Here is a 72,089-nt window from a genome sequence, read left to right on the forward strand (position 1 = left end):
GATAAGAAGGTTATTAGGGGCAGTCAGCATGGCTTTACCAAGGGTAAGTCATGCTTGACCAACCTCATAGCCTTTTATGAGAATGTAACAAGGTGGATGGATGATGGCAGAGTGGTGGATGTGGTCTACCTTGACTTCAGTAAAGCCTTTGACACAGTCTCCCACAGCATCCTAGTTGCTAAGTTGCGGAGGTGTGGTCTAGACAATAGAGTAGTGAGGTGGGTTACAAACTGGCTTAAGGAGAGAAGCCAGAGAGTGGTAGTCAATGGTGCGGAGTCTAGTTGGAGACCAGTATCTAGTGGAGTACCTCAGGGGTCAGTACTGGGGCCAGTATTATTCAATATATTCATTAACGACTTAGACGAGGGAATAGAGTGTACTATCAGGAAGTTTGCTGATGACACTAAGCTGGGAGGAGTGGCTGACACGCCAGAAGGCTGTGCTGCCATCCAGCGAGACCTAGACAGGCTGGAGAGTTGGGCGGGGAATAACCTAATGAAATTTAACAAGGAAAAGTGTAGAGTCCTGCATCTGGGCAGGAACAACCCCAGGTTCCAGTATCGGTTGGGAAATTACATATTAGAGAGCAGTGTAGGGGAAAGGGACCTGGGGGTCCTGGTGAACAACAGGATGACCATGAGCCAGCACTGTGCCCTTGTGGCCAGGAAGGCCAATGGCATCCTGGGATGTATTAGAAGGGGGGTGGTTAGCAGATCAAGAGAGGTCCTCCTTCCCCTCTACTCTGCCCTGGTGAGACCCCATCTGGAATATTGTGTCCAGTTCTGGGCCTCTCAGTTCAAGAAGGACAAGGAACTGCTGGAGAGGGTCCAGCGTAGGGCAACCAAGATGATTAAGGGAGTGGAGCACCTCCCTTATGAGGAAAGGCTGAGGGAGCTGGGTCTCTTTAGTTTGGAGAAGAGGAGACTGAGGGGTGACCTTATTAATGTTTATAAATATATAAAAGGTGAGTGCCATGAGAATGGAGCCAGGCTCTTCTCGTTGGCAAACAATGATAGGACAAGGGGCAATGGGATCAAGCTGGAACACAAAAGGTTCCACTTAAATTTGAGAAGAAACTTCTTCTCAGTAAGGGTGACAGAGCACTGGAACAGGCTGCCCAGGGGGGTTGTGGAGTCTCCTTCTCTGGAGACATTCAAGACCCACCTGGACATGTTCCTGTGCAACCTCACTTAGGCGTTCCTGCTCCAGCAGGGGGATTGGACTAGATGATCTTTTGAGGTCCCTTCCAATCCAGAACATACTGTGATACTGTGATACTGTGACTCTCATGAAAAGCAGGCTCAGATCCAGGCAGCTCCATAATGAGGTCAAACATGAATTTTGCATCCAAAAATCCTTTGTAGCTTGGGTCTGCATTTTTGATCCAGATGTGAATTCCCTGGCTGCTCCCCTCTGGCACCTCATAGCCCCCTTGACATCATAAAATACATGAAAAATAGGTAACCTCTCCTCAAAGAAAAAAAAGGGCAAACCAGAAACTAAAAGCGAAGCCCGAACAGGCATTGACTGCTCTGCTACTTTATGTGTGTGGGGTTTAGTTCAGTGTGGAAGGAATAATAAAAAAATATGATCACCGCAAAACTCACACTTAAATTGAGTTTGGGGCGCCCAGCAGGCAGATGGGCACCCCCAAGCCGCCTCCCTCAGCCCTTTTTACCTCAAGGGGCGGAGGCAGCGCCATTCCCTCACCACCTCAGCCACCTCGCTCCCCAAACCCCAGCGCGGGGGGTGCTCTGTGAGCGGAAAGAGTGCTACAAGCTGCCGGTGAACCTCGGCAAGAGCACCTCGGGGAGAGCGGAGCGCAGCCCGCTCCGACGGGGCCGCCTCCCCTCCGCCCCCCGGTTCCCCGGAGCTGCCACAGTCCTGAGCGGCGCTTCTCGCCCTGGAAGCCCCTCCCCCCGCTGGTATGCGCCGGGCGGGGCGGGGGAGGGGGGGAGTGCAGTGACGCGGGCGCCGCGGGTCACGTGACGCGAATGGAATGCCAACAATGTAGCGAATGTCCCGACTGCGCCCCGCACTCGGTGCCCGGGACGGCCAAGGGGGAGGATGGAGACCGGCCCGCGCCGTCGGGGTCGCCGTCGAGTCGTTCCGTGACGGCCCCCGGTAGGCGAGCGACGGCGCTGGGCGCCCCGAGGAGGTGAGCGAAGGGGGTTTGGGGGGTGCGGCACCGCGGTTTCCCCTCAGCGGCGAGTGTAAGCGCACCCCCCGCCAGCTGCTGCGGCCTGAGGGGAAGGGGGCGCGAAGGCGAGTCGGTCCTTGAGGCGGGAGTGGGCGTCCCGAGTGTATGTCCCCCTCCCGGGGGCAGCCTGGGCGCTCTGCCCGCACCCTCCGACATTTTCCGGACACCCGTGTGACAGCCCAGCCCTGGCGGGGTGTGGGGGGGTCCTGCCTGCTTGAGGCCTCTGCCCCGGGCTGGACATCCCGGCTTCCCCGCCGCCGCGGGGACCGGCTCCGCGGGGTGCCCCAGCAGGCCGGGGCTGCTGGTCAACGGCCCAAGTTTATTTCGGGAGCTTTCTGCCTGCGAAAGGGGTGGGTTCGGGGCTGTGGGAGAAGGGGGTACTCCCGCCTAGCACGGGGGCTGGAGGCGACGAGCCTGGGCCAGACCCCGCCCGGGTGTCTCTGTGGGGCCGGGGAGTCGAGCGGGGGCACTCAGAGCCCGCGAGGTCCCGTCTGGCTGCGGGGGGGCCCTGCTGTTCCCAGTCAGCTGAAGGTCACTGCCAAAATTCAGCACTTCACCACCCTCTCTGCTGCCTTGCGAGTGGTGTGCATGTTGAAATACCCCCTTCTCTGGCGAAAGCACTCGCGCAAATGACGCAAAAAAGAAAAGAAAAAAGAAAAAGATTATTTGGAGTGTCCAGGCTCTGTGGTCAATTACTGCTGGTGTGCTGGGGATGGGGAAGGTGAGCTGTTCCCACAGCGCTGGATTGGGCCAGTGCTTAAGGTTGGCAGTGGGACGTGGGCAGAGTTACTTTTGAACAGTCCTATTAGCAGGAGGAAGGAGAGGAGGAATGACTTTTGGGAAAATACTTCAGTTCTTTTCGATTTCACTGTGTGCCCACTTACAAAGGGGAGCACAGTTTCTATAATAATGAAATTCCTGAAACAGCACCCAGCCCCTTTACAATCTTAGGCTTCAGTACAAAGTGCTTCCATGAATTTGTGATCCAAAAAAGCCAAAGCAATACCTGTAAATTAAGAGAGGGAAGGCAGTTGTAGCAGTTTCTTAAAACTTTGCTCCTTCTTTCTGCAGTGATCGCTAGTTCAGCTCACTACAGTGCCTGCACAGCTACAGCGGAGGAAGTAGCTCGCCGGCTTGGGGTTTAGGACTTAGCTTATGAAACACAATTGAACTTTAATTTCTTGCCTCTGCCCCGTCTCCGCAGAAACAGTAGCACATGCAACCTGTTGATTAATAAAGAGACAGGAGAGTGAATAGCTAGTGCTGCTGGGGTGACAGACATCAGCATATAATTTCAAAGTTGTTGGCTGATTGCTGCCAGAGCAGATATTGGTATTTCTCAAATGAAGAATGATGTTATTCAAAAATTGTTCTAACTTGATGCAATTAAAGTAATGCTATGCTTATTTGAAATAGTGTTTCTTCAGGATAATGGACAAGCTTCTATTTGGTGCAGAATGCATAACATTTTTGAAAAAAAACTTAAGTTTGTTTAGTTAGAATGGCTTGAAGCTCAAAAATAATTCTGAAAAATAATTTCTTGAGATAGCAGGAAGGCTATTGATACATTAATGCTGTAGGCAAGGTGCAGATTAGGAGGATTTGGAGTTATCCAAATCCAGAGGTACATTCAGAAATCCTCAGACAGAATTAGACACACTAGATATCTTTTAAAGCATACAGCCCTTTTATTTTTTGTTAAAAATGCAAATCATAGGAAGATTTTAAAAAGCAGGCAGCTTGTCTTTCTTTGTAAATCACCTGTAATATTTAATTTTTTGATTTATTTGCTTATCTTACATATTTAGTTAAAAAATCCTTCTGCAAAATATTGAACACGTTTGCAGTTAGCTCCAGTATGTACTGCTGTTGTTGTTCTCATTTGTACTGTCTAAACGATCAACGTTTCTTTCTGGTTTAGCCGTATTGTAAATGTAAGCTGAGGAAGTTGCCAGCTGGCTTGACTTAGCATTATTAGACTCAAGCTAAGGCTAAAGGTCACAAAAGTTCTTTATGTGAAGCATGTGTGTAAGTGGGCAAGCAGTCCTTTGCTGCAAAAAGGTGGGGGGGTTGGAAGCTTTTCCAGCATGTCCCAGGCCTCAGGATTGGCACAGGGTCTAAAAAGGAAGAAAAACTCAGATTCCTAAACCCAGCCATATGGTGCCTGCGGCTGTCAGGAAAAGACAGATAGTTATAGACCCAATTAATTGCTCTGTATTTTTTGAGCACTAGCTACTTATGATGTAATCCTAAAAGGGCTGCAATACTATGGTTTTTTGTTTATTTGCTTGTTTTTTTTTTTTTAACAAGGCTGTGTATTATCTTTTGCTATATTCTGTGTAAGTAGACAAAATCATGTTATTGGGATCCTTCTGTCGCTTTTGTCTTTGAGAACAATGAAAACTTTTTCTGTTATCACCTAGTAGCTGATCTGTTTATGGAAATATAAAAATCTAGATGAACAGATTTAGCACTTCCCTGAAAACAAGTGACAAACCCTGTCCAATGTGCATGTGGGCATTTATGTCACTGTTGGTCCTGTGTGAGTTAGGGCGGCAAGACATCCTTAAAAAGTACTGAGTGGAGGAGCTCAAGACCTCAAATACATTATAGGGTTTTTTTCAGTGAACCGGGCACTTAAATCTTAGCAAAAGAGGTTGATATGGGTGCCCTTCATTGTGTGTTCTCAAGCAGTTTGATGCTACAGCTTTCAGTGTAGAGCTAGTCTGCCACCTTTCAGCAAAGATGTGGATCTGGACTGATGTTACACTGTACAGAAATTTCCCATTAGGGCAGTATGTGGCGTGCGTTGTAAGAACATAATATGTAGATCGTATCTTGAGTGATTAATCTGTGCCTCTGCATTTCATAGGATCACACAGAATCACAGAATGTCAGGGATTGGAAGGGACCTCAAAAGATCATCCAGTCCAATCCCCCTGCTGGAGCAGGAACACTTAGATGAGGTTACACAGGAAAGTGTCCAGGCAGGTTTTGAATGTCTCCAGAGAAGGAGACTCCACAACCTCCCTGGGCAGCCTGTTCCAGTGTTCTCTTACCCTTACTGAGAAGAAGTTTCTTTTCGAATTTAAGTGGAACCTCTTGTGTTTCAGTTTGAACCCATTACCCCTTGTCCTACCGATGGTTGTCAGACTGGTGAACCATCATAAAAGAGTCTGTGGTCTGACTTCACTGTTGCATTTCAGGCCTTGGTTGTAGAGGAAATCTTGTACTAATGAGAAGTTGGTGATGGGGTTCAGAGGTGAATGTGCCCAGATTCTCTTGGCCTTCACACCAGTAAGCTGTTCTCTTTGCAGTGAGAAGTGATGGTAAATATATGGAAGTAGTTGTATCGTATATTGTTGGGAAATAATATAGCTGTCACAGGAAGAGCTGTTGCAGTGAGTTAGGATTTAGTATAAGCATATGAAAGTAAATAATACTTTTTGGATGAACTGTTTCCAAAGATATGTGTATTATGATCAGAAGTGAAACTCCTTTAAAAAAAAAAAAAAAAGGTTAAATTCTGAACAACCTAAAGGAACATGCAGTGTGTTACTATCTTCTGTATTTGTGATTTGAAAACAACTGAACAAAATTCTAACTTTGCAAGTGCAGGTATCAGCAGCAGAAGCAAAGTTGTGTAAGCAGCATCAACAGAGAGATGACATTTCTGGTTAAGCTATCTTTCTAATCCTCTTTCGAATGCACCATTATTTAACGTTTCTATGATGGTGATGCCACAAAGACTTAGTTCAAGTAGGATTTTTGTTGTAACTTCGTGCTGCACAGCGATTGCAAGTTGCACTGTAGCTCAGCTGTGCTATGTTGTTTTCTGCTGCATGTCAGAAGGGGTGCATAAAGCTGTCTCAAAGTCTTCTTTCTGCTGTGTTGGGATGCTAACTGAGCTGGTTTTGCCTCTTCTGCTGTTACTGAGTAGCTCCATCTACCCCTCTTTTCCCTTTCTTCCCTATAAGGCACAGTTAATGAAATATCATACATGCATCCCTCCCTTCCCCCTCTGTTTTTGGGTTGTGGTTTTGTGTGTGTTTGTTTGTTTTTTCCCCTCATCCTTCCAGTTCTGGGGATAATTCTTACCTTTAGGCTTTGCTAAGATATTCATGTGGAAAGGCAAAAAATCTTGTCTTGCTGTTATTCACTTTGTTATTGGAATACTAGCAGTTGCTATGGTTAGAGTCATCAATATTTCCATTATAAATCTTCTTCATAAACTTCTGAAACTGAGCTGAGCTAGTGTAAAACAAAATCTTTCATGAGCATACTCTTGCCTAATTATGAAATAGGATAGGCTTGTCCAGGATTTGGTTATGCAATTGAGCAGGAAACTTGCCACAGTAAGGTCCTGTAAAATTCTTAAAAATTGTAGGTTTTAAGAGCTTTATATATTTTGAAAATGAAACTTTAAAGAAAAATTAGTTATTACGTTGAGAAAGCCTTTTGGAATCCTATTTTTGAAAACAGATAAAGTGAAAATCATTAAAGGGAATCCAGCTGTGACAGCTTAATAGGTTAAACTGATTCACTCTCACGATTAATTGTCATGCCATCCCTTCAGAGGCATTTATAATATCAACTTAATTGCATGTACTTTTTATTTTCTTTTGTTTCAGACACTGTCAGTCTGCAAAATGATGATTCCAAGGATTTTCATTTTCTGTAGGAAACATGAAGATCGTGAGCTGAAGTAAAACGCTGGCAGAAATTTATTGAGAGTTTTGCCTTTTCTTTTTCTCTTCAAAGGATTATGTTTACAAGAAATTGATACCGTCAAGCAACACTCTTTTTGAAATAAAGTAATTAAAAAAAACCCCTAAGAATAAAGCTGTATTTATGCTCAGAGAAAACTGGATTAACAATGAGGCCAAAGACTTTTCCTGCTACAACGTATTCTGGAAACAGCAGACAAAGGTTACAAGAGATTCGAGAAGGTTTAAAGCAACCATCCAAATCTTCAGGTCAGGGACTACCAATTGGACCAGGCAGTGAAACTTCTCTGGACCATAAGATTTTAATAGGGAAGGATGCTGCAAGGCAGCAGCAGATGAGACAAACGCCCAAGTTTGGACCGTATCAGAAAGCTCTGCGAGAAATTAGGTATTCTTTGCTGCCTTTTGCTAACGAGTCGAGCACTACAGCAACTGTTGAAGTAAATAGGCAGATGCTCCAGGAGCTGGTGAATGCAGGCTGCGATCAGGTACGTATGAGTTTGGAGGGGGGATTGTCACTACCTTCAAAATTAGTTTATCCTCAGGACTGAGGAAAGGATTTTGATGGAAGTTATCAAGCTTGCCCATTGACAAAATGCACCAAATCTTCTGACAGTTGTGTTGCTGTACGACTAGCAGAATAGGTGGACTTGCTGTGGAGAGATGTGTCTAGTATGGGGTTAATTCATGTTAAAGATTATCATGGTGACCTCTAGGACTCTCTTATGATTTCTCCAGTTGATGTATAAGGCTGTAGCTTGTCTTTCCCCTTGCCCCACCCCCACTTTATTTCCTCTCTGTATTGGAACAAGCCTTAGCTATGAGTTGAATTTTATGTAGCACATCTAAACTTGGTTCACTATCAGAAGCAACTAGAAGAAATTACTGAGACTGTATATGCTCTTTGAAAAAGCTCACTTGCTGTTTGCCAGAAGCAAGTGGAACTGTCTGGATATTCAGCAAGCAGCAGTGGTTGGGTGTGCACCTTTTCTTCCTCACCACCTCTGTTCTTTCAAGAGGTGGTAGCCCTGCCTCAGATAAAGTACTTGGCACAGAGATGCTTTTGTCATTCCAGGATTGATGCTAGAATGTATTCTTAATTCAAAGACCATTCACCTGGTGCAGAACATGGTCTTTGTGTTGAGCTGCATTCATCTTGCATGTGATTCCAGTGCTGGTGTTGACTTTCACCTCTGTCCAGGAATAGTTCAAAATTTTGCTTTTTAGAGATGAAGTCCTCTTTTGGGTTCAGATTCTGATTGTTAAAGAAGCAACTTTTTTCCCATGTGACTGAATAGCAGTTGTTGACAAAGTGAAACATTTCCATTTATAGATCTTGATATAAATTAGAGAGATTTAAAACCAAAATGTTTTCAGAGGCATTTCCTTGATTTCAAAACTTAACCTCCCTTCACTCATGGCAGAGTGTGAGTCTCTTGGCTCTCCTAGGCTGTATTCTGAATCTGTAATGAAACTAACACCAGGCATTACTATAAACAGTGTGCATTTCTCTGGAGCTATATAGACATTAATTAGTGCTGTTTCTATTCCAAAGAGTTTATGCTGTGTGAGATAATCGGAGAGTAGATTGCAGATCCAATGGGGAATGATACAGAACAACTGAACACTTCCTTGTCCAGTGAACCAAGATGCTGTGCTGAATTATTTTACTGGAGAAGCCAGGGATTTTTCCTTGATACTAAGCATCTCATGAAAACAGTTTTTTTAGAACTCCACATTCTAAATTTCCCTAGCAATTTAGGATGAGAATGCTCCCTGTGCATATGAGCCAAGGTTAAATGAGCACAGCTGGATTCTGGATTGGAAGCATGCATTTGGTAGGTTACATGGACAAATCGTTCACACACAGAACAGGCTTGTTGGACTGAAAACTTGGAAAGTACTTTGAGCATGCTACAGCATAGAAATGTTAAGCCAATGTATAAAACAGAAACACCTGAGCACCTGTTAAAATGTCTTGGTATTAAAGGCAGTAAAATGCTTTATATATGTGAAGTTTTTAATATCTTTAGCTGTTTTGACTTCAATGTTCATGCAATGGTATTGCTTCTTGTGGAAAGGTGAGAATGAGCCAAGTTGTGGAGTTTTCTGAGCCCAGATGTGGAGATTTCTGCTACCTCCTTAAATTTGGCTGCACAATTTTGGTTGATGTTTGGATGTTGGGAGGGGTGGGGTGTGTGTGTGTGTGTGTGTGTGTGTGTTGTTTTGGTTTGGTTTTCCCCCTCCTCACTGGCCATGATCCTTCCGTCCTCACATTTAGCTTTTCTCCCTAGCTGTGACTTGTTGCCTTGACATGGCATGAGGCTGTCCCTAAGTACAAGCAGGATCACACTTGGCTAGAATCCAGACTGGGTTCCGAAACTGGAGTCTTATGGCTAAAAATGCTGGGTTTCCTGGCATTTGTGGGTCCAAGCCATAGGAAGGCTGACTGTCCTGGAGGATTGTGAATGAATAAAGCTTCTTGAGATGGTGTGAAAGGTATCTGGCCCCAGGGGTGGCATGGTGTAGTGTGACAGACTTGATTACTACCTCTAGATTTTTCTTTTCCTCATAGTGCCTGAGCTGCTATGAATCAGACCATAATATGTAGTAAATTGACCATCGCAGGCTACCCTGTCCCTGCTTGTCAATCAAAGCCTTTAAATGCCTACTGCAGGCATGCCTTCTGGAGTCAGGTAACAGATCAGTAGGACAAGGGGTAATGGTTTTAAACCAAAGGAGGGTAGATTCAGGCTAGATATAAGGAAGAATTTTTTTAAATTGAAGGTGATAAAACACTGGCCCAGGTTGCCCAGAGAGGTGGTAGATGCCCCATCCCTGGAAACATTCAAGACCAGGATGGATGGGGCTCTGAGCTACCTAATCTGGTTGAAGATATCCCTGCTCATTGCCCGATGGTTGGACTAGATGACTTTTAAAGATCCCTTCCAACCCAAACTGTTCTATGATTTAAAAGAAAAATGAAGTCTGCTTCAGTTTCTTTAGAAATGGTTTTCTTTACCTCTGGACCGACTGCTAGTGTGAAGTTGGTAAACGGACATGGAATCCTCTCGCACCCCCCAAATGCCAGGAGCAAGTATTTAGAGGTTAAGGATTTCAGTCCATGAATACCTAATAGTCTACTTGACCTTTACAGCAATCCTGCAGAGTACAAGATCTTACACCTCCTCATTGTGCTTTGTGGTGCACTAATCAGCTGTTTCATGGCTGCAAGCATCCTGAAGTTGGCAATTTGTCATGAGAAGCTCTAATCATGTGTGTTATAGGAAGTTGTGAAGAATTCATAGATTATTCAGTTTGATTTTATGTGAACTCCACTTTCAAGTTGGATTTGGGCTCATGATTTTTGGCATTCTAGATGGAGCACTGGAAGAATCAGGATTCTTCTTCAGTTGGCTTATTGGGCCACGAAAAGGATTTTTGGAAGGTTGAAGGGGAGCAGTGCCAATTAAGAAGGAAGGAGTATGAATTTTATGGGCTGGGGAAAGGATACTTCTATTTATTACTTTTATTAGCTCTGCTCATCTAACATTTGTAGCAGGTTAGATTTTAACAACCACCATTTTACATACTACAAGGTAGTAATATAAATGTAGGGTTTATAGCTCTCTGTTCTGCCTTGAGTGACTTTAGGTTTTAAGATAAAATTGAAATTGGTTTAATTAAATAAAAAGGAAACATCATGACATTTTATTACTTTTTTTCTAGCTCTGTGAAAGAGCCACACAGGCAGGAAGTTGGTTATAAGCTGGTTGGTAAATTTAGCAAGTATAGAAAATGCAGTGTAATTCATGAAGTAAATACAAAATTCTTGTGTCTTTCAGTTAGTCATCATAGGTGTTACATGTGAAAACAGACTATTATTATCATTATTTTAAAATTGATTGGGAAGTTGTCAGTGCTCTTTTAAATGGCCAGTGTTTTTTCACAGAGATTTCTTTTCAGCCATTGTGTAACTTAAGACTTTGTAGTGAAATCTGGCCCCTAGAACTTAATGGAGACTTTGCAAATGACCTGAAAGAAGCCAGGAATACTTTTTTTTTTTTTTTAAAGAGATACAAAAGAGAATTTCACACATAATTAGTCATACTTCTTCTTAAACAAGTGGAGTAACTTGTCTGTGTTTGCTTAAGTCATCTTTTCAACAGTAATTATTTAGCAAATTTCAATCAAAAATAATTAGTGCAGCATAAATTGTTTTGAAACTTGTGGAACATGACTGCGAAAGCCTGGACCTTTTTTGTTCTAAAAGCTTGAATCCAAAAGCAGCGCTAATACTACTGTTATTTAGTAAATAAAACTCCTTGGGCTTGGAAGTGTAACTTGCAGTCACTGCAGAGGGACAAGACTGCAGAGTGTCTGTCCTGTAGGCTGGTAGACTGCTAGAATCACCTGGGGCAACTGGATGGGGTTTGGGGTGTGGTGGTAACTGCAGCTGCTGCTGTGGATTGAATTTTTCTAATGAATAGATGCAATTGAGCATATGATCAGGGACATTCCAGCAACCTGAATGGGCTGTACTGTACTTACTGTACTTCCTTAGAGCATAAACAGCCACTGACATTGTAATTTAGAGTGGGCTGCAGCCGTTCTAGATGAACTGTGGAACATTACACTCTTGTAACTTTTTTTTTTTTCCCCCTCAAGCCAAACTTCTTTTCTTTGAGTAATGGTGCATTTTCTGGGTGAAGATTTCTAGACATGGTTTGTTTGGACAACTATTTTTAAGAAAAAAAATGTTTTAAGATTTTTTTACAGGATATCTACTTCCAGTAACATGCATCATGTACTATACACTGTACAACTATGTGAATATATGAAGCGGAAAAGTTCTTATGCTTTGTTTTTTCCAGAGGCTTTTATAAATACCTCCAATAAAACATGTACACCTCACCCGTGCCAATATGAGAACATTCCAAAGGGGAAGATCTTTGGACACTAATTATAGTGTCTTTCAAGGAACTGGAATGGTGTTTGTGGATACTGTAATGTGTCTAAGAATATCAGGCTGACCATCTTGTCGTCTGTGTTACACTGACTTCATGGAATTAACTTTGTAGTTAAGTGGGGTGGTCTTTGTTTTCATCCCTTCTTCTTGCAATCCAAGATTCTTTTGGTCTCTTCATTGTGGATTGCAGCCTTTTTATTCAACCCATTTGGCAAAGATTACGCTTGATTTGGGGAGAATTTGAGAATGAGGAATACAGTACTTATATCAATTTAAACAAATATTTGCACTTGTCTTAAGTGAGGGAAATTCTGCTGTGCCAAATAGATCTTAGGCAGAAAGTACTTTACATGTTGAATTAATATTCTCTTTTTTCTTTTCTATATAGGGTTTTAGGTCATGCTTGTTCACATATAATCCATGTGTCATCTAGCAGTGCATTACTGAGCAGTGTGACTTACTGCTCCAGTGATAGGATGAAGAGAAGAAGCAGATAAAATGCAAAGTTTTGGTTTGGTAACGGGCATTGCACGGCTGGAGTTTTGCTTATAGTAAAGTATCTGTTGTGATGTATTTGTTAAGAGGACAAATCTAAAGAGACAGCTTGCCTTCAAAGTGAAGGACAGCAAATTTGTAATAGCCCTGAGAAAATGAAGGAATTAATTTAATAACATTTTAAAAAATGGTCTTCTGCTTGGGTAAACTTTACCTGTGTTAGAGTTCTGCTTGTCCAGCTATTTACCAAAACCTCCAAGGTAAACATCTGAGTTGTCTTATGGGTGTCATGGGTACAGGTTGTTTTGTTAATGAAAAATGACTGAAGAATGAGCTGTTAAGATTGCCTGGGTTGTTCTGTGGCAAGAGTCATTACAAGTACATTGCAGGTCAGGAGGAAATAAGTATTCTTGAGTTACAAGGTGAAAAAACGGGGCTTCAAATGAGGGCACTCACAGCTGAATGCAGGAGAAGGATTTTATTTTAGCAGTAGGTTTTGATAATTCAGGTCAACTGTCTCTTGTGTGTTCATTTTACTCCCTCATTTGAAGGTAAGTTGTTCACTCTGGTTTTTTTCTACGTGTTAAGAGCTTGTTTTGTAACCTCTTCCTACACTTCTTTCTTTCTAACCTCCCTTTTTGGGTTCAACCTTTTTCTCATTCCTGAGATATTTCGAGTATCATCGAGTGTTCTTCCATTGAGACATGTAAGGGACTGATTTCTCACCAATATGCTTGACATTAGTCCATTAAGTCATTTCAGTTTTCAGCTGCTGCAGAAAAGTTAGTCATAGCTTTACAGGTTCTGAAAGCACAAGGCGAGGAGCACATCTGAGCTGATACCTGCTGACACTTCTATCTTCTATCTCATTCTCTTGTCTTCAGTCTGCCTATGTTGCTGTCACTTCTTCATGATGCTCTCTTAGTGAATATACTTAAATCCTGTGTTATGATGCAGTTCCTGCAATGTATTTGGGAAGGTGCTCTTGGCTTTGTGTAAGCGTAGCTTAGAGTGTGCTCTTGTCCTGCAGAAGGCAGGAAGATAATTTCCCTTGCATTTTCACAGTGGTGGGAAGTATTCCTTGGCAGCTGGAGGTGATTTCATGTGCTCCTTCACATGACAAGATGTGGCTTCTTGGCAGGTGGGCAGTAGTATGGCACTGAATAAGACTGTAGTATGTTTTAGTCTCTGCCCTTTATTATCATTAGTCTCTTCAGTCTTTCTTCTTTGGCAAACTGTTGAATAACTTGCAACTTGGTAGTAGGATGATGTTTGAAATGGCAGAACAGTAATCAGATGCCAGACTTCAGCTGTAAATAAATGTGAATCTTATTTTAAACTAATGCTTTCCTATTCCTCATGTCCCAAAATCATTCTAGAAGCTTGGGAGTTAATATAAGAGTCTATACTGCTGTAACAGGGTGTAAGATTAACTTGCATTGGATACTTGAATTGTATTTATTAAAATCTAATCTTCAGGAGAAGGTTGAGCTATGGATTTTTTTCTTTTTTATTAAAAAGAAACAGTTTCATTACAGTCACTGAATATTCTGCATAAGCATTAACTTCAGTCTCTGAATAATAAAGCCCTTGTGACCAAAAGTAAAGATTGCCATTATCATAACAGGAAGTTGATATCACAATAGTAGTAGGGTGTAGCTGTTCCTTTTGCATTTTTTGTTTTTTGTTGTTCTCAGCCAAAATATCTACTGTTCTTTTCAGCTTGTATCTGAGAGGAACCAATGTGATTTTATGCTGAGACTGAAAATTAGCATCTCCGTTTGGGGGTGGGTTGTTTTTTTGGTTGAGTTTGTGGGGTTTTTTCTTTCTCAAAAAATGGAATGATGCTTTTAAATTTAGATTTCAGTAGAGTACTGGATGCAAGGCTTTTGCATGCTGCAGTCTTTAGCGATAAACCAAGGTGTGCATTTAGAACTCATTTAATTCAGTCTAGGAATGCTTTTCTGATAGTTGCCAAACTAAATAAGAGCTTGCGTTAAAGCTACTAATTGAGTATCAATAGAATGCAAATAAAAGCCTATGACTACTTCTCATGTGATATATAGGTACGTGCCATATTGTGTGGAGTGCCTTTTTTTTTCCTTTTTTCCCCCCCTAAAGCATGACTGAATATACATAGAGTAACTTACAGTGTAGTCCTTTTTCCTCACTTTTTTTTTTTTCTTGCTGTACCCACAGGAAAAAATATTTTACAGACATTTTGAAGTTACTTGATCAGCAGAACTGAAACTAAGTTAATGGAAACTAAAAAAAAAAAGGGGGGTGAGGGTGGAATTTCATCTATATCCTGTGCAGAAATAATAATACTGCCACCAGATAAATGAGTTTATAGTAATTTAAATTACAAGAATGTAGCCAGGCATTCATTTCATAATATAATCTGCTAAACTGAAGGGAACTAAACTACCTTTTCTTCCATTTTATAAGTAAAATATAATTGGCAGATATTGTCGTATTTGCCCAAGGGCAGAATGAAGTTACTGTGACTGCATTTTCTGAAAGCATGGTGGTATTACAACTGTGTGTCTGTTTTCTGGAAATGCTCAAGATGCTGGCTGGATTCTTACCAGACTGCTGTTGGAAGGAGAAACAGTGACCAGCATAGTCATGCCCAGGAGGCAGGGACAGAGGATCACACCAGTGTTGCTCTGAAGGTGAATGGTTATGTGCTACAAAGTGCAGCAGAAGTGGTTTTTGGTTGTGAGGTTGATTATGTCACTCTTGAGCAGGTCACAGCTTGTTGATGCTCCCTTGGGCACAGCATTCAAACCTTGCTCAGCCCGTGTCTTGTGTGTGTTGTGTGTGTTGTCTGTATGTCTCCACAATCTACTATCAATCAGGCTCCAGTACATATGTTGTTTGTTCCTTGGGTACCGGCTGTTTCTGTGACTTGCAAATGCACGTATGCAATACTATCTAAAATTGGTGAGGAGAGACATGAAAGAGACCTTCAAGTCCAGTTTTCATGGTGATGGCAGCTGCTGTTTTTCTCATCTGTTGGGTATGTTCATTAATTCCTCACTATTGCCTTTTTTGTTTGTTTTCTAAATAAGTCTGTCTTAACAAACAGCTGAACAGGCCCAGGTTTTCCTTTATTTGACTTAGGAAAGAATTCTGTCTGGATTGCAGGCTGCCTCACTATAGATATAGCTACTCTAGATGTCTTACAACCAAGTACTGCTGGAACACCCACAGTTCGAACTAGTACAGTCTAAGAAGGACAGACACTCTGTCTGTTTGCTTAAAGCTACAGATGTTTGTGTTAATTTGGGCCTTATTCTTACCTAAGTCATGTGTACAGTGTGTAAAATACATTCTGCTTTTTTCACTCTTTCTGCTCATGTTCATAACACAAGTGTGAGTATAGCTTAGATCTGGCATTTTTATGTTGCTTGGAGCTGAAGCCTTGAGTGGAAAATGCTGATCCTTATTTTTAGGTTTTCATAATTCCTTAGCTTTTTTCTGAAAAAGAAGTAACATTAAATATTAAAATGCCTCTGATTACCAAAATAGAGGCTGAAGTTTCTGTGGCATTGTGGTCTTTGGCTTTATCCTACCATAGCAGCAGCAGGCTCGTGTTGTCCAGACTTGAGAGGGATCCCAATTTCCCATCTTCAGAAGATGCATAAAGCAAGCCTGGTGCAAGTCTACTGATCAAACTCTTGCTGTCCGTCTGCTCTGCACATCTTCTGTTGGTCACCCAAAACATTGTTGCTGCCAGAGTATTTTCAACTTCATGTTACTTGGCAGCTGATGTGGTTTCTGCTGAGGTGGTCCTGTCAGCTCTCATCTTGATGGGGTCTCCCAGCTATGGTTGCAGCAGAGCAAAGCTGGTTTTGTTCCGATGGTCCTGTCCTGCCATCTGGAATGTCACTGACAGTCCACAAGAAACTTCTTGTATACAAATGGACACATAGCAATTAGGTTTCACCCCAGAGATGCACATGTGCACATACGTATTATGATGACTGAAGTGCTTGCATGGTACCAGTTGCTTGTGAAGAACTTAGTCTGTAGGATTTGGTACTGCACTGAAGATTTCTTTTTCGGTCTAAGTAAATGAGAGTCTAATATTTGAGGCCGTGTTCTACTTCTCTGCAGTGTAAGAGATGGATTTTCCCTGATGAGAAACTTGTACTCTTCATTTTAACTGCATTCAAGCAATTAAAAATATTTGCCCAGGGAGGCAAGGGATGAAGAGAGCAGGAGAGGATATGAAAATACTTAAAAAATTTCTAGGTCAGTTAATTTGGCTGAAGCCAAATAAAGCTGTGTACCTGTAACTTTGTCAGGTAGGTAACGGCTATGGCAGGGACAGCCTATGAAAATAACTATGCTCTGTGCGGCTTTAATTGTTATCAGTGTATGTGTGTGTATGTGAAAATTCCTGACACACGTTTTCTTCTACACATTTAAAGAAATATAAATGCAGTGTAAATAGTAAAATGTTGAGATTTAAGTTTAGATTGCCTGAATGACCAAGCATTTTGCAACTGTTTTTTGTGTCCATCATTATGCTGATGCATGATTTGTAAATTATTTCAGCCGAAGTATGCAAAGATACAGTGTGTTACTCTTCACATATACAAAATTCTAGAAAGAAGACTGCTGATCTAGGTGATAATAGCTGTTCTTGGGCTTCAAAGAGATTGACTTGATAGCTAGCAGTGTAAAATTACTCCTGTGTCTTTATAAGGTTAGGTTTGGATTTTATCTACCATTTATGAATCTGTTGGATATAGGTTGTTTCAAAACAGAAGAAAATGTCAGCACAGACTTAGAGATCATAGTTGCTGCTCTGCAGCTTCCTTTTTTCCCTGTTCATTTGGTTCTTCCACTGTACCAACTCTGAACTATCTTCAAGGCTCTTTAAATCTATACCTTACTTTACCTGTTGTCTTGTTGCCTTGTTTTCTCTGCTCCATTAGTTTGAATGACAACACTTCCTACGTGCTTTTCTCCATGTGCTTCTTAATACTGTAAAATAATTATTTTTTTTTAATAATTGCAAACTATAAAGAACTCTTTCATAGATTTCAACCTTATTTTTTAGATTTGATGTGACATCCTAAAGAATTATAGATGCAACTGTAATGTGACTTTCACAGCACACTCCGTATATTTTAATTTCTGCATCTTCCATTCAGAATCAGGACTCCATAGCCTGTGCTTAAACTAGCCACCTGTCCTACTTGTGCTTTTCCTCTGGCTTTGCTGCACTCACTCGGTTCATTCCGCCTTCCTGCCAGATGTCAGCTGGATAAAAGTGCATAAAATAAAATTTAATCAATGTAACTGGAACCTTGGAAATATTAATATGTGCAGGGTATCCCGGCCTGCAAAACAAAACAAATCTCTGACCATGTTGTGGCCATATGATGGAGACATAGAGACAAGACAAATTCACTCCATATTGGGCTGGTTTTGCCCTGGCTCCAAGAAGTGCCGAATAATTGTCTCCAGAGATGCGTGTTGCACCTTGCTGGGGCCTGTCTCTTCTGATTGTCCTGCATGGTTTCTTGATTGTACTTTTAGTTGATCCCCTGGTTGCCTGTGTAATGTGTGCTGTCCAGACATGGGAATGACCAGCTGGCTGTGTGCTGGAGCAGGGTGGAATTCCTCTTCTCTTTCAAGTGCTTCAGCATTTGCTGTGCTGGAAACTCACTTCCAGTTCTTTCCTGTGATCATTTCTTGCACCTTGGCCACCCCTCCCATTCTGAAAATGTTTTTTATTATGTTCTCTAATGCTAGCATTAAGTTCATTGAGTGCTTTCTTGAAGATATGTTATGAAGAACCTGTGAAACACGTGTGTGATGTTGCGGTCATGCAAATGATGGAGAGAAGATGTTGGTGCAGTGCTCAACAATGCAAATCAGAGACCTAGAGCCTAGAGGGACTTTACAAGTGGGTAAAAGTCATCAGTTTCTGTCAGGGCATATGGCGAGCCAGCTCCCCATACTACAGAAGCAGGACCTCACTGGGAAGTGCCAGCAAATTCAAAAGCAAACCACAAAAATTCTCATTTGCGTTGGTGTGCGTACCCCCACCCCCTCTTTCTCTGTTTACTGACAAAAGTGAACCTTCAGAGATTTTAGCCACATGAAAGTAAACCTACAAAAGGTATTTTTCAGTACTACGTTGGTGCTATAAAACCTTCTGTAAGAAATCAGTTCCACTTTTCCAGGAACTTCCCTGTGGTTTGTAAGCGTTAGAAACTGCTGGAGGTTGAGAACTTGCTGTTGCAGGCCCTACTCTGCACTTAGACAGAAATGGGTGCTCAGATTTACTGCCAGGGAGCAGCTGTTGCCTCCTGAGCCTGGAATGCCTCTGCTCAGGAGGCAGGGGAGAGTCTGAGCTGCAGCATGGTCTGAGGCAGAGCTGCCTTCTCCCAGATTCCAGGGAAGGTCAGAACGTCCTGCTATGTGTTCAGCATCTCCAGGAACGCTATTTTGGGCAAATAGCAGCACTGTCTTTAACAGGAGTTCTTGCTTTTTCTGCAAAGAGCCATTTTATTCCTCTTGCCCTGCGGAGGAGGGTTTGTGCTCCCAAGATTACTACTGTCTGCTGGAGTATTAACTCAGTCATTACCCTGCCCTAAATTGGCCAAACAACAGCCGCCATAGCATTAGGACAGCATCTAGCAGAGACCAGTTATTTTACTTTCATCTAGGCCTAAAACTTCCTTCTGTTCCTCTCTCCCATTACCTTGAAATACGCCGTTGGCCAGCACCAGACAAAACCTTGAGTCAAACTAGCAGGGCACCGTCAACCCTCCTTGCACACAAACTTTTGAGCTCATGGATTTGGGGAAAATCCTGCCACTAGACCACAGATCTGGTTTGTTTTGCCACATTCACATAGTAGTTTTGTGGTTTCCCAGTCTGGGAAGAGGCTCAAGGGAAGTAATTTTTATGTCCCTCCTCTTTTTTTTTTTTTTTTTTTTAACTTAGATTATGGCAGCTAATGGTTAGAGGAGGTTTAAACTCTGACAGGAAAGTGGTAGCTGACAATCATGAGGGTAATAGGAGGCATAAGAAGGGTTAAGCCCCTGCTAAAAAGCAGGAACTGGATGTGTGAGCAGAGAGGGTGATGTTTGGCATTTACTTGGAGAAAAGGGCGGTTGGGTCACAGAGCTGGTAATGCTGAGTTCAGCCATTAGAAGCAAACTGGTTGTTTTAACTGCAGTCACGTTAGTGCTAATGAAATATCTGCCTTGAAAACTGGATGTGGTTTTTGAAGACGAAAATGCTAGTGACGCACACTGAAGTGCTGTTTTGGTCTCTCGGCCTAAAGCTGCCTACATGACCAAAGCCAGCATGTGTTCAGTGAGGGCTTGGGCATTAGCGAAGTCCTGTGCTTCAACCCTGCAGTGTGGAAGAAACAGGAGCGAGAGCCAGAACTGTTCCCCACACACCAGGGAAAGCAGCATGGGGTGCCCAGCAGTGTCCCCCAACAGTGGGTGCCTGCTGTTTGTTCTAGTTGGCAGGCACTGCAGAGAAGAGGCATCTTCCCTGACTTTCCAGCCTGTTGAATTTAAAAGCTCCAAGTTGCCTTGCTTTCCTCCTCCCTACTTCCTTCTTTTCAGTGTCTTTTGTGTGCTTCCTGTCTAAAGTCATGCTTAACCCTTCATCCTGCCCAAATGCTCTCCTCACGAGGCTTAATTGCTTGTTGTAGGCAGCATGCTCCTCTATTCTAAATGCCTGCCTTCTATGCGTGTTGCAATGGTTGTTCTTGCTTTTGGGAAAATAAAGGATTTTCTTTCAATGTAAAAATAACTTTATTTCCATGCGCGAGTAGCAATTGGGGCAGGCATATTTCCATGTCAGCCTGGAGATGGGGGTGGATAGTGAAACCTTCTGTTCCAAAAATGGGCTGGAACCTGCAACATTTCTTGTTGTGCTGAGCAAAGCTTGGGGAGACGTGGGATCCCTTTTTTGGGTGCACATGCAACATGCTAGTATTATTTTGCTATGGAGGGGAGCCAAGCATTGACATAATGAGTGCTTTACTCTGTTAAATACTTACATTAGTTCTACAGTTGTCTCATAATCATGTTCTTTTGGTAATTGCAGGCATGGGTTTTGAATAAAAAATTACAAAGGCAAGTTTCTTAGGCCATAGTCTTTAACTACAAGTGCTTAGAGTATCTGAGTACTGTAGAAGGGATGCTTCCAGGAGCAGTCTGTATTGTTCCACAGGATTGTGCTCAGTTGGGTACTGAGTAAATAAACAGTAAATGTGCAAATCTTGGATAGTATTGCCCTATGCTTGTTTAGATAGTCCAGCTGTACTTTGGATTTTGTTCTCTGTGTTAGCTGTCTTGTGAATCTTCTGGCTCTTTTCCATGTATTTCTAGATTTATATGAACATGATGTGGATCTTTTTCATCTTTACATTTTGCTAGTTAATATTTTTACTTCCTTCAGACATATTTTGGAGGTCTCTTTAGGGCTTTAAAAACTATTCAGCTTGAATTTTCCTTTATATTGACTAAAGTCACTACAGAAGTAAGAAAAAAAGCACAGAAGGGGAATTACAGGCAGCATTAAAAATGTTCTTTCAGAACAGAAAAGCAGATTTAATGTGAATTAAAAACTCAGCTCTGGTTCAGAGTTGAAAAAGCTCTTTTATTCACCAGAGGACTGTTAAAGCTAGTCATTTTTGGCATAGTATCGGTCAGGGAAGCGTGACAAAGTGCAGTGGAATGCACTGAGCTGCAATCCAGCTTGTAGTGGTATATGACTTCAGTATATGGAGCATTGCAGGAAGTGCTGGGGGGGGGTTGGGAGGCATTTTCATTTCATCAGCTACTGAGTAACAGTGTTCTCCTTCCTCAGACCCCACCTGTGACAACAGAGGGTCCCTTGGATGCTTGGGTCTGAAGACAAAATGTGAAGAGCCTGCACAATCTGAGTTTCTGGTAGAACTTGGCTCTGTTCTCTGAGTGCTGCTGGGCAGAGTGCAGTGAGATGAAAAAGCTGGGAAGAGTAGTGTGTTTGGGATCACAGATCAGCTATGCATATCTGGATACCTAGACTGGGACCATATCCTCAGCCCCACCATGCTGGAAGATGAAGATTGTTGAGCTGAAATTCTGTCCTCACTGAAACCAACAGTAAAATACCTGTTGATTTAATCAGGCCAGAACTTTGCTGCTTGTTTCGGGCAGCAAAAGAGTCCTCCTCAGTACGCACACATGCTAAGTCCATTTACTTAAACTTAAGTTTTGGCACAGATTTTGGCTTTAAATGGAAATACTTTCGAATCCATTTAATATCAGTAGCTTGGATTTCAGATTACATGGATGGTTAAATGCAGCTATATGTGACAATAACTAGTTAAGATATTCCTGTAACTTAAAGCATACCAGGTATTTTCCTTCTTCCTTTTCTAAAACATGTTTGTTTCTACAGAGTTTTCCAAACGTTTGTAATGATATTATAAGAAAACATGATGGGAAAAAGTTGTTGTGGTATGGATCGTGTTGCAGGTGAAAATTGCTAACAAGACTTTTACCGTTCACCTTGTGTTTCACATTTGCATTATTCCGTTATGGTTATCAAATACAAAGCCACTGTTACGTTGGCATTGCAGTAAAGCTGTGTGTTGCAACATCATTGCAAAAAATGAGGTCTCTTTATAATACTTATTGAAAGCTCATTTGGCACTTAGCCTACATTATAAATAAAATCTATATCCTGTCAGATATTACATAGGTGAATGTACTCTAGATTCTTAGCTCTCTCCTTTTACAGAGAGGAGCTGAATGTTGAAAACTATTAAAATTGATATACAAGAATCATTATAGTCATTCAAATAACAATGTGCATATGGAACTACTATGACTGTTTTCTTCACATGGCAGTATTTCAGATAGTTCCAGCATCTCAGATATCGCACGTTCTGGAACATAAACCCTAGAAGTTTCAGTTGGAAAAAAAAAATAGCTAAATTAAGGTTTTTGTACATATTTCTATACGTGTGTGTGTGTGTGTGTGTGTATATATATATACACACACACACACATACTTCTAAGCTTCTTTATCATTGGCCTCTGTGGTCAGTCTCTGAATGTAGTGGCAGATACTGAAAAGTTTGATTAAAAATAATTAATCATAATGTTGACACTTTTAAGATCTGATGGATGCCTTGCAGAAAAGGAATAGAGAGTTGCAATGCCTGTTACAGGCGGTCAATGTTGACCTTGGAAGCAGCATGTCTGCTTGAACGCTGCTGTTCAGGAATCATTGTATCTGTAATTCTGCATCTCACAGCATTATCCAGGGTGCTGTGCACACAGACAGGAGCCCAATTAAGATGCACATGCAGTAGAAGTGAGGAAAGAGCATTTCTCTGTGTATGTATATGTATATATATGTGTATATATATATATATATATATATGTGTGTGTGTGTGTGTATATATATATATGTATATGTATATATATGTGTATATATATATATATATATGTGTGTATATATATATATATAGCTATAGCTGCTCAGAGTTTGCTGGGGTACCGTGAACTTGGTTATCAAAAACCAGACTGTTTCTGTGTATCATTACCATGGAGGCTTAGCTTTGTTTTGGGCTTGGTATGCTCAAGGAGTACGGACACAGATCTTCCCGTGAACCTGTGGTGCAGTGTGATGCAGTGACATCTGTTTAACAGGACTTGGCAATGTGCACACAGGTTAGAAACCAGTAGGAGTACTGTCTCCACTCAGTTCTCATGGGGGGAATTTAGGAATTTGGAACTTGATTGCCTAACCAAACATATATCCTTACCTTTGGCAGTTTTGTCAAACAGGTGCATAGAAACTATATTTTTAAAAATTCATCCAGAAACTGAGATGTTCACCAGTGTGCTACTGCACGTTGTTGAGTCTTAAGTTTCTGGCATGCTGTGTCATGAAGCCTCTCAGGCCATGTAACATTGTGCTCAAAGCACTGGCCAGGTTTTGTTCTGCATCTGAAATATTCAAGAAGGATTTTGCCCAGCATGATTTTGCTGTAGACCTCACTTTTAAGAATATGTTTTCTCAAGGAAGAAAAATGATTAATTGTCTCCTATTAGTTTCTTAACATTTTGTACCCTTAAAGGTCTTGGAAGAAATGTGCTGTCTCTGAATAGTATTCATGCAACTGAGCATGTGGTGTAGTAATAATAATAATAATGAAGCCTGAAAAACAATTTCTATTTGTCCTCCTGTCAAGTGTTAGGGCTTGAGAGCATTGGAAAACAACAATCTCCTAAAAGTTTGAGTAAAGGCTTGAAGGAGGCAGTTGAGGAATGTTGATCCACTGCCAGGATTACTGGGAACTATTAAGCAAATGTGTCAACACTGAGTGACTTGCTCAGGAGAACAGTTTCTTTATCTACTTGAGCCTTCTCAAGCTTCTTGAGGCTTCAACGGTGGAGGAAATATGAGGGGAATCATGTCCTCTGCTCTGCTTTCCTCTCTCTCTCCTTTGTTTCAGTCTAATCACGTTCAGAATTCTTTAGAGTTCAAAATACAGTATTTTCCTAAGAAATATAGTTGTTATGGAATAGGTCAAATATTTTCTGGAGTCAGTGTTACTGGGTTTTTATTGGCTTGATACAGTGAGATTTTTTTTTTCTTCCTCCCGTGGTTTAAAATTACTTGTCTAACATGTTGATTTATAGCCTGTCATGTAAGACTGTTTCCCCTTGGCTGTATCTTTTTAAGATGATCAAATGTATTTCTGAAAAATGTCCTGTTGTTGCTGTGAAATATTAGGTGATAACTGGACAAGTAAGAGAGGGATTAGCTTGTTAAACCTAATATGGCACCAATACACAAAATAATGCAATTAAAAACTTTTTTAAGGCAACAAAGAGGAAAAAGAAAAAGTAAAAACTTATGGTCTTGAGATATCATGAGATATTCCATTCACCTGGGAAGTTTGTAGCTTGATGTGAAGGAAAGAGAGGAGCTTCCTGGGCTGGGGCTCCAGGAGAGCAGGTTTCGGTGGTGCTGCCAGAGCTGCCCGTCTTCCCGCTGCTTCCTCCCAGGTTCGTTCCCGCAAGTTGTGCCAGCACAGCACTTGTGGAGCTGAGCAGTGACTGATCAGGGACCTGATCCAGGTTAAAAATAACTTTTTGGGGTTGGTGGGAGGGACCCAAGCACAATTGCAGGGTACAGCAGGGGGCATAGAAAGGAGCGGAGAAGTTGAGAGTGGCGGCAGCTGCCTTGGCTATCAACCACCATCAGAGGAAATACCGAAAGCTCAGCCTGTGCTCATGTGGTCTCCTCCTTCCAGCTGTGCTCCAGACACAGCCATCTGCTCAGTGCTGTCTCTTCTTGCTTCTCCACTCACCCAGGTCTTACTGCCCCAGCTGAGCTGCTGCTTGAGTTAACCCTAGTTCACTTGGGTCAAAATGAGCCGAGTTAACTTCAATAGCTAAATCATAGGCCTGTACTAATCCACCTGTCTCTGTCAGAGAGCAAAACCACAGTGTGGTCAGGCAAGAAGGAAGCACATGATACCTTGGGCACAGGCAGCCAGGAACAAGGTTGGAGTAGTTTTCTGCTGACGCACTCACAGCTGGAAGATAATATGTGAATACTAAGTTATGAATGCTGAATGTAGTGATATGGTCAGTTTTTGTGTTGCTGCAGCTGATTTCATTGATGACTAATGGCAGGTTCGTAAGGAGATATTAATGATAAGGGGATGGCATTGAGGAGGATCTTACAAGAGGATTTATTTTCTTACAACAACCTAAAGTACCTTTAGGTGCCTTTGAACCTAAATGGAGCAGAGCAAGATAGATGCTTCTTCAGTACTGTGTGTCTTGACTGTTAAAGTGTACTGTTTGGCCAGTAGCCCACAGAAGTAACGTTGAAGTGAACTGAGTAAAGATACTGCCAAGGAAATACCAGATTAAAAAAAGACAATTTAAGAGAGATATTGTGGAAACCTAGAAAGCAATGTTTTTATACTTTTAAAAGATAGTTCTGAAAAGAATTATGCAATAAATCAAAGCTGGATGACTGTATTCCTTTCAGGTGTTCTGTTCAATATTATATAATTTTTTCCCCCTGTTCTTCCATGTTTAACTTGACTTTGGAGTCTGCTTAGGACATCAATCAAAGTGTGCGTTACCAACTGGCTTTATTTATTTATCTATGTATTACACTTCTCTATTCTCACTGAGCACAGAAAAAGCAGTTTCATGAAGCATTACTGTGGAGCAGCAACAGTCTTTCATTTTCTTCCTGCTCTTGGTCAGTTTTGGGGACCCCAGTGGACATTTCTCTCTGCCCCAGTAGCTCCTGAGCTGAGGAAGATGCAGCTGCTCTCTTGGAGGAATTGTTTGCCTCTCCGTGGAATCTTGTCCCGGTCAGCTATGTGCTAAGAATGTGAATAATTTTGCTGCGGCTGCTTTACATGTAAAAAGCCTGACCTTAAGATATCTTATCCAGCTGAGTTTTTTTCTTTCTCTTTTTCTTTTGGCCTCTAGCGCTGCTGTAGTTTAGAGTTTTTATCTTGCAACTTCAGAAAGCTGCAGTGACTAGGAAATGTATAAAGCATTTGGTACAAAGGAATATTTTTGTAGTCTTAGAAACCATTAAGCATCAATCAGTGGTGTTTAGCAATTCCTACTTTTGGACCTGTAGTTATACACATGTATTTGATGGAGTTAATGAAACTAAGCGCTGCATGGATATTTCTGGAAAATGTCTGAAATCCCTAGTGCTGCAGAGTTTGAGTGTATTTTATTACAAGGTTGAACATACTGATTTTTAAAATGATAAGGGCTGAATGCCTTTTTCATATTTTAGAATGAGAATTTTTTTAAAAGGTAGCATCACAATTAATAAACGAAATTCAAAAATTGCCAGCAAATTAAAAAAAAAATGTTATATGTAAAAGTTCTACATCTTCCTTTTCTTTGAAGAATAAATATACCAAGTTGTCTTGCCCAGCACACTTGCATTCTGGGGATGTGTGTATATGTATCTGTACTGAAAAATAGTAGGAATCTCAAGAGAAAACCCAGATGTTTCTTCAGTCATGTGAGGCATGCTGTGTTGGACCGTGAGGCTGAGAGAGAAGTAGCCTTCATTTGTTTCACAATACTATATTTCTTGGTTTTGTGGGTTTGTTTTGTTTTGTTTGTTTTTTCTGTTTGGCTGTGCATTACTGCTTGATGTCAGTTGGGGTCCCATTGTGGTATAAAGCCTCAAAGGAGAGAGCAGTTCAGTGGTAATGCATTCTAAACAGATATCTTGGAGGTTTCATAGTTCTATTAAAGTATTCCCCAAAGAAAAAATAAGGGGAACAAATCTTTCCAAAACTTCTGAAGGCCGTATCAGGAATATGCTTGAACCTTGTTTGGAAAATTATGTTAGTATTTGACCTTGAATATGAATGGGTGACTTAATTTTACTCTCTTTACTTGACTTTTTTCTTGCCATGGAGGAGAGGTTTTAAAACAACGCTTGATCGTTCTAGTGGTCTAAAACTGGAAAACAAACCCCACATATTAACTTAAAAGTAAAGGGAGAGGAGTATCACTCTTTAAATGTTAAAATCTTGTGAAATGTAAGAAAACTTGTAATGCCTGAAGTAGGCAGCACTCGGTATAAATGACAGAGGTGCTGTTAGCAGGGATAGATGAAAAATTCAATTTGCAGAGTTAATATGGAGAAATGCAGAAAACGTTACTAAAGCATTGCAAATTTGCAGGACCGTGTGACTTTGTGGGGAACAGCTGACTTTGCCAGCGCATAAAGCTCTTCCAGTCTTTGACACAGTTCTTTTCTGTGCTTTGGGGCTTTATTCCTGGACAAGAAACCTCATAACTCATCTTGCTGAATTGGAACACCCAGTTTGCAAGTCCCTTTTATCCAGTTTGGCTAAGAAATAATTTGCAAGCTCTGTGAATATTTGTAATAATCCTCTTTTATATGTAACATAATATGTATGTATCTTTATTGTAGAAGGAAGAGCAATGGAAAGTACTCATCTTAGTGTATGTGGCCACTGAAAAGAAATGCTTTGATACACAAATAGCATTATTGTAAATGTAATGTCAGCCAAATGCATTTTTGGCTAATGTGTAAGCAATAAAATTAGCAAACACATCACTTGCTGCTAATGAAGGGGAATAAGCTCATCATGAAACCTTCACTGAACTGCTGTTCTATCCAGCTTGATTTACTTGCTCTGATAGAGTAAGAAACTACTGTCTCAAAAAAATAAAGGCGGGGGGAGGGTGTGTGGAATGTGGGTTCTATTAGGAAGGAGTCACGCTATCATTCTGTCAAAAGTGAGTCCAGAAGAGAGCAAGGGTGGCCTGCTGCTCTTGCAGCAAATGTGCCCTGGCTGCTAATAAGTGTAAAATACTAAGACCACAAAACATCCCACCAGAGAGAAAGAACCTGAAAGAACCTGATTCCAAGAGATTACTTAAAAGAGTTCATATAGTGCTTTTTAAATGGCAGCTGGCCTTTGCACAGCAAGGTATGCTTCTGCTGGAACCACCATCTTAATGTGTTCAGTCATTAAGATGCATTATGTCAGGAGTAGGTTGTGTTTTGGTTTTGGTTTTTTAAGTTTGCAGGCTTAGAGTGTGGGGCCACTCAACTGGACTCCCAGAATACAGAGTAGGGAATACCATTTTTTTATTCATGACTGGATTTAATGCATGTAGGTCCCAGTACATGACTGGAAATGAAGCTATACTGCAATGTCTTTCTTGAAACAACAGTGTTCTTCTGCAGCGTGGTGCACCCTTCCCTGACGGTTGGATCCAATTCTACCTCAACTTGAAGATGCCTTCTGTGCAAGATTTTTACTGTGTTCTATGTGTATGAGTTTGGGAGATTTTAGTGGAATCAATAAATTTGTGAAGGCAGCTTGCTATGAATTTTTTGCCCAGGAACTTGTATTGGTTCTTTGCTGGCTGCTGCAGTGTTTATTAATATTCTCAAATTGGCCTTCAATACTTATATTGATATTAATGTCAGTGCTGTTGGCCACGTTTGCATGTTTCATGAGGCTGAGTCAGACAAGTGCAGAAGTGGAGTGAGGAGGAATGAATCCGGCTGAACTCTGCCCATTCTTTTGAGTGGGAAAACTTTCTGATGAAACACACAGCACCTCTCCTGCATTCCTGAATGGTTTCTGTACACCTTCTGAAGAAGTGGCAGGAAAACACATCCTCTTCTTCTTGTCTTTTGAAACTGAATTCTGACTTTAAATGGAGTTTCTGGACTCATTATTCCTTTCTGGATGTGAATCATACCAATCCAGAGGAAGGTTTCAAACCAAATCGTGACTCTTTGAAGGTTCTTGTCCCATGCGTGTCTTCCTCTTAGTTATAAGGGCTGTGACATCTGATAGTGTCTGCTAAGAGCTTTTGGCAGACCCTGTGACTCAGTGCTGCTGCTGAAATGCTCTTTGCATCAACTCAACTGCTTTACTGTTCAGATAAAGAAAGTAAAAGACAGGGAGGTGGGAGGTGTTGCATTCAAGACTTCAGCAACTGAAATCAAAACACAGAGGGTTGGTTACAAGCTCTTCACTGGTCTCAACTTCTCTGCCTTGCACAAAGGATTTGGAGTACCAGATGGGCATCTCTTGTTCTTTGAGTTGGAGTTGTAAGCCTCAGAGCTCGCCCAGTATTGGGCTTGGTATGAAAAGGGGGTGGCATGTTTGGTAACATGCCTAGTTATACCAAAAAAATATAAACAGGAATGGGAAAGGGATTTTCAGTGAACATTACAGTAAGATGATGCTGCTCCTTGGTTTGGGATAACTCATTTGCTTATACTTGAGTTTGTTTTCTAATTGCTGTCCGTTTCCTTTTCTTCAGAGTTCAAAAGCTATTGTAGGATGTTACGTTACCTTTGTAATATTAAAAATATTGATGAATAGTGCCACCGCATGGCTTGGCTTGGCTTGACTTGTGGCAACAGGAGAAACTCTTAGTCCTTGTTGGTTAATGCAAGAGATCTCGCTGAGGTACTGTGTGACAGAGTACAGGTCACTGCAGTGCCTGCTGGTTGAAAGGGACAGGAGGGAACTGGAGCTGAGGCTGAACCTGCTGCAGGCCATGTCCAGAGAGCGTGGGAAGTTCCCTCTTCCCGTAACGAGGGAAGTAAAATAGCACCTCTGGAAAGGAGCTGCTTACACAGTTCCCTGTGCACACGTGTGCGTTCACACATGCGTGAAGTAAGCAAAGCTCTTCTATACTGCTCTGTAATGTAAAACTGCTGATGCAGTAATTCATAAATGCTGTTTATATAACATGATTTGGCCTCAGTGTAAGATTTCTGAATTAGCACATAATAGTGCTTCTGGTTTGAGTTCCCTCTGCTCCAGCGCTGAGGAAATTTCAGAAGAGATTTGTACAACTTTCTGTCTGTTGGTACACCCACCATGGGTCATTTTGTTAGACTGAACTCTAAATAGTTGAAATAGCTCTCCAATGAGCAGACTTTGAGAGTAATGAGGAACAGTTATGGATGTACATAGAGTTGTTCGTTCTGTTTTGAATTAGAAATCCTTTTTAGAATAGGATTCTTCCCTCGTGTTTGTGTAGCACTCAGTGTGATGTGGAAGGCTTCGGGTACCATCACGGTAGAAAGGAGTTTGGACAAGTAGGAGATACCTTGAGCAGTGAAGACATAAAAATGCATACTTTATTTTACCGTTAATGCAAACCTGGCCTGTGAATTTGGGTATATAGATAATCTGAAGTACTAGATGTGTTCAAAAGTGAATACTCTGTGTGTTCACTCCTTACACGTCTCTTCTCATGTGGGATCTGAAGGTGTCTTTTCCAGAATGGGGACTTTCTCTACTTGGGGAGATACTACTTTTCCTTATTACTGTTGACCAAGTTTGCTAAATCAGGAGCCTGTGCTCCTTCAAAAGTTGAGAGAAATAAGAGGTGTCCTCAGAAAGGAGTGTTAGGGGCTCTGAGGTAGGCAGCAAGTCACCATATATCTTTGGTGCTAACAGTGTCACTTCACCAAATATCTAGGGAAACTAGGCTTCTACCACCAGCTCTTCAGCCACAGATGTGCTTTTTCCAGGGACAAGGGTGACAGGGAGGAGAACAGGCTCTTTGTCACTGTCCCTCAGATCTGTCCATTAAGCTGCCTCCCTGATGGGGCTCTGCACTCTCCTGCCCCTGTCCTGGTTGAGACAGAGCAGCTCAGCTCTGTTCTTGCTTTCCAGCCAGACTTGGAAGCAAGGGGAAGAAAAAGTGGTATTCATGGCCAGTTCTGATTATTCTCAATCCTTTTTCATTGTTGTTGTTAATGCCATGGCCACTGTTTCCTTGCCTGATTGCAATTGTTCTTTCATGACACTTGAGCTTCATGCAGCATGGAGTTTTGCTCCCCAGGGCAGGACCTCTTTAAGCTTCCTGCAGGCCTTCCCCTTTCCAAATCCTTTCCAGAGTGCCTGATATGCTTCCAGAAATACTATAATAAATGTTATATATAACATGTAATCAAGTTACTTTGTCTGGTCTGACTGGTAACACAAATAAAAGCCTTATTTCTTCAGGAAAGAAGGTGTCATGTCTTTTTTAATACATTGCTTTCAAAGGGCTTGCAGGCTTACTCAAAATAAGGTTAATTTCAACAGAATCACATACACAGATATGTACACATTGTACAATATATCCACATGTGTCTGTACGTACACACACTCTCTGGGAAATAACAAGAGTCGTCTGATTAAATATTCTGGCTGAATTTGGCAGTTGACATTTGCAGCACATATATGTTTTTTCTTTAAACAGATTGCATCTCCTGAATAGTTCAGCAGAGCTTCTTGAAGTGTTTACATATGCACTCTTTGTCTGGAGATGCCTTGTTATAAATATTCCCTTCATTTTACAAGCATTTGCTTGGAAATATGTTGAGCAGCCATGCTTGGTTTATTTCCAAATGTCTTAACTTTGGGACCTTGGACTGGCTTATAGCCTGAAGTTGGTGTCTCTGCTTTTCATGCAAAGCGCCATGGTTTAAACAACACGTGGAATGCAAGGACTGGAGTGTAAAATGGCAGTTGTCCTCTGTGAAACACCCACGGCCAAACGGTGTGTCTGACAAGGAGCTGCTGTGCGGCACTGTACTGTATAAGTTCAGTTAATAGAAAAAAAAAAAAAAGAAAAAATCACCAACTAAAACCACCAAAAAACACAAACAAACAGAAAGACTTTATATGCTACTACTTTATACAAATTGCATAGTGTTTAAAAAAGTATTTTGATGTAACTGGAGCCTTTTGAGACACCTGCTAAGAAGCGATGTCGTATTTCCAGTTACTGCTCTCAGTTCTTGTTTGTTTGTTTGTTTTTCTGTCTGCCCTTTCCAGGTTGGTGAAGGTGTTACGGTGGTTGTTCTTTATAAGTACCATGCTGCTAAGTCTATAGAGTATTTTTTTTTCTCTTGGAAAAACTTAAATAGCATTGATTAGTCATGATGATGAAAAGCAGCTGGGGAAAAGCAGTGGAGAAGTGTTGTGATGGCCCTTTTATTTTGATTTTTTTTTTTTTGTGATACTTGTGAAAGAACTTTGTATTAGTTCTAGGGGTAGTAAAAACCAAAAAAATAAGGTGATAAATTTCAGATGTTGGTTTCATTTGTCTGGTTCATTGTTTGCTTTTTAATTGTCCAGAGCTGTTTTAAATCTGAAAAGATACTGGAAACATTTTGAACAGCTATAATCTTGATCATCAAAAGATGCTTCTCAATCTCTACTTTTTAAAATTTTGCCTTCTTCCTTCTATAGCTACAGGAAATGTGCCATGTCCCATGGCTTAGAGGATTATGGTAATTTTATTTTAGTGTTGGTTTGTTGTGGTAGCAATACAAGGGTTTCTATCCTGAGACCCAGGAGAGTTGACACTTTAGTCCTCTAACATCTTTTTGCCTGCTACTCCAAGCTGAGTATTTTGGGCAGGACTTAATTACTTTAATAGCAAGTTGTCATACTGCCATAAACATAACAATAGGAGAACCCCACTATACTGGATGTAGCACAAAAACAGAATAGTAAATACACCTACCTTCTGTAGGTGACTGTCTAAATCCAGACTAAAAGAGTTTGAAAGCAAGCAGAATGGTGGCATAGCAGCGAATGTCATGTTAGTTTGTTTTTAGTTCTGTCAGGACACTTGCCAGAGCATTGCATCGTTTCCAAAACCCTCCTTCTATCTTTTTGGGCATACTCCCTTTGTTAGTTCTTCAAATATCCATTGAAAATGTTACATGAAAACCTCTGGTTTTAGTCATTCCTTATCTGTAATTCCTCATTCCTATCTTACAGTTCAGTTATGTTTTTTCTTATATTGATGTAATTTAACTTAGTCTTACATTTCATCATGTATCCATGTTCTTTTTCTGTCTGTCCTGACTTTATGTACTACAGGGTGTCTCTTGTGCATACTTTTTCCATTAATAAGTCTAGTATTTAAAAAAAAAAAAAAAAGGGCACTCTGACAATGTGAAGTGGGATTTCAAATTCAGTGCTGGGGCTGGAGTCCTACCAGAACTGAAAAGAAATTCAGGGGCACAAAGGGTAGAAATGTTGCAAGCAAGGACTAAAACTTGGAATTAAAGCCCTGACCTCAGACTTTCTCTGTTGAATTCAACAAAGAAAGGGAATTACTTGGCCACAAGGATGACTTTTCTACCACCATTCATGGAGAATGTCATTGAGAACGGTGTGTGTAGCTGTTATCAAAGCCACATCCCAGTCTGATCTTTCTTGATACAGAGGTGGGCCACTACAACAATCAAGAAAAGAAGAGCCTGTTTTAGAAGAGAAAACTAAAAGAATGTGATTTGTTTAGCTCAGGAGGCCAAGCTGCAAGCATCCCTTAGGATGAAGGGGCCTCGCTCTTGGTAGATAACAGCAGAGCTTCTGAACTTAAAAGACAATTGAAAGTAAAGGCAGAGGGGAATAAACTGACCCTGTGGAATTTAGACTGAAAGTAAGAGGGGGAGGTTTATCACCTCCAAAGCTCTGATGCTTTGGAGAGGCTTTGTAACAGGAGCACTAGGGACAGAAAACTCTTAACAAGCCACAGGGTAGATCTCCTTTGGTTTCTGAATAGGTTACGTGGTTTATGAATGGACTAAGTGATCCTGTGGCAAACAAGTGGGCACTCAGTAGGTCTGCCAGTGCTGATTTCCTCCTACTTTTTTTATATGCTAAAACTGAAGAGCATTGATGGTCCTCAGAATAGCTTCTTAATTATGTGGCTAGAATATTTTAATCAGAGTGATAGATAGGCATGGCAATTTGCGGGCAAAATTTAGCCCTTGGCGTTAGCAACCTGAAGACTGGCAAAATAAAAGTGAAGTACAGAACTCCATGAAGTGTGCAACTAGAGAATAATTACAGATAGATAATATTACAAAATCAGGTTCTCTGTTCTGTGGGGCTGCAGCAATCCTAACAGAGCACATTGTACACATTGTTTCCTGAATTTCTTAAGTTTTGTACGTTTAAAATAATGAATGAAAATTCCTACAATGGTGGGCTGTTGCAGAAAGGTCCATAATCAATTCTGGATCATCTCTTCTGGCATGAGCTTTATTTTTTTCCCTTCCGCAGGGAACCTGTATCTGTTTCCTGCATCTGTCGCCCATCCTTCTTTGTGAATGGAAAGCAAGTAATTATTTTTTGTTGTTGTTAGCAATTAATTACTCTTGCCAAATCTTGGAGGACCTATTGTTTCCTTCAGATACAATGTTCTTGGGAAAAAGTCTTACTTATTGTAACCTCTTGTGCAATCTTCGCTTGGATGATAAATACATCTTGGCAACTGGGAGCTTTCTGAATGAAAAATGTTGCTGGACAACCCCGTAGTACAGCAAGAACGCAAGGCTCCGCCAGCGCTGGTGGAGTGCAGCCAGGAGGGAGGGTAACGTGGGGAAAGCCTTTCACGTTGCCTACAGAGCATAGAGTGAGGTAAAGGCTGTATATGCACACATCCAAATATCTGTTTACTATCAAACAAGGATTTTCCCTGTTGAGCGTCTGAGTTCAAAGGTGTCTTTACTTCTAGCAAAATCTTGACATCTCCTGGAAGGTTGCCTTCTACCAGCACAAGGCTGGGGAAATAACAGAGAGCGTGTTCACCATGCGTGTGTCTGGTTTAGGTAGCCCAGTGTAGGAACTGACTGGGAAACACCTCCCTCCTAATTTTTCTCTATGAACTGACAACTCTGGGATCCTGCAGAGTTGCCTCAGTCTTCTTTGTGGTTCATGGTCTTACTTTGGTTTTCCATTAGATCTCTCCAGAACTACAGCTGACCACTGAAGCCTCATTTTAATATCGCAGCTGAAACATTAATTACAAAATTATTAGAGTTAATTGTAAAAGCTCATTTTTCCTTTGTAGCTTCTCACCTTTATTTTTTCTGGTTTACTTTTTCACCAACAGCTGGTGATGTCTGGAAGCAAAAAGGTGCACAAAAGCCCTGCACAGAGAGATGTTTGAATCCTCCAAAGGGAACACACAGAATGCAAAGAATGAGCTGGAGCCGGGAGCGCTCTGTTCCCGGGTGGTTTCCGCATACTGCTTGTGTTCCTCCTTGCAGGCTGATAGCTGGCTGTGGGCTCAGCAGAACGCAGCCAGGTTTCTCCAGCCCTCCTGTGGCTGACAGCACTTGGCCTGGGGAAAAGAGGATGATCCGCAGCAGAGGGCCTGATGTAGTGTTCCTTGCAGTTAATGGAAATCTCTGTTGACATCAGTGGGAGCTGGATTTGATCCCGTGCCTGCTTGAATGTTTTGATGTTGGATATGGCTCCAAGTAGATGATGTTTGTTTTTTTTTTTTGTTGTCATGTCCCATTTCTCATCTTTTTTTCTTACTCTCTAAATTTTTTTACCTTAGAGTGGCATAAAATCAAGATATCTCTATCTCTTTTGGTGTAGCTGTGCACTTTTATCCTTGCACAATGTCTTCCTCTTGTTTCCTCAGCCATTCTACTGTCTACAATATCAGTTTGCAAGATTTTGGTATTGATTTCTCTCCTTGAGCCATTCTGCTGCTTCTCACAAACACCTTCCATCTCACTTAAGCTTCTGCTCTGCAATTGCAATTCCTGACACTGCTTAATCCATCTTCTGCCATTCTTCCCATCCTTCAAAACAGTTCTTGTATTGATTTCCAGCCCACGCAGCCCAGGCTCTGGCCATTGCTGCCAGCAGGGAACCAGCTTCCCCTCCACCAGGCTTCTGGAGAACAGCCCTTCGCTCCCTTGTGCCAGCTGTGTTCCCTCGCTCAGCACAGCTCATCTCTGCCTTGTATCACAGTATGTTACTATCACAGTATGTTTGGGATTGGAAGGGACCTCAAAAGATCATCTAGTCCAATCCCCCTGCTGGAGCAGGAACGCCTAGGTGAGGTTGCACAGGAACATGTCCAGGTGGGTCTTGAATGTCTCCAGAGAAGGAGACTCCACAACCCCCCTGGGCAGCCTGTATGGAGGAAGGAGGAGGCCACCAAGCTCCATTAGCCAGTGACCACCTCGAGCACAGAGCGTATCCTCTGTGAGCCTCAGCCACGCGTAAGTTTTTCCCCCATCCTCAACAAAAAGGTGCTGGAATGAGCAGAGCCCCGTTCGTGTGGATGCCAGAGAGGAGAGAGCTGTGGACATGGAGGGTGGCAATGGGGAAAACAATAGAGAGGGGACCGAAGGCCAGCTTAACAGTGCTGGAGCTTCTTGGTGCCCTCCACTCACCTGGAGTATTGCGTGGCCCCAGAGTGATTTCACTCCTGGGTAGAGACTGATGATTATATGTGATCTGGCTCTGAGAAAAGCCCTTTCCTTTTGTATCTGAAATGTTTATTTTTGGTCAGCCATTCTCCATTTGCTTGGAGATGATGTGAAGCTTTCGTGAACGAGCATCAGAAACTGAGTCTATTTGTGTCTCGTGATACCTACGGGGAAAGGGCCAAAGCTATGGGATGGTTGATGTACAGGGGAATCACAGGTGTTCCTTTGAACCACAAAAAAGACCTTACTTCATTTTTTCCAGCAGTAATGTAAGTGCTAAGCAAACAAGGTGTGTAATGAGGAAACCCTTTGGAGGGTGAAAGATGAGGAGCAGTGAGCTGGAGCTCAGGGCTGCTGCTGCACTGGGCGCTTGTGGGGATGAGATTCCAGCAACACATCTGCTGGTCCTAAGCTCTTGCTGATCCTCTTAGGTTATTGTGCAGTCCACGGTTAGATGTATTGGGCTTTTCCCCTCCCATTGTTGCCACTGAATTTTGAATATGAGTCCCCTAACATACTTGCTGAAGCTAGAACATTCAGCTTTAAATAGACCATGGTCTTTTTCACTCTGCTTTTCTGATATAGGCAATGACAAAAGAGGAGAAGGTAGTGCCACAGTATAGTGGCGGGTAAAGGATTGGTTTTGGATATTATATCACTGTGCTGGTGAAAAAATAGATAACCTATTTTAACCTCTGAATTGTATTCAGCCAACGCAGCTAAGAGAGGAAGAAATGGATTATATGGGCTGTTTTAGTAATCATTAAGATAATTGTCTACCAAGCATTTATTCTCTTGGTACTACATTACAGACAAAACTGAAGAATAAACCCCAATGTCCAAGTCAGCCCAAATGAGTGTATGGACAACAAAAGAAACTTTAAGACTTGTGATGTAAGGCTAGATCCAACTGGTGTAAATGGGCAGAGAGTGTTACCAGCCCTGTGGAACTGGGCTGTGAAGCCCAGAGTCCCTGGGTGATGAGGGTGCTGAGTGTTAGGATGCAAATTTGCTCACACTTTGTTTTTTCTTCTTTGGATATATTCCTAAAGAGGAGAAAAAACTTTGTGGGAAATTCTTTCCTTCATGCATAATAGTTTTCTGTTGATTTTAAAATTGCCCTTAGTAATATATTGATGCCAGTGAAATATTTCAGCTGTAGGAAATGTGAAACCATCTACTGCCTTTCTATGAATTATGAGTCATAAATTGTATGAAAAATATTCAAACTTGCTATAGCTATTCCCCAAGCAGAACCTCTGAGTAACGGAGAAAATGCTGCCATTCTGAGGGGAGTAGGAGGGGACTGAGCTAAGCGAAGCAAAATGCCAAGTGCCAGCATGTGGCTCTGTGCAAAATGTGAATTAGTGTCATCTGAGATGATCCTCCCTTGCAAAATAAACAGCTGGTGAGAATGTTACTTGTACTTGCACTTCAGATGAGCAAAGTTGCTCTTTGCTCCCAATGAAATGGGAAAGGGACATATGTGTGGAGGTTACCTGAGTGCTGTCTGGTGCGCAGAACTGCCCTGTGGAAAGTGGCACATGTGCCAACCAGCCACCACAGCTGCAGTCAGTAAGCCAAGGCAAGAAGGCACAAACTGCATCCAATTCAGTATGCGGTTGTGATGACAGAATTCCCCTAAAAATGGCACTACAGTGGTAAGATAATAGGATACTGATGTTTGCAGGCAAGTCCTTGATGGGGACACCAACTTGAGCCATGTTAAGAGCTAGGAGTCCAGTTCAAATTAGTGCTCTAGTCTTTTTGTCACCAAAGATCAGTCTATCTTCTGTTGTATCTACTTTTCTATAGTCACTTCTTGGAAGTGATTATAGAAAACTTCTGAGCACCTACTTTCAACTAAGTGTCTAACTTTTTGATGGCTGAAGTTCAGCAATGTGAATTTTACGTTAAAGCTCTGGATTTCAGTCCCTCCATTTCAGGAAAGACCACACAGCCTTGCAAGGATTTGTGAATTTTACTTTGCAACCAGAGGCTAGAGTAATTGTTGAAAAGTATTCTGTATACCTGAGCTATAGGTAAATGTCTAAACAAATACCAGAAGAATCTGACTGCTGATGTGGCACTGATCTCTTCTTTTTGGTGACCAATGACAGAACCTGAGGGAATGGCAGGAAGATGTGCCTGGGGCAGGGGGTGGTTTTAGGTTGGCCATTAGGAAAAGGTTCTTCCCCCAGAGGGTGCTGGAGCACTGGAACAGGCTCCCCAGGGAGGTGTCAGAGCCCCAAGCCTGACAGTGTTCAAGAAGAGACTGGACAACACCCTCAGACACACCGTGTGAACTATGGGGTTGTCCTATGCAGGGACAGGAGTTGGACTCCATGATCCTTGTGGTCCCTTCCAACTCAGGATATTCTATGATTCTGCAGCTTGTTGGCTGTAGAGCAAGGGACACTATCCGTGGTTGTGTTGGCATAGTTTAACTACAGTATTGGTATTTACTCCAGTGTTAATTTTCACGTTGTGTGTAGCACCCATTTTAACTTCTCAGTGATGAATGTGTGCCAAATAAAACACAGCTAAATAGAGTAACATGTGAAATGCAGTTTGGTGTGCTAGTCATTCTCTGAACAGATAGTGATTGATGTCCCAGCTGCACTGAAAACAGCAATCTTTCTTCCCCATTGACTCTAGCGAGGCCAGGATTTGCTCAGCAGAAAGCAGTGCCTGTGCAATTAGCTTCTTGTGGCATCTGTGAGACTGTAAAGCTTTTATTGTGTTCAGGTGTGACTAAAAGACGTGCTCTCAAATACCAAAGCTAAATATTTTGTTTTGTTTCATCCTGTGTCAAACTATGCTGCTTTTCCAGATTTAACTCAAAGTTTATTTTAAGGAATCTTAAAGCACACATTTCAATTTGATGCTTCTTTAATTGCCAGAGTTTGGGTAGGCTGTATTTTCTTTTATTTTCTTCTTTTAATATATGAGTTGTATAAGGCATGGAAATATTTTCAAAATATGAGTCCATTTGGCTTCAGGCAGCTGTGATCTGGTGTGAATTATAAAATGTTTCCATAAATGTAAGAACACTTACTGCTATCTAGCCTGCAATACGGTGCTTGTGTTTTATCTCAGCCTGATTCAAGTCTTGTTTCCTTTATGCAGGAGATGGCTGTTCGAGCACTGAAGCAGACAGGTAGCAGAAGTATTGAAGCAGCTCTGGAGTATATCAGTAAGATGAGCTACTTGGATCCTAGAAATGAACAGATAGTACGTGTAATTAAGCAGACCTCACCAGGTAAGCAACAACTTTTTAAAAAATTGTGTTCTTCTTCCTTACAACAAGCTGGTTTTTTAAAGTAGAGTAATTGCTGGTGAGAAGTAGTGGACTGGCAGGATTCAGTTGTTTCCATTCAGGTATTCACAGTTAACAGCCCTGCAGAATGCTTTTGGTTTGTGATCGATGCACTTAGGTTTGGATAGAGTTTGTTACTTTTATCTTCTTTCAGTGTCAAAAATGGCCAAGCAGACAAATAACCATTCTCTGACTGGCTGAACCTGTGTGATGATGCAGTGTGACACACTGCAGAGAGATCAGTAGGCAAAGGGTTGAGCTGGTTGGAGAGCTGTTGTCAGGGTCCTGTTTTGCTGGACAAGAAACTTCTCTTGTGTCAGTGGCGACATTAAGACTTAAAACGTCTTGTCTGTGTTGGACTAGCTGAAGCTAACAAATCCATTCGGTCAATCTGATTACCATAGTACAGACTTCTAAGTGTGGTCATAAGTTTACTGGGTGCAAATGATTTCCACGTGATAAACTTCTCTTCTGGGCCACTGCAGCACCACCTTCCTCCTCCTTGTCTCTTGGTGTGTCTGCAGGTGAGGAGTCAACAGCTATGTGCAAGTGTGTGCATCTGGCCCGGCTGGGACATGGTGTAACATGACCAACCAGAAGAGCTTGCAGTCCAGTGTTCAAGCTTGTTAGCACAATATGACTGTTCTTGTAGACCTTAAGAAGTCAAGATTTTAAAAGGAGGTTGTTCAGGCATATGTGAGCCATGTTCTGTGATTTGTGAAAGCTAAAGAATCAGAGGAGGAACAAAGAAATAGTGACAGCACAGTCTCCCCTTATCTTTTTGACATTGCCAGTGCTTTATACACCTGCAATTTGTCCTCAGATCAGAGATCTGATGAAAAGTGCCATTGACACTTCCAGTGTAGGAAAGCTGCTATCTTGTCTCTGCACATTCTTCAAGCTAAGATTAGCATGTTGCCACCCTGAAAGATTTGACTTCCAAACAGATGGAAGATGAGTAACATAAGGGGATGCTCTATGTCTGACACATTAGAAAGAATACAGGACAAACTGTACAATGCCTTTGTTGCAAATGAAGGAGAGGGAAACAAGAATTTTTGAGGAGAATGTTGGAAAAGAGAGATGTAAACAGATCCCCAGTGAGAGCAGTGTGCTCACTGTGCAGAAGATGTGGATTATGTGATGACCCAGTAGCTTATAGTGATGTTAACTAAGATGTATTTACAGTCCTTCCGGGAGCTGGAAGTACACTGGTGCTGTACTTAACCCCCTGCTCTGTAGCTTTCTCCTGTCTGTGAGTAATGGTTGGTAATAATGGTCCAGCTTTAAAAAAAACAGGCTGTAGTGTAATCTGATGATTTCATAGTTAAGGAATTTGTGCTTCTATTTTCATTATTTGATAGGATTCTCTGATGATTCCTGGCATGAGCAGTGTTGTGGGCCAGTAGCTCGTTATCAGTAGTACTTGGCACCTATAACTTTAAATGTTCAGAGTGCTTAATTTAGATTTTGGAAGGTGTTTTTATAACACATCCTCCCTATGCAGTGTATATGCATGTGTGTGTACATCTGTATGTATAGATGGATGAGTAATGCAAAGTCATTTGTTCACCTGAATTGTTTCCTAACATTCTTCTGTGTTCTTTTTATAAAGGAAAAGGTATTGTGCCAAATAACGTAACCCGCAGGCCAAGCTTCGAAGGATCAAATGAATCTTTTCCGTCCTACCATCAGATTGGTAACGCAGCATATGAAGGGACAGGCTTTGGAGCAGAAGGTGCAAATATGCTTACTGAAGTTCCGAGGCCATACATGGACTATTTAATCTCTACTTCGCAGTCTACAGCTATGAATGCTCCTGTGCAGCGACCCTCTGGAGTAGGCACTCACAGCACACCAACAAGCCATCAGCAGAAAACGTACCCTCCAAATATTGAGTCTTCTGTGATTAATTATCCGGTGGCCAATCACAGCAGTCAAGCTTTGCAGCTGCAGGCATCCCACGGATCCAACAGCCAACATTACAGTAGGCAGCACATGATTGTGCAGGGGGAACCTATGGGGTATGGTGTTCAGCGGAGTCCATCCTTCCAAAACAAGATGCAGCAGGAGGGAGGATACACCAATCTCCCAAATAAAGGGGCAGTTGTTCAGAATAATTCTGGTCATGCATTTCAGCAGGCACCGGCAAGCCTGTATATATCACATTCTCATCACAAACAGACAAGTCCTTCTTCTCATCAAATACATGTGATATCCAGAGGTCCAGCCTTTACTAATGATTTTTCAGACAGTCCACCGCAAAATATGTTAACTCCGTCTAGAAATAGCCTAAACATGGACCTCTATGACATGAATAATCCTCAAGTGCAGCAGTGGCAGGCAGCAACACCATCACGCCGAGATTCTTTACAAAATCCAGGAATAGAAACATCTCCACGGCAACACGTATCCTTCAGACCCGATGCCACAGTGCCAAGCAGAACAAACTCATTTAACAACCACCAGCAACAGCCACAAGTGTCAGTGTCTATAAGACAGGTCCCTCCTGGAAAACCTGATCCTTCCATTACGTCTCCAAATACGATCACAGCAGTCACGTCTGCTCATATTCTCCAGCCAGTGAAGAGCATGCGAGTGATGAGACCTGAGCCCCAGACTGCAGTGGGCCCTTCCCACCCTGGCTGGTTACCTGCGCAGACACCAGCTGTGGATGGCTTGGAGATCCTTGAGCAGCACGTGCCACCCGTTGGAGCAGCTAATGCCTATCAACTAGATGTGGATTATGGTAACCAGGAACTGCGGTGTCCACCACCACCATATCCCAAGCATTTGTTGCTTCCCGGGAGCTCTGAGCAGTTTGATATCAATTGCTTATGCATGGGTGTGGAGCAGACCCTCCGTGTGGTCCCCAATTCAACGTGCAATAAAGCTGAGGAGAACAGTGAGCGAAACGATAAAAGCAGCAAGAACACTAAAGCTGAAAAAGCAAGCAAAGATAAAAAGCAGATTCAGACCTCTCCAGTACCTGTGCGAAAAAATGGCAAAGATGAGGAAAAGCGAGAATCCCGAATAAAGAGCTATTCGCCTTTTGCCTTCAAGTTCTACATGGAGCAACATGTTGAAAATGTCATAAAGACCTACCAGCAGAAAATTAACAGAAGGTTACAGTTGGAGCAAGAAATGGCTAAAGTAATTCTCCTTGTTTTGTTATAATAAAAGCTAATGGGGTCAAATTGATTATTGCTATTTTTAATCAGTCAAAAAATTGGTAAAGGCAGACTCCACTGGAAGTAGCAGGTATCTACCACCTCTCTGTACCAGACTATTTTCACTCAGAAGCATGGATTAAGGTCTGGGAGGCTGTTTGAAAAACCTGAGCTGTGAAATAATCTATTATCTTCATACCAGAAAAGTAAAATGAAGCAAACAGCCCTGTAGTAGGAAGGCATTAGGTTTGCTTAGGCAAGAATTCAGAAGCCAGGTTTGAGGCTGAAATAACCCTGGCAGTACCTCGGCAGCTCTTGCAAAACCCTGAGGAGGTTTTCTCTTTGCTCCAGTTCTTCCTCCTTGTTCAATGACAGCCACTTATTCACCAGAGCCATGGTCCTACTTGGCAGTGTATTTACTGTGCCATGTTTTCAGATGAATATATAATACTTGACTGGAAGTTGTCTGTGGAACACATATCTTATGCAACACATAAGTAATAATATCGTGCAAGTAACCATATCTTGGCCAGCTTGAACTGATGGTGGAACCCTTGCTGGAGTCTGTTCTAGAAGCAAGTCTCAGGGAGCTTCACTTTTTGAGGGAGTGAAAGTGTTACTTTCATGCCTGATTGTAGCTCTCAAACCTAAGCTCATTGCACTGATAGGGCTGCTTAAAACAAAGTTGCCAAGTTCTGATGTTTGCTCTGGCATTTCTGGTTTTGATTTTTGAATGTGGAAGAGGTTTTTTTTTCCTAGGCATGACTAGAATATGACTAGTCTACATTTGTATTTAGGGATAAGCTCTAAGGAAAGCTGTTATTAATGCATAATGGGTAATAATTAACTACCCGATCTTCCCTGGCGCAGTCAGTTTCCAGAGTCAATTAATCTGATGCTCACATTCCTCTGGAAAAGTCAGCTGTTTGTTTGTTGAGGTTAAAATTAAACGAATATGCTTCTAAACTCTCTTGAAAGGTCAGTCCATTTTAGTGACAGTTCATAGTTTGTCCTCACTGCAAGTACAGATTGTGTTGCATCGCTTGGATTTAGTGAATATTTTCCTGAGATTGAGATAGGGAATGATCTCTGGAGAAGAAAAGACAGCAGCTAATTGAGTTAGTTCTTCGCTTTGGACTCTTCAGCTTTCCCTCACTTCATAACTCGGAGATAATTCAAATATAAACAAACACAACTCCTTCCCCTAGCAACCTCATTGCTGACTGGAATAATACACTATGAACTCAGGAGATTTTGGCTGAGTATTGCATTATTCTCAAATGAACCAGGAACACAACACACTAATTATTTTACCTTAAAGCAATAAACACTACTATGGATTTATGCACTTGCCTTACATTTTAAAAACAGTATTACCTGTTTTGATTTGGCTCTTGTCTTCAGTTGGGAAATTCATCCTACCTGTTCTGCAAGTTTCTGCAGACCTCCTCCATCCTTTGTTCAAGCAGATTTCATTTTTATACTGTGGGATCTCACTGAATAGTCTCTCTGCCCACATTCATCTTTAGAGACCTAGAGTAGAGATTTGAAATGAAATCAATCTAAGCAGCAGCCCTGTGGGTGTATGCTTGGGTGTCTGGCCTGCTAATCAGTCAGCTTCAACTCCCTCCGCCCTCCTCCCATTGCCCCTTCCCACCAGGCACTAATCTTCCTCTCAAAGTGATGCCAGTTAATTCAGGATTCTGGAAATCAGGTGTGCAGAAAGAAAGGATCATGCTGCAGAGGATGAGCTGTCAGAGGATTCTGAGGATCAGCCCATGAGGTTTTGCTGGTGGCCACCAGTGACTCAGGGTAGAGACAGGAACCAAAGTTGGCGGAGCTCTGTCTTGAAGGGCAGGGAAAGTCTGGCTAGATATTGCAGCTTCTCCCTTTTTCAGGAGATCTCAATCCACAGCCATGTGAAATGTTACTTGGAGGTTCTCTGGGGACAGGAGGTGGCTGGAAAAGCCTTAGCTTTTTCACAGCTTAGTTGCAGAGGGGAAGCAATACATTTGGGGAGAAATAGCACCAGGGTCTGGGCTGCAGTGGCTGGGGAGAGGCCAGAGTTGAGGGTTATATGCATGTGTTTTGGGAGGGAGAAGGGAGAAGTTTATTGAACAGATGGTTGGGAGATGTATAAACCTTGAGAGTGGAGGCTGTATATGGCAGAGCAAGAAAAACAGTTTCTAAAGAAGAGAGTTCCCAAGGCGCTTGGGAATGTGCGTGTCCAAACCAGCTTCTTAATTACTACACAAAAACAAGTCAATCAGCACTTGAGGTAGGAAGTGTTCATGTGAGTGACCCCGGAGAACCATTCATGAACAAAGTAGCCTGCTGCATCTAGGTTTACATTTCAGTTTAAATTAAGCTGTGCTGCATGCGTACATACAGTGGAGTGCAGTGGTGGTGAAGCATACATTTGAAAGGTGTAAACCAAATCTCACTATCAGGTTTGTTGTGTTATATTCCCCTCTCTTACATGCCCCATGCCTCTTCGGTCAAATGAGAAACGCAGACAAATCTCAGATACGGTAAAGTCAGGTAACAAGTTAGGGCACAGTGAATTTGCAGGTATTTCAGAAATACCTCGACAGATAAGAGATAATATCTCTTGTGAATATCTGTTTTTCTGGTTCTTGGTTAATGTTTCTGAGAAATGCGTTTTTGGAATGCTAGTTTATTGTTTTCTTGCTATGAATGTAACAGTACTAGCTCTTACAGTTTGCTTTCCTTTGTAAAGGCTGGCCTTTGTGAAGCAGAACAGGAACAAATGAGGAAAATTCTCTACCAGAAGGAGTCCAACTATAACAGACTGAAGAGGGCCAAAATGGACAAATCCATGTTTGTGAAAATCAAGACTCTGGGGATCGGTGCATTTGGAGAAGTATGCCTGGCCTGCAAAGTGGATACCCATGCCCTGTATGCCATGAAGACGCTGCGAAAGAAAGATGTGCTAAACCGGAACCAGGTGGCTCACGTCAAAGCGGAGAGGGACATACTTGCTGAGGCAGACAACGAGTGGGTGGTTAAGCTCTATTATTCTTTCCAAGATAAAGAGAACTTGTACTTTGTGATGGACTACATCCCTGGTGGGGATATGATGAGCCTACTGATTCGAATGGAGGTATTTCCAGAGCGTCTGGCTAGATTTTATATTGCAGAGCTCACTTTGGCTATAGAGAGCGTGCACAAAATGGGATTTATTCATCGAGACATTAAGCCTGACAACATTCTGATAGACCTTGATGGACATATCAAATTGACTGACTTTGGACTGTGTACTGGATTCAGGTGGACTCACAACTCAAAATACTATCAGAAAGGTAGTGTTCTTTGGCTTTATTTGGGATGGTATTGCATTATTTATTTTGAAACAAGCAGGTGCCTCTTGGCAAAAAGGCCAGCTCAGAAAACAGAGGTGCCTATGTTGACAAAAGGGTCAATGACAATGTGATGTGTCTGTCTCTCACTAACTCGTTCAATTACTTTTTTTCCAGTTTATATATGATACTTTTCAAATCCCTGTCAGTCACCTGGCTGACCACTGCACTAGCAGCAATTTTTCAGTCTATACTTGTTTGGAAGGTCTCTTTTGATGGTGAAATAATTTAATCACAAATTGGAAGTAGTCCACACACTTCCTGTGTGTGCCATTGAGGAGTATTGATGTCTGTTGGCAAAAAGGTCATAAACAATTGGTATAGCTAATGTAAATATACTCCATTGTTCTTGTCTCCCATAAGGGAGCATGCTTCCTTGCACTGAGACAGACGTTTTGCTGGTTATGGAAAACAAATTGTGAAGGGGAGGGCAGAGGGAAATGCCTTGGGTTTAAAGTTTAAATGCTGTTCTTCAGTGAGAGCAGAAGATGGCACAACTAGATCTAGAGAAATACTTTTCTCTTTGTGTGTTGTGTTTTATGACTGTGAATGTAAACTTCCTCTCCCATTTGTAAGGGAGCCATATCAGACAAGACAGCATGGAGCCGAGTGATCTTTGGGATGATGTGTCCAATTGTAGATGTGGAGATAGGCTGAAGACATTGGAACAAAGAGCTAAGAAGCAGCATCAGAGATGCCTAGCCCACTCATTAGTTGGAACCCCTAATTATATTGCTCCTGAAGTCCTGCTTCGTAAAGGTAGATAACATGTATTTTTCTCTTAAGTGAAAATGGATGCTTTGAAATGCTTTTCTTTATTTCTTTGTTTGGTTGGTTGGTTGGTTGGGTGGTTTTTTTCTTCCGTTAAATAAATTTGCTGCTTTGGAAGATTGTCATCCTGAATGCCACAAACACTTAGCTCAGATTAAGGAGCTAAGGAGTAAGGATTTCTGTGCATGCTTCACTGTTTAGCATCACATTGCTGACACTGGTCACGGTCATACTTTGTGTGCCTGTGGATAGTCTGTGTATATCTACACTCTGAGGCCTTGAATGACACTGCTAATAAATGTGTCAGATCATGTTGGCAGTGATATTTTGCAAGTATAAAGCAGATTATCTGTGCTCATGGAGTACAGCTATGACCGCTAGCTAGTTTATATAGACCAGTGAGTAGCCAGCCTATGGTTCTGAATTACTGATTCAGATTGGCCACTTATCATATGGATGATGGAAACTTGTAGAAACATGTCCTTCAGGTTCCCATCCACAATCTTGGGGAAAACCAACAGAAAGTCTTCCACAATTTATGCTGGACATCCTGCATTCAAAATCTCGTCCTGAGGAATTTAGACAGTTCTTGGTGGCTATCCATGTAGAACAGATATGGTCAATGTAGTAAGAAAATTAGATGTTCAAAGTTGTCTACAAACCAGATCCTAAGACTGATCATTCTCAAATTGAGAGATTTCACATTGGACCCTGCATCATCCAGTGACACAAATTTCCATTGAAATCAGTGTTTAAATCCTCCATTCCTTTTCAGACATCTCAAACATATGCATTGTCTTGTCACAGTAATTAAGTGTTTGAAATTGTTCCTCTGCTTAGAACTTGCTCAAAAAGTCATCTGTGGCTTGCTTCTGTCTCTAGAGCCAGATTGTCTTTCAGCAGCTTTTCAAATTCATGGTGTCACCTCCACTGAACCTACGGGGGACATCAGTCATTGAACATTTTTGTTATTGTTTGAGGTCCAGTTTGTACTGTATAGTGATGCAGTTGTGAGACAAGGCACAAAAAGACCTAATTATTTCTAATTATATTATTTCACCACTCACTTTTGTTGATAATTAAATTTATTGATAAAGATTCCCAGACAACAGGATTAGATCTTTACTGACAGCAGTAGAATTTAGGTCAGCAAGCAGAAGTGACTTTATGATAAAGGTGGATTTGGAGTCTTCTGTTTTTAGGTCACAAATCGCTTATCTGAGAAAAGACAGAAATGTGTGCTGTGTGGTTTGATATTTGGTTGCAAATAGCTCTGTGGGTGGTGCAGGACAACCTTTTGCCTTTCAGGTTACACTCAGCTCTGTGACTGGTGGAGTGTTGGTGTGATCCTCTTTGAGATGTTAGTGGGACAGCCTCCTTTTCTGGCTCCTACACCCACAGAGACCCAACTGAAGGTAAGTTGAAGTGGGATTCCAATCTGGGTTAGCAAGATTTTAACCTTTTTTCTTCCCTTCTCCTCCATGCACAGACCTATCCGCTCTTGTTTTACTAGAGAAAGCAGCAGTGATTACAGAAGGCTGATTTTAAATAGTTCTATGCAGGGACAAATTCTTTCCCAATCAATGAAGATACTGAATATCAGACTAGAACTGATTTGTCCAACCGCATAGATAGTTATTAGTTTTATGAGTCTTCTAAGCACAATTCTGATTCCTTAAGCGTAAGTTAAATTCCTTGAAGTGCTTATCAGAATTAAGCTGATATGCCAGTGACAATTACAGTTGGCAGTGTAAGTGTTTCAGAGCTTATGTCATGACCACCTTTGCTATTTTACATTTGGAGATGAAATGAAATAATTCCTTGAAGTCATTCCATGAAGTCATGTGTAAACTGAACACATTCTCAAACCTGACTGTGGGAGCATTCAGGAAGGAATTTCCCTCATTTATAAATGGAATTGCTCCTTTTATCTGCTATCTGATGATGCATCTTGATTAATTAAAATAATTAATAGTAGGCAATTCAATCTGATCATTGGGTTCTTGAACCTTTACAATAACTATGCAGACTCTGAGTTGACTAGTTATGTGTGCCTGTCTGTCCAGTTAATGCTGACCATTGGAAGGGTTTTATTTCCACATGTAGGAGTTTAATACCTTTCTTTCCTCCAGGTGATAAATTGGGAAAGCACATTGCACATTCCCTCACAGATCAAGCTAAGCCCTGAGGCAACTGATCTCATCACAAAACTCTGCTGTGCTGCTGAGGACAGGCTTGGAAGAAATGGAGCGGATGATATTAAGGCTCACTCTTTCTTTCACTCTATGGACTTCTCCACCGATATCCGCAGGCAGCCAGCTCCCTACGTTCCAAAGATCAGCCATCCAATGGACACTTCAAATTTTGATCCAGTCGAAGAAGAAAGTCCTTGGAATGATGCTAGTGGTGACAGCACCAGGACATGGGATCCACTAGCCTCTTCCAATAGCAAACACACAGAACATGCGTTTTACGAGTTTACTTTCCGAAGGTTCTTCGATGACAATGGGTATCCGTTCAGGTATCCCAAACCTTCTGGAATGGAAGTTGGTCAGTCTGAGAAATCTGATGTAGAAGACAAAGGCGTGGTGGATCAGACTGGAGCTTGTCAGCCTGTATATGTGTAAATTATTGTATAGAGTATTCCAGATAAGACTAATCTCAAATCCAGTAGGGCCTTTAGCTGATCCTTTAGGAGCTGATCCTGCAGTGCTTGTTCAGACGTAACTTCAACTGTGGCTGGAGTTGTCCTGGGGAGGCAGAAGCTTGCAGGGCCAGGTCCTAAAAACGGCACTCTTGAAAGTTCAGGTCAGTTTTACTGTAAATAACTTTGTTGATAATTACACTTGAAATCCTGGTCTTCACCAAAATCTGCAAGGCCAGCAGTCTGTCGTTCCTAGGCCTATTTTTATTTGAGGTCAGCGTCCCCCTACTCAGATTAACATTTACAGACTTCTGCAACTGTCAGCGTTATTTTTTAAATGAATAAAGAGCACTTATATTTTGTTTATAGCAGGGGTTATTTTCCTACTAAATTATAGGGATTAACTTTGACAAATCATGCTGCTGTTCTTCTTTTCTACGTTTTTATTTTATCCATAGCACTTATTTCACATTTAGGAAGATGTTTAAAGCTGAAGAACATGTGATGAAAGGTCTCTGTGCAATAATGTAAGAAAGAAAAATGAAAAAAAAAAAAACCCGCTCTCTAATTTTCTAAATTTACTGATGCTATTTTATTCACGCCGTGATTTTTGTTTATTTTATGTATTTTCCACATTTCAAAATGGTGACATAACCTTAAAGCTGCTTTATTTCCTTCTGCTTATTGGAGTGTAATAGAAAGTGTGAGCAAGTGACAATTTGGGTGTGATTTCATTGTCTAGTGTGTGAAGAATGTTGCATGAGCAGTGTTTTTCTATTTGAAATGGCCTTTTCTTGCCATTCACAGGCAGGTCCTGTGGATCCTTTTTTACTAAGGGTCTAAAATTAGACCATTTTAAACCGTGTGTTGATAATATATTGTGTGGGTGGTTTCCTCTTATGATTGTATCCAATATTAATTTTGTAAAACAGATTGCAAAGGGTATAACTGAATAGTGATTTTGTGGTCTGATGTAATAGATCATTTTAGCAAACACGTATCATCAGCACACGTTTCCCCACGAAGGATCAATAGCAAGACTGTTCTTAGGAAGCTGATTTGTGGCAACAGCCTAAATCAAGCTTGTTCACGTAGCAGGCAGCACAATGTCCGCTGTTTAATGCTGGCAGCAATGCAGAGCACTGATACTAACGTATGTGGCACAACGTCTTCAGAACAGAATGTCCAGCGCTGTGCTTCTGTAACACGTCTGGATCCTGAGAGCGATGAGGCTGATGTCGAGTGCGTGCAGCTCCATGGACATCTACAGAACCTGGAGGTACGTGGCTTTTCCAGACATCAAGTCCTTACACGTGGCTGGTTGTGTGTCCGCTTAGGATCCTGATGTTTTAGGCACTGACATGTGAGAACGCTGGCATTGTTCATAGGTCATTCTGTCCTGTTGTCTATAGATAAAAGTGTTGCTGTGATGGAGCACAATAGTCCTGCATTTCTGTCGAATTATAGGCATACTTTGAAATATCAATTCTTAACTATGTTAAAATATGCATTTTTCTTATATGTATAAGTGAGAATTATTCAAGGTGATATCAGAATGCTAAAGATAATTAAGCCATACATATTTGCATATATATTATATATAACTAAATAAGTAAACACACACAAAAATTCTTAATTCAGATTAGTGTAACAGTCCTATTTAAAGTGATTGATGTAATAACATTTGAGGAAAACACTCCTTTAATGTGTTTTTGCTTTATTTTATTTTTAAATCTGGAGCTTCATTATTTTTTCCGTATATTATTCCACATATTAATCCTTAATGTTTTAGCATATCCTATTCTATCCATTGTTTAGATATCTAAGCAACAACATATAAATACATCAGCCTAAACTAAACAAAAATGATTGTGTATTTGTTTACATTTGTATGAAAGGAATGTTCTGAGGTATGCAGTGCTTGTGTTGTGACAGTTCATGTAAGATTCAGTATTACTGCTTTTTTATATAGTAATGCCATTTTTGTTATTTACATCTATCTGACATTCTTTCATGTGGTAGGTTCTTTCTCAGGAACTCAATTTAACTGTTATTTATTGATATATCATTGCCTTTGAAAGCTTCTACTGGCACAATTTATTAAAAATCTGAATCAAAATCCAAAATGAGTTATGTGTTCTTGAAAAGGATAATTTCTGCCTGTTTTAAGATGGAATTTTAATGGGTTTGCTTTTGCAATGGTAGTGATGGGTTTGAGTTACTGCCCTGCAGCATTTGATGTGGGATCTCTGGGTATGTTAAGACAATTTATTCTGTCCTCATGGCCCTTGAGACTAAGGGCTGGGATTCCCAGGTGGAACTTGCTTTAATGTGACCAGGTCTGTAGGTGGCATAAAATTCAGCACAGCCACTTTTTCTGCAGTGGTGGCTCTGCCAGGACAACCACCACCAGAGCGTTTGCCCCCTCTGGCTGTTGCCTCTAGTGTGTTTCTGCAACGTAAATAATTCATTGCAAATACAGAATCTTTGCAACTAAGCAAAACAAGAGAAACTAGCCCAGAAGGAAACAGGTGCTTCCACAATGGATATATTACTCACTTAAAATCTATGCTGCAGGGAACAGAAGCCAACTCCCATTTCACCTAAAGAAGAACTGATTTGGAAAACAGATCTTTTCCGGCTTATCAGGTGCTGTCTCTAGAAGGCTCACATGTTACTCAGTTCAGGAGTAAACGGAAACTTGAAGTAAATTTTCAGAAATTTGGACAAGTAACCAAAATGCCAGATATTGGGACTGGCTCTGAGCATTCTCAGTTCTGCTGAACTTCTTCTAAAAGCATCTAATATCAATTCAGTGTTTGTTAACAAAGATAAAATAAAAAACAACAACCACCTTTTCCTTTTAAAAAAAAACCCAATAGAAGAACAACAAAAAGCCCTTAGTTGTAGCTATTCCTGACTGAAAGTAAAGAGTTCGTTAATTCTGAAGTAGTGTTCTTGGTTAACGCCACAGGTGACAAGTCAAGGTTGAACCTGCTGCTGATCTTGGCGAGACAGGAATTTCATTCCCGGGTTTCAGCAGAGACACATATGCACAGTAACACCCTTTACTGTGTGTATGAAAGGCTAAACAATTGCCTCTGAAAATGTAAGTAATTGCTGTTTCCAGAATGGAAACTTCATAATGCAACCGTGTTGGTGACACAGGAACAGAAGGGGCCTCTGCAGCCTTTCCTATCTCTGTTCTTCAGTATGGCTAGATTTGCCGAGAAGCAGCAACAATTCTTGATAAGCAAATTATTCGTAGTGTGATGCAAAAGTGATAACCAGGTACCTAACTTGAATAGCATGAAAGCTACATGAGGGAGAGAAGCATTTGACTTTAAGTGTGACTGGAGGAATTGGGTTGGCTGCAGGAAGCAGGTGATAGCCCGGAACTTCATGGAAAATAATTCTCACAAACATTAGAAAGTTCTGTTCTTTTCCCTGTCATTTTTGAGGTATGACATAACTGCCTTAAAGCTTTCCTAGAGAAGCTGTAATGAGAAGAAGAATTTAGAACATAGAATTTGGTTTTACCTCAAAATGCAGAAACATTGGCAGAAAATGGCAACTGTTACTAACATTATTATTGGAATTAAAATTATTAAATCTTTCCCACAGGAAGTAATCTCAGGAATAGATAGTGTGGAAATAGCAACCATTAAAACACACACACACACAAAAGTGTACAAATATTTTTCCTGGCAAAGAAATCTGCAGCAGCGAGAACGTGGAAGTTGTGCCTTCCTTTGGTTTCTGTTCTGAGCAGTGCGTGACATTTGTTAAAAACAGAGTCCTAGGCTCATTCTTACCAAAATATGCTGAGGATTTGATGTGTAAAGCTGTGGCCACCTTCTGCAAGTGGGGAAGGAACTGGAGCCCGGTGACATGGACAACTTAAATTCAAATGGACTGATAGATGCACTGACTTTGCCAGCTCTTGCGGTTTGGAAAGTGCCTTTATATCACTTCCAGAAGATGAAAAATACCTGTGCCTGTGTGTATTGATGTTCAGATGGGTGAAGGAAATGGAGCTTTGTGAAGCAGGCCTTGTGAGTTCTGAAGTGTTTCTTTAGCTTCAGTGGGGTGCAAAAAATAGTAAGGTGTAAGGCGCACCTTTTGTGCTTGTCTTGGTCCTGGGATCCCTGTGACCCAGGAAAGCACCAGGCACTTAGCCCCTTGGCTGCTGTGAGAAAAGGGGAAATTGAATGCATAGGTGAGGGGAATAGCTGTTCGTATTACATCATGAGTGGCAGCCAGGAAAACGACTGCAGAGATGGTCTGGCCGTGCTGCAGCAGTTACCCCATGGGGGTGCCTGTGTTCAGGAGAACATTTATGTCGGCACCTCCTGTTTGTCTGACGCTTTTTGGGAGCACACAACACCCTCCTCAGAGAGCCCTGCTGGGCAGGAGGGAGGCGGCACAGCTGGTCACGCAGTGAGCCAGACCCCAGCTCTGGGTCACGCTGTGTGGGGAAGGAAGAAGCTCCCACACTGGCTCCATCTGGACTGTGTCGAGGGACCACAGAGCAAGAGCTCGCTGTGGTTCCGCTGGTTCACCCAGCCACGGGCCGCCAAGGCTCCTCTTTTTTCAGGGCTGCACAACTCTGCTCCTTTCCAAATGGAGCACTGATAACTAACTTTCTTTCCTAGAAAGGAGAAGGATCTGCAGGTCACTCAGTAACGTGGCAAGTCTGATGGGGATCTCTTTAGTAATGCGAAGTCTAAACATGAAATCACCACTTCTGAGAGCACCAGCTCAGCCTCTCATGGCAGTAGCCTCATAGTCTGATGAGTTATTGTGTCGTCTTGATAATGGCTTTCCACAGCATTGGTCATTTTTGGCCTTAATAGCAACAGCTTAAGAACTGCCTGTGGCTTTTGTTGGTCTGATGACAGTTTTAGGGTAGCTGACTTGACTAAAAACATACCTGATTGTGCTGAATAATACAGCTGGCAAAAAAGAAGAGGAACACATTTTTCATTTTAGGTGTCTGACTTTGCTACTGGGTCCTCATCACAAGGGCAAACATTCATTACCACATTCTTATGGAAGGCTCAGTGGTCCAACGAATAGATATGTACCTTACAGGTATGTTCATCAGCTATTTATAGTGTCTGACTTTAGCTCAACATTGGGGGATTGGAAAGAGGGCTTTTTGCTTTGGTTTGGTTTTCTAGACATGAAATCTAACAGATAAGAAAGGTCAAAATTCAGGGCTGATGTACAGGATAAGAGCTTCAAAAGCATCTGCCTAGAGTGTGTTCTAACCTGATGTTATGATGAAATTCCAACAGAAATTTTTTTAAGAGGAACTCACTTGAGTGGAAACCGAGGAGACCACAGATATCCAAGCCGAACAGGGATCGGCAGAGCAGTGGATATCAAGGCTGGCTTTACAGCTGCATTTGCTTTGGATGGGGCCAGGGGTCAGTAAACAATAAGACCATAGAAATGCCTGTTGGAAGGGTCCTCTGGAGATCCGCAGTCCGACCTCCCACTCAGCGTGGGCCCAAGGCCAGCGCTGGGCCTCGCCAGCCAGGCTTTGTCCCAAGAAACCCTGTGGGGACAGCACGTCCTCCCCCAGCACACGGGGCTGAGGCTGAGTGGTGCAGGAGGTGGCTGTCAGCAGCCAGATCTGCTGCTCTCCAAGCCCTTCAGAGAAGCCTGGCAGGGGGTTGGCACAGTTGTCGTCCTTGGCATCGTGGCACTGCACAAAAGCCTCATTGCCATAGGGCATTGTACCATAGCTGTAGGAATGCACAGAGAGATGGTGTCCAGCCAAAATACCTTGAAAATACATACAGCTAAAGGCCTGCACGAAGGATTATGAAGCTGTTGAGGTGTTGGTGCACATACCATTTTGGCTATGTCCCCAGTCTTTGCCCACCACTGAATGGAGCCGTGCAAAGCCAGAACACAAATCACACCCAAAAGGGATCCTTTTCAGAAAATGTGCACCCACACAGCCCGAGGTGGATGGGGTGGCTGCCAGAGACCAGATGCCATTTCACAGGTGGAAGTGCCAGACAAATGGCAGAGCCCTGGGAGGGAGGACAACGATCTGCTGCAAGCCTGGCGGGACACCTGTGGCATGTCAGCATGTCCCGGCTGTGCGGCAGGGCTGTGACACTGATAAGTCAGTGCTCTGCCCCCCAGATGCTTAATAGTGGTGCAATTATCTAAATAAAAGTATCTCCCAGAAGAAAGTAATCTTTCCATTCCCAGGGACTGGGTGAGGACAGGCTGCTGCCCTCAGGGAATTCTGTCTGTGTTGCTGCACAACAAGTCACGGGGCAGAAAGAGTAAAATTCAAATCCATAGAGTTGGGGTTTTTTTCTGTTTTTGTTTTTGTTTTTCTCCCCAAAGAAAATGCTTCTCATAGGAAAATACTGGTTTAACAACATGGAAATATTTTGAGGGAACTTACTGGTGCATTTAAAATCATACTTCCCAAAAATGATAAAAATACTTGGTTTCCAAAAAAAAATCAGAGCACAAAATGTAACGAAAAGGCCAAGGGCTTTTACTATATATAACACATTTTATTCAAAATTATAAAAATAAAAATGGACAGCTGTGACTAGGTCATTTTCATATTTCCAGAAGAGTTTTTGGAAATACAATTTATTGGAAATTTCCAACTGTGTGTTCCAGCTCAGGCCTAAAAGATTTGGTTTTAACTTTCCATTTCCCATATAACGGGACCTGCCAATTTAAGCTAGCTCTAAAAATAACAAAAGAGGTCAAACAAATCCAAGTAACACCTGGAAATAAAATGAACTTAATTTGCAGCCTCACCTCACATTTAACTCTGATGCCGTCCGTCCTTCTTACCTTCTTTTTGAAGGGCTGGGCATGGAGGTGGCGGCAGAAGCGTCTCTGAGGTTGTGATGCGCTGGCCGGTGTCTGCAGTGTCCTTTGGCAGAGGTGTCACACGCGGGGGACAGCCCCCACACAGAGCGGTGCAGCGGCACCCTGCGTGACGGGGTTTAATCCGAGCTGCTGGACCCGCACCACAGCAGCCACACCTGTGGTGGAGCCAACGGCTGGGAAGCACCACTTTGTAAAGCCAACACAAGACAAGCAAAAGCTTATTTACCCAGGCTCGTAGCCAAGGGATTGACACTGCTGGGCATGCATTTTGCTTTAGTTTACTGAACTGCTGTAGTTTGCTGATTTCTAAGTTGTTGTTTTGGGTTTTTTTTATTATTATTCAGTTCAGAGTAATGGTTGTCACTGGAATTGAGGTCTTGAGTGGCTGCGTGTTTGCAGCAATGCAGGAACATTTTGTTATTGTTGTTTTCAAAATGAACTGTACCCCAGATCTGCTTTGCAGCTTTCCCAATGGAAGGTTAAAAAGTAATATAGATGACAAGACATAGTGATGTGAAAGCATTTCAGGGTTGGCACGTTGAAGGCACGCTGACGTAAGGCCGTGAGCAGACTGGGAGGAGCGAGCATGTCGCAAGGGCTTGACTTGTGTGTGAGACAGAAGTGGGCCAGGGACCAACCACCACTCCTGAAGCCAAGTGGTACCACCAGGCTCGTGTCCACACGGACTGGGACTGGTGTCCCATCCCCCAGGGATGTTTTACTGTCCCCACTGGCTGGGACAGTGTGACACAGGGCCCGTGAACAGCTGAGCAGTGCAGATGGTCCCAGCCCGGGAGATCTGTCATCTCTCTGTTACAGAAGGTCAGAGTATGTGGGACATACAGGCCATCCATGGGTGACAGCCAAGCCTCCATCTCCACTGTCACAGACGAGCAGACGTCAGGCTGAGCACAGCACATGATGCCCACAGGAGGCAGCATCCTGGGGCACCTCTGTCTTTCCTGTCCCCACAGAGGGGTCTCCAGGTGTTCCTTGGCTGGAAACAAAGCCCACATAGCCATGGCAATCAAGAGAAATCCCTGCCCCATGTAGCTCCCCAGCCAAAGCTAATTACATGTTCCTAACAGTCTTGCACTTGACCCTGGTAATTAATACAGTCACGACCTTGAAGCCTATTTCCTCAAAATCACGGTAAAATGAAGACCCTCAAGAGGAGGCTGCTGAGCAGCCGTGACCGCGGTGCTGCTGTGGCTACACTGCCTCGCTCTTGTGTTTGCTCTATATTAAATTGAACCTACTTCAAAATCTCCTATGTAGGGTGAGCAACTTGGTGGCAAGCTGCAAAATTATAATTGCTCGGTGTGGAGATAGCTTGGAGGGATTTTTAACAGCTGGTTCGGGAATCAGCTGATTTAATAAGAGGTTTTGCCAAAGCACGGTAGATTGCTTCCAGCACATTCCTGCTTCGGTTCCTGTTCCACCTCAGCTGTAAGACACCTTGAGGTGACCTTACACTGCCCTGAGCAGCCCGGTCTGAATTCAGCACAGGAGGTTGGACTGAGACTTGGGGGCCCCTGCCAGCCCTGAGGAGTCTGTGACTCTGGGCCAAGGATGACCAGGACCCCAGCGCCTCCCTGGGCCAGAGGATGGATGTCTCAGCAGCAGCAAAAAGGCTCACTAAATACGATGGAAAACAGCTTATCTGGAAGGAAAAATCCTCTTTTCTAGCAGCTGAGAAACAGTAAGGAAAATGAAGCATGGCCATACCCAGCAAGAAGAAGAAAACAGGGATGACTAGTGAGCTTAGGAGTAACTTTGTGGTTCCCTGCTCAGGAACAGACAGAACAACTCAGTGACAGCAGCTGCAGTTCAAGGGACGGGGAGGAAACTTTCCAAAACAGATCACAGATCCCGGTTCTTCTCTCTTTTTTCTAATACATTTAAATTAACTTTGCACCTAACTGGCTGACTTAAATTAAATGATTAACAGCCCCATTCTTACATAAAGCCGTCTCATCCCTTTATTATGAATTTAAATGTTACTTTGCATTTTCCGAGTGTCAACATATCTAACCAGGCTTGACTTCCTTTTGAGAAACATCAATAAAATAACAGCTTCTACTGTCAGGCTCTGGCGTGGTTCCCAGTTATTGAGCTACTTGAAACAGCATTTGTCACAGCTAAACCCCATTTTTTAATATAAAATGAAATAGGCCATAGAAGTTGAACTGCTGCCCTCTTTTGGGGAGGACAGCTACTGCTCATCTCTGCCACCAACAGATAATGAATTATCTCAGCATTGGGAGCACACTGACAAAATGGTTTTGTACACAGCATATTATCCTTTAATACCCCAAATTCCACATGGTGTTTGCACCTTCCTTCACAATTAACAGTGGCTTGCCTGGGAAAGGTTTCTGCAGTCAGTGATGGTTTCTGTGTCTCCCTGTTCTTCTTCTATAGCTCCTGTGGGCACAGAACAACTCTGTGCTGCACGACACTGGGATCAAAAACTCACATCGTCGGCATGAGTTTTAATTGCTTACACTATACCAGGGGGAATAGCAAAGGTTTATCTGGTCTCTGTAGCCTGATTTTCAGATGGCTTTCTCTTGCACTGGGAAGCCCAGAGTTAATATGTACTTATATTAACATGAACATATTGTGCTTCTATTAAGATTCTTTCCCCTAGTGTCTGTATTTATTTTTAAAGTGAATAACAGCCGTTAAGTGGTCACAAGGGGGATACCAGAATCTGTCAGAGCAGATACTGGTACATGTCTCAAGACAAAACCACTAGAAACGTAGAGGCAGAGAAGGATGTTTAAAGCCCAGGGAAAAGACATTCAGGAACACCTGTGCCTTTGTAATTCAGCTTCTAGTTTATTTTTAAATCCTGGGATATAAGTCAAAGGTGAAACGTTTCCTATGAGTCCCTGCACGAGGCAGCTATAGCTGATCAGCGCCCATGAGAAGTAACAAGAGCTGGTTGGTACGGAATCAGCAGAGATTTGGGGGGAAAACGCCTGTCCCTGGGTGGTACACTTCATTGCCTCCTTCACACTTGCTGTCAGTGGACAAAAAGTGAAATGAGGGGAGATACAGGTTCAGAAAACCTGTAGTCCTGTGTTCCCTCTCATCTGCTTTGCCTTTGGCTTCACTTATATCACTAAAGTTAGGCAGAAGAGATGTGAAGGCTTGTCACTAGGATTACATTCCTTTTTCCATCATGGCTCTTCCTAATAGACTCTTGAGCAGTGGCTTGAAAGATGGATGTCTCGTGTCACATCTTCGAAAGGGGCTGAAACTCATCTCCTCAAAGGTGTTTATAAGCATCTGATTTCTTAGTTGCCTCTTGTAATCATTTAGGCAGCTCTTGCAGCTCTCAGGTCACTGCATAGATAGCACAAAAGCCCCTCATAAGTCCAAATCCCATAGGTCCCCAAATTCAGACATCAAATCTTGCCCCACTCCTTACAAGCTGCTGAGGGTTCTTCTTCAAGCTGATTTCAGGTCAGCACAAAATGAGAATCTCAACCTAGAGAGGGGAGTGCTCACCTGACCATCAGAGCCCAGTTTGTTAGACATGTTCTGGCTAACTGGCAATTAGAGTGGCTAATGGTGTCTTGTTCATCACGGTACAGGACTGGGGTGTAAGGGGAAGTTTCTGCTTCACAGCAGGATTTTTCAGTTTCTTTCTTCCATATCTGAAGGTAGATGCTACTATCTAATCAGTACAAATTTATATGGGTCTTTTGCAAGAGAATTTTGGGTAAGTCTGTGTATTAATCTTTTAACCAAGTGTCTTACTAACTGGAAGTAGAGTTGGTCCCACTCTAGCTTAATATTGCTCTTTATACAAAATAAAACATCTTTAACATGTGAAATGAAGAGAGCTTCCATGATAGGACAGCCAGTGGTCCGATGAGATGGACTGTCACAAGAGGGGTGAGAGAAACTTCTGGCACCAGGAGAGGTCCAACATGAGCCCCTCTCCCAGCTCCAGCCATGAGGCCGCTGTCAACAGCCAAGCAAAAGCAGCTCCCTATTTGTTCAGAGGTGAGAAAGCTGGGCTTTGGGTGGCTGCTGCCCAGGAACAGATGCTGATCTCTGCCCAGAAGTACCAGACAGGTGACAAAAGTGTTGTTCTTTTTTTCTATATTAGACTCAGCTGCCTCAGGTGGCTCCCTCAACAAAGGACTGTGTTATAAGCTTCTAATAGGACACACACCTCACCCTAAGAATTATTTATGGGACCTGGCTACACAATTTAAGGCTATAGAAAATAAGTGACACCACAAGTTCAGGCACTGATGTCCCTTTTGTTGATGTACTCTTGACAATGTTTAAGGCTGAGGTCTGGATGTCATCAGCAACTGCTGATGCTGATGAGAGCGGAGAGCACCTCACGATCTCAGTAGATTAAGTGCTAACTTTAATAACTGTTGATCTAAGTGTTCCAACTGCAGCAGGCAAGGAGAGGAAAAATGCTCCGGAAATTTAATTTAATCTCTCAGGATGAGTGTCCTGTGTGCAGCCTCATCCCTGCTGCTGGACCGTCTCCTCACAGAACGCCTCAGCTACTGCTTTTGGGGGACCTGCTGATACATCTCATCCCACATCTGATTGTTTTGGATATTGTCCAGTCTTCACTTAACTACAACCAAGTTAACTGTGTAAAGAATTTATGTTTGTGGTGTTTCTCACCTCATGAACTGGGCAGAGAGGCCTCGGCATTTAGTCACTGTGGAGCCCAAGAGTAGTCATATCCCACAGGCTTTATATTTTGGAAGAGTGCTCTGTAGAGTAAAACGTGATGATAATAATTGCTGGACCCTGTAAGAAACAGAAGCCAAGGGTCGGCGTTTCCTCAGGGCCAGACGCACGAGCTGCGGTCGGTAGGGGCCATCTTGTGGTAATATGCTCGTACAATCATTTTCAAAAGGTCCAAAAGGAGATGCCATTAGGTTAAAAAGAAAAACTGAGCTTCCCCCGACCTTTTTGTGTTACTGATAGTATTTTAGTAAGCCAAAGATGAAGATGACTGTGTGATAACCATTTGTATGAAATGCAGATATGCCAAGGGCCTGCAAACAGTCGGGCCCCAGCAACACGCCAAGCCGGACGCCAAAGAAAAATCTATTTTCTGTTTTTCAGGTAGATTTTAGAAACTTCTCAGCTTTTAACCTTAATTTCCTGGAAGATTTAAAAATTATGTCCAGGAATACTTTTTAAAAAAGATACCATAGTTATGACAACTCCACAGAAATGCTAAAACAGGACTATAACAAATTTGTGACAGACAAGCTACTGCGGTTGGGGCCATCGTCTTCACACCAGAGCAGCACATCACAGACCAAACGAGGGAGTGAGAATAGTGGTGTCAGACCTGAATAACCTTTGGAACTGTGACAGAGATGCTCTGCTGCTGTGTATTCTGGCCAAAGCCTGAGGGCATGTGCAGCTCCGCTTCCTCTGAAGCAGAACCAGAACAACTGTCAAGGTGCTTAAAACAAAGCTACACTGTTTTGTAAACAGCAGTTAACTGGTTGTCTTCTGGAATTTCCAAATATTGATAAACAGTAGGCAAAAAAAGGTTTTTTTCTTTCATTTCTTGTAGTTTGCTAATGAAGTTTTGAAATTGACTTACTTTATGTATTCCTCTAATATATTGTTCTCACTCTTGCCTGGGCTGGATCACTACTTACAGCTGAATTAATATTGATGTCTAACAAGTGGCACTTACATATCTGTTTTTTAATACTTGTTTTTCAGAAAAGTATCCATTAGCAGAGTTGACTGCAAGATAATCCTCTGCTTCAATTAACTGGCAACAGAAAGATGCTTGAAGAATATTTGCAGTACAAGAAAATAAGGGAAAAGGCACCTGGAAAAGGTACCTTCATGCCAGAAAAACTGGATCGATCACTGCATCACTCTGGGGACTACTATTGCTTGATGGGTCAGCCCTAACCTGCTCTCTCCCAGTTTGGACCTCAGTTTAGGGGTGACTGTACCCAGCTAACTCCCTTTCCCTTCATGCAATAGTTAGGACAGACTGATGTTGCGGAGCAGCTCACCTGCATCAGATGAGGAAGAGTGTGCACAGGAGCATCACTCAGCTCAGACAGGAGGAGACAATTTTCCATTTGCCTTTAGTTGGGCTAGAGCCACTATTCTGCCTCCACCCACTGTTGCAAACACAGCACCCCTGGGATAAGTACAGCAATGCCTTACATGGAAAGACAACATGAGGAAAGGAAGGTTGAGATTCAAACATAGGCGGCTGGTGTTCTCTCAGGCAGCTTTAGGTAGTCCATGGACAAGGCCACCAGCAGTGTCTGGATACAGTCCTGAGTTAAACAGGTCATGAAGGTTGGACCATCCTGTGGTTTCCAGTAGAGATTCCTTCAGTTGAGGATGCCATTGGTCAGCTGGGAAGGTGGCATGGCTTCTGCAATCACAGGAGAGAACATTTGGCTAAATCTGCTTCATTAATAGAGAAGGTGGATCCCAGGGTGGGATCCCAACCTGCCCCTGGGATCCCACCTCTCTCTGGACAGTGTCATAGCGTTTCATGAGAAGCTGCCTCCAGCAATGACAGCTGTTGAAGGGATCCCTCCGTGGTCCTCGTGCTCCATCCTACCTCTCCCTGCTCACTGTCATTTGCCACAGCATCAGACTGGGCAGCTGCCACCTCTCCGAACACCCTGTGTCACAGCAACCGCCAGTCCTATTTCATGAGCACTATTTTCACCAAAATATTTGGAGTAGAGAAACTAGATGCACTCCCTCTAAATAAAGGCGGATGTGTTTGTGGGATTGAATGGGAAAAAAAAAGTCTGTTCTCAAACAAAAATTAATGCAGCTGCCATTGTTATTCCAAGGTTTCAACAGCACTGAGAAAAGATGACTGATATGTATGGCTATGTTGGAGCTGGTACATCAGCCTGCAATGCATTTCCTGACAACCTGGTAATAACCACTTCCTGGCTAATAAACACAGTCTCAGAGTTTATTTGCCTTAATCACCTTGTCCTTCCGCTTCAGAGTTCATCCAGCCCTAAACAATGATACTGCATGTCTCTTTTTTTTTCCCAGACACATGTTGATGTCAGAACTACAGCACCGGAAGAGGACGGAGGACATTGCACTGCTGGATCTCAGCAAAGGGAGCTACTGTTAGTGGCCTTGCCTGAAATGTTGAAATCTTCCTGTGTTGGATCCTACTATTGCTCGTTGTGATGTGTTTCTTCCCATTTATCAGCATTTTAGCACCGATACTCATTCTACTTCAATTACTCTGGTTGGATTATTCCTAAATGCAGCTGCTCAGTTGTACCTACGGGAACAAATAAAAGAAGTTCTGTAATAACAGCTTTGAAGAATGGAGTCAAAACAGCAGCAAAAGAACAAAGCAAACACGGTCATAACTTGACTCCTGTCACACTTACTGTCCCAACATCCCGACAGAAAACCTTCAGCATTTAGTTCAATGTGTAGGCCCTTTAGATGCTCAATTGAAACCAACCAAATCTAACTCAGCGTTAACAACTTCTTGTTACACATGTGGCATTGCTCCCTCCTTTATCCATACCAAAAGTCAGGTTTGGATTATAACATTTTCTCTAAGACAAGGTAAAGGACAAATTTTAGTCATTATTTCTGCACAGAAAATGGCATTTCCAAGCTTCAGAAACACATGATCCTGCATTTTTCTGTGCCACCCTGAAAATTTGACCCCTCCAGCCTCTTGAGCAATTGGACTGGGAGAGGCTGCCCAGGGGGGTTGTGGTGTCTCCTTCTCTGGAGACATTCAAAACTCGCCTGGACACCTTCCTGTGTAACCTCATCTGGGTGTTCCTGCTCCAGCAGGGGGATTGGACTGGATGATTCTGTGATCTTTCAAGGTCCCTTCCAACCCCTGACATTCTGTGATTCTGTGACTCTGAGGGAAACCATCCTCTGAGTAAATCATCAGTAATGTTACGTTTGAGGCTAAAATGAATCTGTTCATCTGAATAGTTCTAGTCATTTAGACAGACTGTTTACTGTGATGCTCACTTTCAACTGACACATTATTAGCTAGAATTACTGAAAAATGTGCTGGCAGATGCTACAGCTAAGAATAACGTGAAGTAGTCAGGTGATTTGCACAGGGAAAACTTCTGCTTATGAAGATGAGTAATCCAAGAGATAATCTTTGTTTTCTTAAATTAAAATCCTAATCAGGATTATTTTCCTGATGGCAAATTATCAATAAATTATCAACTTGCTTTTTAAATTAAAAGTTTTAAAATAAGGTGTCAGAGAATTTGCAAATTATATGTAGAGACTTGATTATAAATTAGGATTGTTGCCTTCATTCTTCCAAAGCAGGATCCTTATAAACTATTTTAGATCGTGTAGGACAGTTACTCTCATTATTTAAATTTGACATTGGTTGCTCTCTCATGGAAATTTTTTAATAAGAGTTACAATTATGTTAACTTGCTAATTTTTCATATATTAAATAACCAAGCATGTTTCTAAGGGTAATGCCCCCAAAATCCTCAAACCAAACTCAACCATCCTCTGAGGTGTAAGAGTGATTCTGTTAATCCCATGGTATTTGGAAAGCAAACTTTAAAATAATGTGTAATATACAAAGCATACTCCATTATAACTTTGTTACAGTTCTTTCCTTGATTAGTATCATTTGGGGGGGCAGACTAGGCTACTTAATTGGGCTGCTTGGCTACTTAAGCTGCAATCTGATATTCATTATCTGTACCACCTGAATACATCATACCGACTTCTCAGCCGCATGTCACCCACTTTCCCAGGACAGGTGCTTGTGTGACCATGGGACTTCCCAGACTGGGGAATTAATCTTGCTGAAAAATAAGGCAACAGAAATGGTAGATTATTGTTTCCAGTTAGGAAAGTTTCCCGGCGTGGGCCACTGCACAGCCTCACAAATGCTTGTGCCAGAAAAGTGCAGGAGGCAGCAGAGGATTGACAGGATCAAAACGTTGCCCGTTGGCTTTGTGTAGGTGCAGACTGCGCAGCTAATGGCAAGCCTACCAGAGCTGAGCTCGACAGTGCTGCTGCACCCCGCCGCCCCTGTGATGTCCCCTTGGTTGTGTTGGCATCGTTGTGCAACTGGTCAGCAACCTCGAGCAGAGAGCTCAGGTCAAAAAATTACTCAATAAAGGAGTGGCGGATAATGTTGGCTGGATTCGTTTTCTGAAACACTTCAGTCAATGGACAGTCGTGCTGGCATGTGAAGGAGTAGAGTGAACTGACGGGGCTGGGAGAATGGGGTCAGGACAGGCAGGGTGGGGACTGCCTGAGGTGTCCCTCTTGCTGAAGAGCATCCGTGGAACCGTAATGAGCCTGGCTCTGTCACCGCAGGAAAATTCATGAGTACAGTCTGGGCTGTCATGAATCATCATTCTCTATGTTACTGTGTTTCTTTTGGAACAGATCACACACTGATTTCAGGTCATCAGCTTTCACCTCTGAGCCCACCCTGTGCACAGGTTTCCGTGGGAATTGCACCTGGAAGAGCTTCTGGGGTTTCACACATGAGACAGTGGCTTATATATAAAACAAACAAACAAACAAACAAAATTGCTTCACTAATTCAACATCATGGCTTTATTTATTTCACAAAATGTTCGCAAGGAAACCACAATTTTAACAGACCCAGTTTGGGAAGCTGTGTTTGCAGCATGTTTCAGCTGTTTATTACAAATATTCCTTTGAGAAGTTAACACTCAAGGCTGCTTATCTAAGAGACATGATGCCGTATATCATAATGTAATATTTCAATTTCTGACTGGCTAACCAAATTACTACGTGTTTGCTTTTCTGGTCAATACAAATAAAATAAAACCGTCCTGTGATTAAAGAAATCAAAGTCTTTATCTGAAGAAACTTCATTTGCAACTTCATTTGAATTTATCTGAATAATCATGTGAATGTAACTTCACTAACAACATTATACATGGACAACCAGTAACAAAATCCTTGCTGAAACACTTTTTAATATGCATTCCTCTAATACTCTGCTAATTGGGAAAGAAGACAGGGAAGTCATGACATGAGAAAGCTGTGATGGCCTCCAGGAGGTAAAGCACATTCTGACAGTGTGTTGTCTCATAAAAGCTTCACAACCACACTGCTAAAAGTGTTTGTCTTTAACCTCGGCCCCTATGTGAACACATCTCCTACATCAGCTGCAGTGCTCAAGGGGCTGGACATGATTGTACCCGCTTTGTAAAATAACTCTGGGTTGGATCCTGAAAAGTAGAGATCAGTAAACCTTTCATGTGTATCTGACAAATTTGTTGAAATGATACTTGAAGAATGAAGGCAAAAATGCCTAGAAAATCATCAGATGCTATGTTAATGTTTAACTACCGTGCTTTCTGTATAAGACAATCACGTTCCAGTGATTTCACAGCATTACTTAAAAATTGTGACAAAAAGATGGAAAGGCAGGGGTAATTTTTTTTTTAATTTAGTCTTTCAGGAGACTGTTTATGAAGTTAAGTGGCCCTGAAATGAGAGTACAAACAATGCAATGAAAATTAACTGGTTAAAAAGACAAAAAATCTAAAAGAGATTTATGCTATAACTGATAAAAATTAGGAAGAGGTGCTTCAAGGTTGTGTATTAATTACATTATTGTTTGAGATGTTACCAAATATTAGATAAACAATCTGTGGATTGTACATTAATTATTTTGAAAAAAAAACAGGTGCAGGTCATGGTACTTCAGAGACATTTAGTAAGAATATATGAATGGACAACATGATAGTAAATGAAAATTCAATAGCAACAGACACAATATAATAAACATTGGAGACAAAAATTTAAACTATCCATACATCCTCAAAGGGTCTAAATTAATCTGATCAGGTAAAGGAAAGTACCTGTGCATGAACAGAGCCAGCTTCTTGAGTACCTCTGGTAAACATGCAGCACAGCCATGAAAGCATGTAAAATGTTACAATGGTCAAGGAATATATAATAATATTAAAACAAATCTATGGAATATCTCCACATGGCACCTTTCACCCAGTTCCATAACCTGTTAATTTTCGATGGAGGTCAAAGGAGCAAAGTGAGCGAGGGCACATTTGAGGGAAAGCAAAGGGGTCTACACGCTGCACTGATAACAGGAAATGTATTGATGCACAGAGTACAAAGTAGCATGACCCTAAGCAAGTTTCTGAGGGGAAAAAATTAAGAAACTCTAAAAGATTAGCTATGTGTAAGAACAGTAAAAGTTCACAAGAGCTGTTGTATATTTCTATAACCCAAAGTTAATACTAAAATGTTTTCTGTCTTTGTAAAGGATCTTCAGCTATTAAAGATACACCGAGGACAGATGAGTCCATATCAGCCAGCTGTTCACCTACTTCCACCTTCCTCTTCATTCTTGTTACCTCTAAAGATAAGGTATAGTATTAGATCTGTAGAAGGTCGAATCCAGAATGGGAATGCTTATATACCTATGCATTTATTTTTAGAACAAAAAAACTACAAAGTCAAACCATGATTTTATTCCAGATTAAATTTTCTGGAGTTCAAAAACAGTTGTTGCATTGTCACAAAGGTAATTATTAGTTAAACTAAAGATGCTTAAGGCTACTAGAATGGAAATTATTGAAGAGAAAACTAGAGTGGATTGTACTGGAAAAGAAATGGGAGGAAAGGATCTTGACTGGAAGATTCTAGAGCTATAAAGATCAATCTGTTAATATATTTCCTTCTATTTTCTTGCCAGTGGCAGCTTACAGCAGCCATGAAGTAAGTCTAGTGTCTCAGCAGTGGAACAGCTGTACCTTGGCTGGACTGGTCAGAAGGGCAGACAGCACCTGAAATACATAAATGACAAGCACACAGTAGCAGTCACCTTCCAGAGGAAAACCCCTGAGTAAAGAGGGATATCTATGGAAAGAACTGTGATCTTTCAATTACCCCCCTGGAAAACCAGAGAGCAGCTGAGAGATTTGTCCATCGACCTCCCAGAACTACAGCACCAGGTCTAGGGGGCCAACGCAAAACCTGAGCTAGGAAAATCAGCTTGAAAGGTTTATCCCATAGTTCCTGTGTGCTGACATACCGGTGGAAGAGTGGCAGTGCAAGGACTTGCTGGTCAGTTTCTTCAGCTAAAGTCACAGAACTGGCCACCAAGGTACCACATGCTACCCTGCCAGACCTCAAACCAGAGAAAGCAAAGCAAGATCAGGTCTCCCATCTGCTGATGGAGGGGTCAGCTGGGGGTCTCAGAGAGCTGCCACTAGGAAGGGCTGGCTAAGGAAATAGGAGTTGGGTACATAGATGGGATGGTGGTATAACTTTGGAAAGGGTGGTTCATCTAAAATTACCTTCAGCTGCTTGAGACTTCCAAGGCCTTCCTGCAAGACAGAGAAAAATGGAATTCCTGCTCTGAATTTATTAGAAGGATTAAGAATTCCTTTATGATTGTTTATACGAAATGTCCTACACGGAGCTGGTTCTAGCACTAGGACAATCTGCAGTGAAGTCCCCAAGGGGCTGCTGATGAAAAATAGAGATGGTATTTTTGCCACATAGACTGCACTGCAAAGGGGCATGTTGAAGGGTGGGAAGCCTATAAATAGACCCAATTTTAATACTTTTACAAATGGCTTGAGAACAAAAAAGTAGAGCACGTTAATGAAATCTGCAAATGGTATTCAGGCACATTCAGTAAAATACTATTTAAAACACTGTAAAAGGAAAAACTAAATTAATCTGAATGCACGGAATAGCAGAAACGGCATGAAGACTTTTACTGTAAGGCTTCTGGGATTAACACCTTAAAATTCCTGCTGTAATGCATGTATGTGTATCAGGTGATTCAGGGATGAATAAGCCATGAAAATGATGCATATATGAAATTAGTAGGGGCAATTTTACAGGCTTGGTCTATGCATTTCCAGCAGAGCTACGGAAAAAGCAATGCCCTTGTAAAACATGGTCTGGAGTATCACCATTCTGGTGGTCATTTTTTGAGACAGATCAACTCATGTTAGAACAGGAGAAGCACGATTTATGGGAAGGAATTTATTTATGCCAAGAAAATTATTCTAATTCTAGATGGACTCACAAAATGAAGAACTGGGGCAACATAACTTTCTAAATATACCTAGAATAAACATGAGGAGGGAAGAAAATCTAATTTGGTTAAAGAACAATATCTATTTCTGTGCCAGTAAGCTGGCAGTAAACAGAAATAAAGTAAATGAACTGGAAGTCAGAAGGATTTACAATTCTGAAAAGTCAAAATCTGGAATAGCTGTTCAAGAAGAGGTATGAGGACAAGAAACCTAACTCACCTTAGACACTATTAGCTTATGCATGGCTGCACATGGCTCTGCAAAGTGAGGAGCTTAAACTTAGAAATGTAAAGCACTTCTAATTTATCATGTTCCTCTCACAGATTATATTTTTTCCTGGTTGACTTCATTAGGCTGTCACAGATCTGGTCACACCAGCTATCCAGATGGACAACTGATCTCTGACAAGGCTAGCAAATGTTTGCATTATGTGGTATAACCAGAGCTGCTAAAGGATCTTTCTAATATCTCAACACACCAGGAAAAGCAATGCTAATTTTTTCAATAAACCAGTCAAATTCATTTCGGATTAATAAGAAGAGTTAATTTTTAACAGCGCAGTGTTGCAGTGTGTTGCAGGAGCCAGCAGAAAGATGCAAAATCGAGGCAAGACTTTAGCTGATTCAAAACCACAGTGATGGGGTTATCCCCCCCTGGAAATACGGCAGGTAAGAGTGGTGCCCACAGTTCATGCTAAGCCAGCATCCGTGAATCTCCAAGTCATACCGTTATGTTCCCTCCGTACAACTCAAGGAAGAGGAGCAAGAAATCCTTTGAAAATCCTAGTTTCTTCCAGAACTGCTAAAGCTGAGAAATCTCCTCTTCTCCAGGATAAGCTCAGATAAGCACTGTGCTCTGTCATTTGGTTTTCAGGGAGCTTGTGCAAGCTACAGACCCAAGCTGGAGCAGCACATTGATGATATGTAATAACCATTTCACCTGTGTTCCTCCCAGTTATTAAAGACTCTGTAACTAGCAGGGCAGTTGCTTTCTACTACTCACCTCTTCTGTATACAGAACAGAATTAGAGAAACTAAATTATGAGTCCTGTTGCATATTTCTGCTGTGACTTCAGAAGCTGACCACATTTAGATAGCCAATGTCCAAGTAACTACTGAACCTTTCTTTATTGCAATTGATTTATTTACATGTCACACACAGTAGCAGAGAGGACAGGCCAGTGGAGTCACTGGCTTGCTTTCCCCTGACTGCCTTCACAAGAGGAAATGGATAGATGAGGAACCAGCTTTGCAAGCACTCCACAGTATTTCTGCAGTCAGGAGGAAAAGTTTCAGGCAAAAGTTCTCAGCTTGTGTCAGAGCTGCTTAAGTGAAAACCTCCAAAGTAGCACAGCAGTGTTTCAAAATTCTACAAATAAAACAAGTGCATGCATGCCTGTGCAAGTTTTAAGCTGCAAAGGCTTCCTTGGCACCTTCTTCTGTGAGCTAGCACAGATGTTTCAGCTGTCAGCTTTTCCAAACCCTGCGCTTTTGTACCTATCTAACACCCAGGGAGAGTCGGACGTCCAGTTTAGGCCCATGAATTCCCCTAGCACTAAGATGGGCAGCCCTACCTAAGGGTCTTGCTGAGGACTTCCAATTAGGTCCTTGGTTTTTATGCAGGACCAGTGAGAACTTGGCTGTGACTTGTAAGATACTGAGAGGAAGGAAAAGCCACCTCCTAAGCAAATGACCTTAGGAATAAAGTCTTAGGAGTAGGAAACCCTTTGCAGGCATCTTTAGAGCAGGACCAGAAGAGAATGATCTCAGGGGAGAGATGAAAGCATCGGTACTGCAGCCTGTGCTAATCTAAAGAATGACTTATTCTTGAGTGAATGACCCTTATATGAAATAAGTAAGTGTTTAGAGACAGTAGCCTAAAATACACTAGTGCTGCATTGATCCCTTTTGGGTTGGCAAGTTTGCCTCCCCAACAGTCTTGAGATGTAAGAGGCAGTAAGCTGGCAATCTGAGCTGGCATTTTGTGTGCTTGAACACAGATATCTGCTGCATAAAGATTTTGAAGTGTTTGTTACAGACAAGATGAAACAGGCTAGCTTAAGCTATCATCCCACCATGTAGTGTACCAGTAAAGTGTTCCCGAATACCAGAGAAGACCATAATAGAGGCAGCACAGAGACTGTGTGAAGGAAAGCATGCATGTTTTCCAAATACTTAGTATAAGCTACTGCTGATAAACTTCCAAGTGTGAATCATAAGCAACATGTTCTGGTCAACTAGTTATAAATCCTAAAGATAACTTTGAAGGTCAAAATAGCTAAACTTAGTGACTGTTATGTTCAGCTCCTCCTTTCTCGGTACAATGAAGTGCTAACTGACAGCGTGGTTGCTAGACAAGCAGAGCCAGGAAGAAACAGAATGTAAGCAGATACAAAACCAAATGCAGCAAGTTTCCTGTAAAACAATTAATGCACTCGCTTGTTTTAAACAACGCTTAAGCTCTTACTACTACACCTTCAAATACAGGAATAAGTGTCACAAGATACCAAAAGCCTAGATCTAGTAAAACTGTCCAACTGGCCTACATGCTGACAGTTTGGCTCCCAGTGCCAATCATATCTACCCCAATATAATGCCTTGCTTGTGAAAAGCCAGGTTAAGGGAGAGGTA

The 72,089-nt window shown here is 42.0% G+C and overlaps 1 protein-coding gene across 2 annotated transcripts; it reads left to right on the forward strand.

Moving 5' to 3' along the window:
- The first annotated feature begins 1,992 nt into the window (after positions 1 to 1,992).
- LATS2 (large tumor suppressor kinase 2) lies at positions 1,993 to 49,730 on the forward strand. Of its 2 annotated transcripts, XM_080360238.1 has the most exons (8): positions 1,993 to 2,158; positions 6,832 to 7,415; positions 39,329 to 39,461; positions 41,134 to 42,671; positions 45,429 to 46,011; positions 46,645 to 46,827; positions 48,148 to 48,254; positions 48,972 to 49,730. In XM_080360238.1, the coding sequence occupies exons 2-8, from the start codon at positions 7,077 to 7,079 to the stop codon at positions 49,464 to 49,466; spliced, it is 3,378 nt and encodes a 1,125-aa protein (XP_080216364.1). In that variant the 5' UTR covers positions 1,993 to 2,158; positions 6,832 to 7,076; the 3' UTR covers positions 49,467 to 49,730. The 2 variants fall into 2 exon arrangements, with proteins under 2 accessions (XP_080216364.1, XP_080216365.1); XM_080360239.1 differs by lacking the exon at positions 6,832 to 7,415.
- Positions 49,731 to 72,089: the final 22,359 nt, after the last annotated feature.

Source organism: Nesoenas mayeri, assembly GCF_963082525.1.
Source record: "Nesoenas mayeri genome assembly, chromosome: 1".
In the NCBI taxonomy this organism is placed as follows: domain Eukaryota; kingdom Metazoa; phylum Chordata; class Aves; order Columbiformes; family Columbidae; genus Nesoenas; species Nesoenas mayeri.

Excerpts from the sequence above, each read along its gene's own strand:
- LATS2 (XM_080360238.1), top strand. The coding sequence starts at position 7,077 with ATGAGGCCAAAGACTTTTCCTGCTACAACGTATTCTGGAAACAGCAGA. Across the intron at positions 39,462-41,133 it reads AATTAAGCAGACCTCACCAG|GAAAAGGTATTGTGCCAAAT; the intron begins GTAAGCAACAAC and ends CTTTTTATAAAG. Across the intron at positions 42,672-45,428 it reads TGGAGCAAGAAATGGCTAAA|GCTGGCCTTTGTGAAGCAGA; the intron begins GTAATTCTCCTT and ends TCCTTTGTAAAG.